The sequence below is a fragment of the Arachis stenosperma genome, chromosome 8, assembly GCF_014773155.1.
Source record: "Arachis stenosperma cultivar V10309 chromosome 8, arast.V10309.gnm1.PFL2, whole genome shotgun sequence".
Classification (NCBI taxonomy): domain Eukaryota; kingdom Viridiplantae; phylum Streptophyta; class Magnoliopsida; order Fabales; family Fabaceae; genus Arachis; species Arachis stenosperma.
This window is the reverse complement of record NC_080384.1, coordinates 3,992,312-4,064,400: the sequence shown is the minus strand read 5'-3', so window position 1 is coordinate 4,064,400 and position 72,089 is coordinate 3,992,312. Positions and strand designations below refer to the sequence as shown.

Genomic DNA, 72,089 nt, shown 5'->3' with positions numbered 1-72,089 from the left:
CCTGAACCATGTTCCTTCCAACCTTTATCAGGATTGGTTAGAACTTCCCATCCTCTGTTTCGAATTGCTCTTGGATCCCCGGATATCATCTTCTTTCAGATCAAATTAAACTTCGGGATCACTGACCTCAGACCCATTATCTTGTGATAAGGTCTTCATGTTCTTTGGTTAAGAACTTCTCTTGGTTCCAAAGATTCTTTGGATTATTCTCCTTCTTTCCTCTTAAATTGGTTTGTTTTCCTTTAGGAGCCATGATCTTGATGAATCTTGGCTTAGTGATCACGGAAAAGCACACCAAACTTAGAGGTTTGCTTGTCCTCAAGCAAAAGAAAGAAGAGAAGAGAGAGAGAGGAAGAGGAAATTCGAATGGTGTGGTGGAATGAGGGGGAACAACGTGTATTTATAAGGTGGGGAGGGAGATTTCGAAAGAAAAGAAAAATTGGAAAGGAGATTTGAGAAGATATGGAAAGAATTGAGAGAAAGGTGAGGTTTGAACAATATTTGGAATTGATTGAAATAGATTTGAAAAATGGTTTTGATTTTTGAAGATTTGAAGGTGAATGATGAATGGTTGAAGTGTGATTTTGTAGAAAAGTAGGTAAGAAAAGGAAAGTTTGAAAAGATTTGAGTTGAAAACGAAATTGTGGTCCCCCCACCTTTCTGGCGTTTAAACGCCCAGAATGGCACCCATTTGGCGTTTAACGCCCATTTGATGCCCCTTTTGGGCGTTTAACGCCCAGCCAGGTGCCCTGGCTGGCGTTAAACGCCAGAATTCCTTTGTCACTGGGCGTTTTCCAAAACGCCCAGGATGCTGCACACCTGGCGTTAAACGCCCAGAATGGTGCCCATTCTGGCGTTTAACGCCCAAAATGGCACCATTCCTGGCGTTAAACGCCCGAATGGTACCCATTCTGGCGTTTAACGCCCAAAATGCCCCTTACTGGCGTTTTTTGCCAGTAAGCTCATTTTCTCTGCTTTTTCAGCTGAATCCTTCTGTAACTCTGTGAATTCCTCTATTTTTGATATTTGCCTCTGTAAGAACAATTCATATAACCTCCTAATGACTGGGTTGCCTCCCAGCAAGCGCTTCTTTACTGTCTTTAGCTGGACCTTCACTGCGAATCACTCAAGTCTCAGTTTTGAGCATTCCTGCTCAAAATTGCCTTCAAGATAATGCTTGATTCTCTGTCCATTAACAATGAACTTTTTGTCAGAATCAATATCCTGAAGCTCAACATATCCATATGGTGAAAACTCCTGTAATCACATACGGACCCCTCCACCGGGATTTGAGTTTTCCTGGAAACAATTTGAGCCTAGAGTTGAAGAGCAGAACTTTTTGTCCTGGCTCAAAGACTCTGGTTGACAACTTCTTGTCATGCCATTTCTTTGCCTTTTCCTTATAAATTTTTGCGTTTTCAAAGGCATTGAGTCTGAACTCCTCTAGCTGATTTAGCTGGAGCAATCTCTTTTCACCAGCTAACTGTTCATCCATGTTTAGGAACCTGGTTACCCAATAGGCTTTATGTTCCAGTTCCACGGGTAGATGACAGGCCTTCCCATACACCAATTGGTATGGAGAGGTTCCTATAGGAGTCTTGAATGCTGTTCTGTATGCCCACAGAGCATCATCCAAGATCTTTGCCCAGTCCTTTCTCTGGGCTATCACAGTCTGTTCTAGGATTCTTTTTAGCTCTCTGTTAGAGACTTCAGCTTGCCCATTTGTCTGTGGATGATACGGAGTTGCCACTTTATGGCTGATTCCATATCTAACCATAGCAGAGTATAGCTGTTTATTGCAGAAATGAGTGCCCCCATCACTGATTAGTACTTGGGAACACCAAACCTGCTGAAGATGTGTTTTCTGGAGGAATTTCAGCACAGTTTTGGTATCATTAGTGGGTGTAGCAATTGCTTCTACCCACTTAGATACGTAGTCCACTGCCACCAGAATGTAAGTGTTTGAGTATGATGGTGGGAATGGACCCATGAAGTCAATTCCCCATACATCAAACAATTCTATCTCTAATATCCCTTGTGAGGCATGGCATTCCGTGAGGCAAGTTACCAGCTCTTGGCAATTGTCACAGTTTCGCACAAACTCTCGGGAATTCTTTATAGAGAGTAGGCCTGTAGAAGCCACATTGGAGGACTTTATTGGCTGTTCGCTCACTTCCAAAATGTCCTCCATACTGTGATCCATGGCAATGCCATAGGATCCTTTGTGCTTCTTCTCTGGGTACACATCTGCGGATTACTCCGTCTGCACATCTCTTAAAGAGATATGGTTCATCCCAGAGGTAGTACTTGGCATCTGAAATTAATTTCTTTCTTTGCACTTTGCTGTACTCTTGGGGTATGAACCTCACAGCTTTATAATTTGCAATATCTGCAAACCAAGGAGCTTCCTGAATGGCAAAGAGTTGCTCATTTGGGAAAGTCTCAGAGATCTCAGTAGAAGGGAGGGACGCCCCAGCTACTGGTTCTATCCGGGACAGATGATCAGCTACTTGGTTCTCTGTCCCTTTTCTTCTTATTTCTATATCAAACTCTTGCAGAAGCAACACCCATCTTATTAGCCTGGGTTTTGAATCCTACTTTGTGAGTAAGTATTTAAGAGCAGCATGGTCAGTGTACACAATCACTTTGGATCCTACTAGATAGATCTAAATTTGTCAATGGCATAGACCACTGCAAGTAGCTCTTTTTCTGTGGTTGTGTAATTCTTCTGTGCATCATTTAGAACACGGCTAGCATAATAAATGACATGCAGAAGTTTGTTATGCCTCTGTCCCAACACTGCACCAATGGCATGATCACTGGCATCACACATTAATTCAAATGGCAAGTCCAATCTGGTGCAGAGATGACTGGTGCTGTGACCAGCTTAGCTTTCAGGGTCTCAAATGCCTGCAGACACTGTGTGTCAAACCAAATGGTATGTCAGCAGCTAGCAGGTTACTTAAAGGTTTTGCAATTTTTGAAAAATCCTTTATAAACCTTCTGTAGAATCCTGCAGCCCCAGAAAGCTTTGATTGCCTTAACATGGCAGGTGGTGGTAATTTTTCAATTACCTCTACCTTTGCCTTATCCACCTCTATTCCCCTGCTTGAAATTTTGTGCCCAAGGACAATTCCTTCAGTCACCATAAAGTGACATTTCTCCCAGTTCAAAACCAGGTTAGTCTCTTGGCACCTTTTCAGGACAAGTGCTAGGTGATTAAGACAGGAGCTGAATAAGTCTCCATAAACTGAAAAGTCGTCCATGAAGACTTCCAGGAATTTCTCTACCATATCTGAGAAGATAGAGAGCATGCACCTCTGAAAGGTTGCAGGTGCATTGCACAGACCAAAAGGCATCCTCCTATAGGCAAACACGCCAGAAGGGCAAGTGAATGCTGTTTCTCTTGGTCCTGAGGATCTACTGCAATTTGGTTGTAGCCTGAATAGCCATCCAAAAAGCAGTAATAGTCATGCCCAGCTAGTCTTTCTAGCATTTGGTCTATGAATGGTAAAGGAAAATGATCCTTTCTGGTGGCTGTATTGAGCCTTCTGTAGTCAATACACATACGCCACCCTGTGACTGTCTTGTAGGAACCAGTTCATTTTTTCATTATGAACCTGTCATGCCTCCCTTTTTGGGGACAACTTGGACAGGGCTCACCCAGGGGCTATCAGAAATAGGATAAATAATCCCAGCCTCTAGTAATTAGTGACCTCTTTCTGTACCACTTCCTTCATGGCTGGATTTAGCCTCCTTTGTGGTTGGACCACTGGTTTGGCATTATCCTCCAACAGGATCTTGTGCATCTAGCTGGGCTAATGCCTTAAGATCACTTATGGACCACCCAAGAGCTGTCTTGTGTGTCCTTAGCACTTGAATCAGTGCTTCCTCTTCCTGTGGATTCAAGCAGAGCTTATAATCACTGGAAAAGTGTCACCCTCTCCCAGAAATGCATATTTCAGGGATGGTGGTAGTGGTTTAAGTTCAGGTTTGGGAGGTTTATCCTCCTCCTGAGGAATTTTCGAAAATTCCTTTGCTTCCTCTAGTTCTTCTTGATCAGGTTGAGCATCTTTGAAGATGTCCTCAGCTCTGATTCTAAGCTTTCAGCCATATTGATCTCTCTACCAGAGAATCAATAATGTCAGTGCCCATGCAGTCATTTGGTGTGTCTGGGTGTTGCATAGCTTTTACAGCATTTAACTTGAACTCATCTCATTGACTCTCAAGGTTACTTCCCCTCTTTGTACATCAATGAGAGTTCGTCCAGTTGCTAGGAAAGGTCTTCCTAGAATGAGAGTTGCACTTTTGTGCTCCTCCATTTCCAGCACCACAAAGTCAGTTGGAAAGGCAAATGGCCCAACCTTGACAATCATGTCCTCTATTATGCCTGATGGGTGTTTAATGGAGCCATCAGCAAGTTGGAGGCATATCCTGTTGGTTTGACTTCTCCAGCCAACCCAAGCTTCTGATAGTGGATGCAGGTATTAGATTGATGCTTGCTCCAAGATCACATAGGGCTGTCTTGGTGCAAGCGCCTCTAATGTGCATGGTATCATAAAGCTTCCAGGATCTTGAAGCTTTTCTGGTAAGCTTTTCAGAATGATGCACTGCATTCTTCAGTGAGAAACACTTTTTCAGTTTCTCTCCATCCTTCTTATGACTTAAGATCTCTTTCATGAACTTAGCATAAGAAGGTATTTGCTCAAGTGCCTCTGCAAACGGAATCTTTATTTCAAGAGTCCTTAGATAGTCTGCAAAGCGGGCAAATTGCTTATCCTGTTCCGCTTTGCGGAGTTTCTGAGGATAAGGCATCTTGGCTGATATTCTTCAACCTTAGATGCTGCAGGTTTATTCCTTACAGAAGGGTTGAAGAAACCTTGTTAGAGGGATTACTGTCAGCACTCTCAGGTGTCTGATCTTCCCTTGGCGTTTGAACGCCAGGAATGGGTGAAGTTTGGGCGTTAAACGCCAACTTCTCTCCCTTTTCTGGCGTTTGAACGCCAGAACTGGGCAAGGAATGGGCGTTTAACGCCAACTTTCCTTCCCTTTCTGGCGTTTGAACGCCAATAACATTCCTCTCTGGGTCTTACTGTCCTCAGAGGGATTTGAACAGTGGTTTGGTTATCCTCTGTCAATTGTTCCTTGTTGGCTTTCTGCTCTTTTGAACATAGGTATTCAGTGTTCCCACTCCTCAGTTGAACTGCTTGACATTCCTCTGTTATCTATTTAGATATTTGCTGTTTTGCTTGATTAACTGCAGTTCTATGTTCTTGTTAGCAACCTTAGTATCATGGAGCATTTCTTTAAATTCTGCTAACTGTTCTGTCATCAGGAGCAATTGTTGATTAAGCTCATTCATCTGTTCTTGAGGATTATGATCAGTGACTACTGTCATAACTCCTCTTTTTGAGAGAACTCATTGCTAGAGTACAAATATTGGTTTCTAGCAACAGTGTCTATAAGCTCTTGAGCTTCTTCAATTGTCTTCCTCATGTGTATAGATCCACCAGCTGGTGGTCTAAAGACATCTGAGCTTTTTCTGTAAGCCCATAGTAGAAGATGTCTAACTGTACCCACTCTGAAAACATTTCAGAGGGGGCATTTTCTTAGCATACCTCTATACCTCTCCCAGGCATTATAAAGGGATTCATTATCCTCTTGTTTAAAGCCTTGGATGTCCAGCCTAGCTGTGTCATCCTCTTTGGAGGGTAAAAATGATTCAGGAATTTATCTGATAACTGTTTCCATGTCTTTATGCTGCTGTAGGTTGGTTATTCAACCACCTTTTAGCTTGATCTTTTACAGCAAATGGAAACAGTAATAGTCTGTAGACATCCTGATCTACCTCTCTATCATGTACTGTGTCAGCAATTTGTAAGAATTGTGCCAGAAACTCAGTAGGCTCTTCCTGTGGAAGGCCGGAATACTGGCAATTTTGCTGCACTATGATAATGAGTTGAGGATTTAACTCAAAGCTGCTTGCTTTGATGGGAGGTGTACAGATGCTACTCCCATATGCAGCTGTAATGGGGTAGCATATGACCCAGAGTCCTTCTGGACTGCTCAATCCCACTTATGTCCATAATGGATAAAGGGAATTGATATGGATTGCAAATAGATAAATTTTATATTTTTTTGAGTTAAACGAAAATAATAAAATAAAACAAAAGAAAATTAAAATAAAAATTCGAAAATAAAAAAGAAAATAAGATCAAAGCAAATTGAGAACTGAATCAAATAGTTAATTAAAAAGATTTTGAAAATAGCAATGAGAAAGATGTGATTGAAAAAAAAATTTATGAAAAAGATTTGATTTTTGAAAAGAGGAAAGAGAAAAACACAAAAAGACACCAAACTTAAAATTTTTAGAAAATCAAACACTAATTTTCGAAAATTTTAGAGGAAAAACACAAAGAGGACACCAAACTTAGAATTTTTATGAATCAAAAAGGGACTAAGAACATGCAAAATCGAAAATTAAAAGAAAAACAAAGGCATGCAATTGACACCAAACTTAAAATATGAAACTAGACTCAACTAAAAGACTCTAAACCAATAAAAAAAAACAAAATGGTCCTAATCTAAGCAACAAGATAAGCCGTCAGTTGTCCAAACTCGAACAATCCCCGGCAACGGCGCCAAAAACTTGGTGCACGAAATTGCAATCACACTTTTGCAATCCCGCACAACTAACCAGCAAGTGCACTGGGTCGTCCAAGTAATACCTTGCGTGAGCAAGGGTCGATCCCACGGAGATTGTCGGCTTGAAGCAAGCTATGGTTATCTTGTAAATCTTAGTCAGGATATCAGAAATTATCAGGATTGATTGTAAAAAGCAAAAGAACATGAATTGGTTACTTGTTTTTCAGTAATGGAGAATAGGTTGAGGCTTTGGAGATGCTCCATCTTCTGAATCTCTGCTTTCCTACTGTCATCTTCATCAAACACGCAAGGCTCCTTCCATGGCAAGCTGTATGTAGGGTTTCACCGTTGTCAGTGGCTACCTCCCATCCTCTCAGTGAAAATGTTCCTATGCTCTGTCACAGCATATGGCTAATCAGCTGTCGGTTCTTGGTCAGGCCGGAATAGAATCCAGTGATTATTTTGCGTCTGTCACTAACGCCCCGCCTGCTAGGAGTTTGAAGCACGTCACAGTCATCCAATCATCGAATCCTACTCAGAATACCACAGACAAGGTTTAGACCTTCCGGATTCTCTTGAATGCCGCCATCAGTTCTAGCTTATACCACAAAGATTCCGATTAAAGAATCCAAGAGATATCTACTTAATCTAGGGTAGAACGGAGGTGGTTGTCAGGCACACGTTCATAGTTGAGAATATGATGAGTGTCACGGATCATCACATTCATCCGGGTTAAGAACAAGTGATATCTTAGAATGGAAGCAAGCATGATTGAATAAGAAACAGTAGTAATTGCATTAATCCATCAAGACACAGCAGAGCTCCTCACCCCCAACCATCGGGTTTAGAGACTCATGCCGTGGAAAGTATACAATGAAAATGTGTAAAGTGTCATGAGGTCCAGATACAATGTCAAAAGATCCTATTAATAGTAAACTAGTAACCTAAGGTTTACAGAAATGAGTAAATGACAGAAAAATCCACTTCCGGGCCCACTTGGTGTGTGCTTGGGCTGAGCAATGAAGCATTTTCATGTAGAGATCTTTTCTGGAGTTAAACGCCAGCTTTCATGCCAGTTTGGGCGTTTAACTCCAAGTTTTATGCCAGTTCCAGCGTTAAACGCTGGAATTTCTGAGGCTGAATTGCCACGCCGGTTTGGGCCATCAAATCTTGGGCAAAGTATGGACTATTATATATTGCTGGAAAGCCCAGGATGTCCACTTTCCAATGCCGTTGAGAGCGCGCCAATTGGGCTTCTATAGCTCCAGAAAATCCACTTCGAGTGCAGGGAGGTCAGAATCCAATAGCATCTGCAGTCCTTTTCAGTCTCTGAATCAGATTTTTGCTCAGGATCCTCAATTTCAGCTAGAAAATACCTGAAATCACAGAAAAACACACAAACTCATAGTAAAGTCCAGAAAAGTGAATTTTAACTAAAAACTAATAAAAATATACTAAGAACTTAACTAAAACTACTAAAAACATACTAAAAACAATGCCAAAAAGGGTACAAATTATCTGCTCATCACAATCACACTTTTGCAATCCCGCACAACTAACCAGCAAGTGCACTGGGTCGTCCAAGTAATACCTTGCGTGAGCAAGGGTCAATCCCACGGAGATTGTCGGCTTGAAGCAAGCTATGGTTATCTTGTAAATCTTAGTCAGGATATCAGAAATTATCAGTATTGATTGTAAAAAGCAAAAGAACATGAAATAAGTACTTGTTTTGCAGTAATGGAGAATAGGTTGAGGTTTTGGAGATGCTCCATCTTCTGAATCTCTGCTTTCCTACTGTCTTTCTTCATCAAACACGCAAGGCTCCTTCCATGGCAAGCTGTATGTAGGGTTTCACCGTTGTCAGTGGCTACCTCCCATCCTCTCAGTGAAAACGTTCCTATGCTCTGTCACAGCATGGCTAATCATCTGTCGGTTCTCGGTCAGGCCGGAATAGAATCCATTGATTCTTTTGCGTCTTTCACTAACGCCCCGCCTGCTAGGAGTTTGAAGCACGTCACAGTCATCCAATCATTGAATCCTACTCAGAATACCACAGACAAGGTTTAGACCTTCCGGATTCTCTTGAATGCCGCCATCAGTTCTAGCTTATACCACGAAGATTCCGATTAAAGAATCCAAGAGATATCTACTTAATCTAAGGTAGAACGGAGGTGGTTGTCAGGCACACGTTCGTAGTTGAGAATGATGATGAGTGTCACGGATCATCACATTCATCCGGGTTAAGAACAAGTGATATCTTAGAATGGAAGCAAGCATGATTGAATAAGAAACAGTAGTAATTGCATTAATCCATCAAGATACAGCAGAGCTCCTCACCCCCAACCATGGGGTTTAGAGACTCATACCATGGAAAGTACACAAAGAAACGTGTAAAGTGTCATGAGGTACAGATACAATGTCAAAAGATCCTATTAATAGTAAACTAGTATCCTAAGGTTTACAGAAATGAGTAAATGACAGAAAAATCCACTTTCGGGCCCACTTGGTGTGTGCTTGGGCTGAGCATTGAAGCTTTCATGTGTAGAGACCTTTTCTGGAGTTAAACGCCAGCTTTCATGCCAGTTTGGGCATTTAACTCCAAGTTTTATGCCAGTTCCAGCGTTAAACGCTGGAATTTCTGAGGCTGAATTGCCACGCCGGTTTGGGCCATCAAATCTTGGGCAAAGTATGGACTATTATACATTGCTGGAAAGCCCAGGATGTCTACTTTCCAATGCCGTTGAGAGCGCGCCAATTGGGCTTCTGTAGCTCCAGAAAATCCACTTCGAGTGCAGGGAGGTCAGAATCCAACAGCATCTGCAGTCCTTTTCAGTCTCTGAATCAGATTTTTGCTCAGGACCCTCAATTTCAGCCAGAAAATACCTGAAATCATAGAAAAACACACAAACTCATAGTAAAGTCCAGAAAAGTGAATTTTAACTAAAAACTAATAAAAATGTACTAAAAACTAACTAGATCATACTAAAAACATACTAAAAACAATGCCAAAAAGCGTACAAATTATCCGCTCATCACAACACCAAACTTAAATTGTTGCTTGTCCCCAAGCAACTGAAAATCAAAATAGAATAAAAAGAAGAGAATATACTATAGATTCCAAAATATCAAAAAAACATAGTTCCAATTAGATGAGCGGGACTAGTAGCTTTTTGCTTCCGAACAGTTTTGGCATCTCACTCTATCCTTTGAAGTTCAGAATGATTGGCATCTATAAGAACTCAGATTCAGATAGTGTTATTGATTCTCCTAGTTAAGTATAATGATTCTTGAACATAGCTAGTGTATGAGTCTTGGCTGTGGCCCAAAGCACTCTGTCTTCCAGTATTAACACCGGATACATACATGCCACAGACACATAATTAGGTGAACCTTTTTAGATTGTGACTCAGCTTTGCTAGAGTCCCCAATTAGAGGTGTCCAGAGTTCTTAAGCACACTCTTTTTGTCTTGGTTCACAACTTTATTTCTTTCTTTTTTTTTCGAAATTTTTTTTCACTGCTTTTTCTTGCTTCAAGAATCAAATTGATGATTTTTCAGATCCTCAATAACAGTTCTCTTTTTCCATCATTCTTTCAAGAGCCAACAATTTTAACATTCTTAAAACAACAAATTCAAAAGACATATGCACTGTTCAAGCATTCATTCAGAAAACAAAAAGTATTGTCACCACATCAAACTAATTCAACTAGTTTCAAGGATAAGTTTCGAAATCCTGTACTTCTTGTTCTTTTGTGATTAAAGCATTTTTCATTTAAGAGAGGTGATGGATTCATAGGACATTCATAGCTTTAAGGCATAAATTTTAAATTTTATTAATTATGAATTAAGAACAAGACTAAAAAATAGATATAAGATGAGACTAAATATAAGGTGGGGAGGAGAGATTTCGAAAAAAAGAAAAGTTTGAAAGGAGATTTGAAAAGATATGGAAAGAATTTGAGAGAAAGGTGAGTTTTTGAACAATATTTGGAATTGATTTGAAATAGATTTGAAGAATGGTTTTGATTTTTGAAGATTTGAAAGTGAATGATGAATGGTTGAAGTGTGATTTTGTAGAAAAGTATGGGTAAGAAAAGGAAAGTTTGAAAAAATTTGGTTTGAAAACAAAATTGTGGTCCCCCCACCTTTCTGGCGTTAAACGCCCAGAATGGCACCCATTTTGGCGTTTAACGCCCATTTGATGCCCCTTTTGGGCGTTTAACGCCTAGCCAGGTGCCCTGGCTGGCGTTAAACGCCAGAATTCCTTTATCACTGGGCGTTTTTCCAAAACGCCCAGGATGCTGCACACCTGGCGTTAAACTCCCAGAATGGTGCCCATTCTGGTGTTTAACGCCCAAAATGGCACCATTACTGGCGTTAAACGCCCAGAATGGTGCCCATTCTGGCGTTTAACGCCCAAAATGCCCCTTACTGGCATTTTTTCGCCAGTAAGCTCTTTTTCTCTGCTTTTTGAGCTGAATCCTTCTGTAACTCTGTGAATTCCTTCATTTTTGATACTTGCCTTTCTAAAAACAAATCATATAACCTCCTAATGACTGGGTTGCCTCCCAGCAAGCGCTTCTTTACTGTCTTTAGCTGGACCTTTACTGAGAATCACTCAAGTCTCAATTTTGAGCGTTCCTGCTCAAAATTGCTTTCAAGATAATGCTTGATTCTCTGTCCATTAACAATGAATTTTTTGTCAGAATCAATATCCTGAAGCTCAACATATCCATATGGTGACACTTCTGTAATCACATACGGACCCCTCTACCGGGATTTGAGTTTTCCTGGAAACAATTTGAGCCTAGAGTTGAAGAGCAGAACTTTTTGTCCTGGCTCAAAGACTCTGGTTGACAACTTCTTGTCATGCCATTTCTTTGCCTTTTCCTTATAAATTTTGCATTTTCAAAGGCATTGAGTCTGAACTCCTCTAGCTCATTTAGCTGGAGTAATCTTTTCACCAGCTAACTGTGCATCCATGTTTAGGAATCTGGTTGCCCAGTAGGCTTTATGTTCCAGTTCCACGGGCAAATGACAGGCCTTCCATACACAGTTGGTATGGAGAGGTTCCTATAGGGGTCTTGAATGCTGTTCTGTATGCCCACAGAGCATCATCCAAGCTCTTTGCCCAATCCTTTCTTCGGGCTATCACAGTCCGTTCTAGGATTTTTTAGCTCTCTGTTAGAGACTTCAGCTTGCCCATTTGTCTGTGGATGATACGGAGTTGCCACTTTATGGCTGATTCCATACCTAACCATAGCAGAGTATAGCTGTCTATTGCAGAAATGAGTGCCCCCATCACTGATTAGTACTCTGGGAACACCAAACCTGCTGAAGATGTGTTTCTGGAGGAATTTCAGCACGGTCTTGGTATCATTAGTGGGTGTAGCAATTGCTTCTACCCACTTAGATACGTAGTCCACTGCCACCAGAATGTAAGTGTTTGAGTATGATGGTGGGAATAGACCCATGAAGTCAATTCCCCATACATCAAACAATTCTATCTCTAATATCCCTTGTTGAGGCATGGCGTATCCGTGAGGCAAGTTACCAGCTCTTTGGCAACTGTCACAGTTACGCACAAACTCTCGGGAATCTTTATAGAGAGTAGGCCAGTAGAAGCCACATTGGAGGACTTTAGTGGCTGTTCGCTCACTTCCAAAATGCCCTCCATACTGTGATCCATGGCAGTGCCATAGGATCTTTTGTGCTTCTTCTCTGGGTACACATCTGCGGATTACTCCGTCTGCACATCTCTTAAAGAGATATGGTTCATCCCAGAGGTAGTACTTGGCATCTGAAATTAATTTCTTTCTTTGCACTTTGCTGTACTCATGGGGTATGAACCTCACAGCTTTATAATTTGCAATATCTGCAAACTAAGGAGCTTCCTGAATGGCAAAGAGTTGCTCATCTGGGAAAGTCTCAGAGATCTCAGTAGAAGGGAGGGACGTCCCAGCTACTGGTTCTATTCGGAACAGATGATCAGCTACTTGGTTCTCTGTCCCTTTTCTATCTCTTATTTCTATATCAAACTCTTGCAGAAGCAACACCCATCTGATAAGCCTGGGTTTTGAATACTGCTTTGTGAGTAAGTATTTAAGAGCAGCATGGTCAGTGTACACAACCACTTTGGATCCCACTAGATAGGATCTAAACTTGTCAATGGCATAGACCACTGCAAGTAATTCTTTTTCTGTGGTTGTGTAGTTCTTCTGTGCGTCATTTAGAACGCGGCTGGCATAATAAATGACGTGCAGAAGCTTGTTATGCCTTTGTCCCAACACTGCACCACTGGCATGGTCACTGGCATCACACATTAATTCAAATAGCAATGTTCAATCTGGTGCAGAAATGACTGGTGCTGTGACCAGCTTAGCTTTCAGGGTCTCAAATGCCTGCAGACACTGTGTGTCAAACACAAATGGTGTGTCAGCAGTTAGCAGGTTACTTAAAGGTTTTGCAATTTTTGAAAAATCCTTTATAAACCTTCTCTAGAATCCTGCATGCCCCAGAAAGCTTCTGATTGCCTTAACATTGGCAGGTGGTGGTAATTTTTCAATTACCTCTACCTTTGCCTTATCCACCTCTATTCCCTTGCTTAAAATTTTGTGCCCAAGGACAATTCCTTCAGTCACCATAAAGTGACATTTCTCCCAGTTTAAAACCAGGTTAGTCTCTTGGCACCTTTTCAGGACAAGTGCTAGGTGATTAAGACAGGAGCTGAATGAGTCTCCATATACTGAGAAGTCATCCATGAAGACTTCCAGAAATTTCTCTACCATATCTGAGAAGATAGAGAGCATGCACCTCTGAAAGGTTGCAGGTGCATTGCACAGACCAAAAGGCATCCTTCTGTAGGCAAACACGCCAGAAGGGCAAGTAAATGCTGTTTTCTCTTGGTCCTGAGGATCTACTGCAATTTGGTTGTAACCTGAATAGCCATCCAAAAAGCAGTAATAGTCATGCCCAGCTAGTCTTTCTAGCATTTGGTCTATGAATGGTAAAGGAAAATGATCCTTTCTGGTGGCTGTATTGAGCCTTCTGTAGTCAATACACATACGCCACCCTGTAACTGTTCTTGTAGAAACCAGTTCATTTTTTTCATTATGAACCACTGTCATGCCTCCCTTTTTGGGGACAACTTGGACAGGGCTCACCCAGGGGCTATCAGAAATAGGATAGATAATCCCAGCCTCTAGTAATTTAGTGACTTCTTTCTGCACCACCTCCTTCATGGCTGGATTTAGCCTCCTTTGTGGTTGGACCACTGGTTTGGCATTATCCTCCAACAGGATCTTGTGCATGCATCTAGCTGGGCTAATACCCTTAAGATCACTTATGGACCACCCAAGAGCTGTCTTGTGTGTTCTTAGCACTTGAATCAGTGCTTCCTCTTCCTGTGAATTTAAAGCAGAGCTTATAATCACTGGAAAAGTTTCACCCCCTCCCAGAAATGCATATTTCAGGGATGGTGGTAGTGGTTTGAGTTCAGGTTTGGGAGGTTTATCCTCCTCTTGAGGAATTTTCGAAAATTCCTTTGCTTCCTCTAGTTCTTCTTGATCAGGTTGAGCATCTTTGAAGATGTCCTCAAGCTCTGATTCTAGGCTTTCAGCCATATTGATCTCTTCTACCAGAGAGTCAATAATGTCAGCGCCCATGCAGTCATTTGGTGTGTCTGGATGCTGCATAGCTTTTACAGCATTTAATTTGAACTCATCCTCATTGACTCTCAAGGTTACTTCCCCTTTTTGTACATCAATGAGAGTTCGTCCAGTTGCTAGGAAAGGTCTTCCTAGAATGAGAGTTGCACTCTTGTGCTCCTCCATTTCCAGCACCACAAAGTCAGTTGGAAAGGCGAATGGCCCAACCTTGACAATCATATCCTCTATTATGCCTAATGGATGTTTAATGGAGCCATCAGCAAGTTGGAGGCATATCCTGGTTGGTTTGACTTCTCCAGTCAACCCAAGCTTTCTGATAGTGGATGCAGGTATTAGATTGATGCTTGCTCCAAGATCACATAGGGCTGTCTTGGTGCAAGCGCCTTCTAATGTGCATGGTATCAGAAAGCTTCCAGGATCTTGAAGCTTTTCTGGTAAGCTTTCAGAATGACTGCACTGCATTCTTCAGTGAGAAACACTTTTTCAGTTTCTCTCCAATCCTTCTTATGACTTAAGATTTCCTTCATGAACTTAGCATAAGAAGGTATTTGCTCAAGTGCCTCTGCAAACGGAATCTTTATTTCAAGAGTCCTTAGATAGTCTGCAAAGCGGGCAAATTGCTTATCCTGTTCTGCTTTGTGGAGTTTCTGAGGATAAGGCATCTTGGCTTGATATTCTTCAACCTTAGATGCTGCAGGTTTATTCCTTACAGAAGTGGTTGAAGAAGCCTTTTTAGAGGGATTACTGTCAGCACTCTCAGGTGTCTGATCTTTCCTTGGCGTTTGAACGCCAATAACATTTCTCTCTGGGCTCTTACTGTCCTCAGAGGGATTTTGAACAGTGGTTTGGTTATCCTCTGTCAATTGTTCCCTGTTTGGCTTTTTGCTCTTTTGAGTAGTGGTATTCAGTGTCTTCCCACTCCTCAGTTGAACTACTTGACACTCCTCTGTTATCTGTTTAGATATTTGCTGTTTTGCTTGATTCAATTGCAGTTCTATGTTCTTGTTAGCAACTTTAGTTTCATAGAGCATCTCTTTAAATTCTGCTAACTGTTCTGTCATCAGGAGCAATTGTTGATTAAGCTCAATCATCTGTTCTTGAGGATTAGGGTCAGTGACTACTGTCATGACTTCCTCATCTGGAGAGAACTCATTGCTAGAATACAAATATTGGTTTCTAGCAACAGTGTCTATAAGCTCTTGAGCTTCTTCAATTGTCTTCCTCATGTGTATAGATCCACCAGCTGAGTGGTCTAAAGACATCTGAGCTTTTTCTGTAAGCCCATAGTAGAAGATGTCTAACTGTACCCATTCTGAGAACATTTAAGAGGGGCATTTTCTTAGCATACCTCTATACCTCTCCCAGGCATTATAAAGGGATTCATTATCCTCTTGTTTAAAGCCTTGGATGTCCAGCCTTAGCTGTGTCATCCTCTTTGGAGGGTAAAAATGATTCAAGAATTTGTCTGATAACTGTTTCCATGTCTTTATGCTTGCTGTAGGTTGGTTATTCAACCACCTTTTAGCCTGATCTTTTACAGCAAATGGAAATAGTAATAGTCTGTAGACATCCTGATCCACCTCTTTATCATGTACTGTGTCAGCAATTTGTAAGAACTGTGCCAGAAACTCAGTAGGTTCTTCCTGTGGAAGACCGGAATACTGGCAATTTTGCTGCACTATGATAATGAGTTGAGGATTTAGCTCAAAGCTGCTTGCTTTGATGGGAGGTGTACAGATGCTACTCCCATATGCAGCTGTAATGGGGTTAGCATATGACCCCAGAGTCCTTTTGGACTGATCAATCCCACTTAGGTCCATAATGGACAAAAGGGAAATGATAATGATTGCAAACAGATAAATTTTGTTTTTTTTTTTGAGTTAAACGAAAAAAATAAAATAAAACAAAAGAAAATTAAAATAAAAATTCGAAAATCAAAAAGAAAATAAGATCAAAGCAAATTGAGAACTGAATCAATTAAGTAATTAAAAAGATTTTGAAAATAACAATTAAAAAGATATGATTGAAAAATTTTTATGAAAAAGATTTGATTTTTGAAAAGAGGAAAGAGAAAAACACAAAAAGACACCAAACTTAAAATTTTTAGAAAATCAAACACTAATTTTCGAAAATTTTAAGGGAAAAACACAAAGAGGACACCAAACTTAGAATTTTTACGGATCAAAAAGAGACTAAAGACATGCAATTTCGAAAAATTAAAAGGAAAATAAGATCATGCAATTGACACCAAACTTAAAATATGAAACTAGACTCAACTAAAAGACTCTAAACCAACAAAAATAAAACAGTCCTAATCTAAGCAACAAGATAAGCCGTCAGTTGTCCAAACTCGAACAATCCCCGGCAACGGCGCCAAAAACTTGGTGCACGAAATTGCAATCACACTTTTGCAATCCCGCACAACTAACCAGCAAGTGCACTGGGTCGTCCAAGTAATACCTTGCGTGAGCAAGGGTCGATCCCACGGAGATTGTCGGCTTGAAGCAAGCTATGGTTATCTTGTAAATCTTAGTCAGGATATCAGAAATTATCAGTATTGATTGTAAAAAGCAAAAGAACATGAAATAAGTACTTGTTTTGCAGTAATGGAGAATAGGTTGAGGTTTTGGAGATGCTCCATCTTCTGAATCTCTGCTTTCCTACTGTCTTTCTTCATCAAACACGCAAGGCTCCTTCCATGGCAAGCTGTATGTAGGGTTTCACCGTTGTCAGTGGCTACCTCCCATCCTCTCAGTGAAAACGTTCCTATGCTCTGTCACAGCATGGCTAATCATCTGTCGGTTCTCGGTCAGGCCGGAATAGAATCCATTGATTCTTTTGCGTCTGTCACTAACGCCCCGCCTGCTAGGAGTTTGAAGTACGTCACAGTCATCCAATCATTGAATCCTACTCAGAATACCACAGACAAGGTTTAGACCTTCCGGATTCTCTTGAATGCCGCCATCAGTTCTAGCTTATACCACGAAGATTCCGATTAAAGAATCCAAGAGATATCTACTTAATCTAAGGTAGAACGGAGGTGGTTGTCAGGCACACGTTCATAGTTGAGAATGATGATGAGTGTCACGGATCATCACATTCATCCGGGTTAAGAACAAGTGATATCTTAGAATGGAAGCAAGCATGATTGAATAAGAAACAGTAGTAATTGCATTAATCCATCAAGATACAGCAGAGCTCCTCACCCCCAACCATGGGGTTTAGAGACTCATACCGTGGAAAGTACACAAAGAAACGTGTAAAGTGTCATGAGGTACAGATACAATGTCAAAAGATCCTATTAATAGTAAACTAGTATCCTAAGGTTTACAGAAATGAGTAAATGACAGAAAAATCCACTTCCGGGCCCACTTGGTGTGTGCTTGGGCTGAGCATTGAAGCTTTCATGTGTAGAGACCTTTTCTGGAGTTAAACGCCAGCTTTCATGCCAGTTTGGGCGTTTAACTCCAAGTTTTATGCCAGTTCCAGCGTTAAACGCTGGAATTTCTGAGGCTGAATTGCCACGCCGGTTTGGGCCATCAAATCTTAAGCAAAGTATGGACTATTATACATTGCTGGAAAGCCCAGGATGTCTACTTTCCAATGCCGTTGAGAGCGCGCCAATTGGGCTTCTGTAGCTCCAGAAAATCCACTTCGAGTGCAGGGAGGTCAGAATCCAACAGCATCTGCAGTCCTTTTCAGTCTCTGAATCAGATTTTTGCTCAAGACCCTCAATTTCAGCCAAAAAATACCTGAAATCACAGAAAAACACACAAACTCATAGTAAAGTCCAGAAAAGTGAATTTTAACTAAAAACTAATAAAAATGTACTAAAAACTAACTAGATCATACTAAAAACATACTAAAAACAATGCCAAAAAGCGTATAAATTATCCGCTCATCAAATTCTAAAGAAGGCAATTTCTATTAGTTGTCTCATTTGTAATGACCATTAATAAGTTACAAAGACAAACTCTCAGCACAGTTGGGTTGTATTTACCCAAGCTGGTTTTTACACACGGACAATTACATGTTACTTTATCAAAGGTTAAATTTAAAAATAGATTTTAAGAGTGTTGATTCAAAATAACACAAGTATATCTGCTTCAACATCAATCAGGCACGGACCTAGGCTTAGCAATGGGGTCACTTGGCCCTCACTCTCATTTTATTTTTTTAAACAAAAAAATATACATATATAATATGTCTCCATTTTAAATTTTAAATGACCCCATTATAAATAAATTAAACCCAATTATTAAAAGTCCTAAACTCATTTTATCTTTCTATTATTTTGACTATTAGTTAACCTAATCAAATTTAGTCTTTTTTCATTCTCAAATTCCAGCTATCAGTCTATCACTCATTTATTCTCTTAAACTCTTTAGTTTCATATTTTTAACATTTTTTCCTATTCTTTGTCTAGTGGTCATCTTCTCTTCATCAAAAGGTAAATTTTCAATTCTTTATTTTGTTTTATCTAACTCTCTATGACTCTATCTATCTTTCAATTGTAAATTTTAATTCAAACAATTATAGTTTAGGTATTAATCTATTTTTCTATTCTCTTCATGAATTTAAATATTTTATTTTATTCTCAATTTAGTGATCCTTATTATTTATTTATTTATCTTTCGTTCTATTCTATTATATGTAATTATGTTGCATATAAATTTCTAAAATGAATTGATCAATTTACTAATTTAGAATAAATATTTTTTATTTTTAGAAATAGTAATGAAAAAATATTTCAAAAGAAAACTATAAATATCATAAAGAGTCAACTTCATAATCGAAAGAGAGACCTTTAATCAAGTTGATAATGAAACAATTATTCAACATTTTCAAAATATAAAAACAAGAAGAGAAGCACCTTTAAGATTTAAAGAGAAGAAAGTTAGCAACTAATATAATTTTTGAATTTTTTTTTGTATTCAAATAATTAATATGCACTTTTATTGATATTAATTAATTATATTAAAAAATTAAGATTATGATGGATTATTATTATTTTATTAATTTTTATTTTTGATATTAATTCATATATTTAGTTTCTTTTTATTATTATTTTTTAATCTCTTATTCTAGGTGTTTATTTTTATAAATCTTGCTAAATTAAACAAAGTACTGTATATTTTCTTTTTATTTCTCTTTTATATACACATACAATTTATTATATTATTTCTCTTTCATCTAATACTTTTTTTCTCTTCTATTTATATTTCTTTCCTTCAATATTTTGTTAGTTCTTATTTTTCTAAATTTTACTTTAAGTTATGTATTTGTTCTTATTATACCTAACGTTTTTTATTTATGTGTAATATACATTCTTATATATTTTATAGAAATATGATTTGATTTGATTAACTTGCCAAAATTTTTTGAAAAATCTAAAGCTAAAGCATAAAAATATATTTATAGATATTTTGTTTTTTTAACTAAAAAATGTAATATTTTTTGCCATATTTGTTGAAATCGTAAGTTAAATATGAATATTAATTTTTGAAATAGAATAAACATATTTTAAATTTTTTGCATTTAAAAATAATATTCTATTAGTGCTAGAATTATTTAGATGGATAAGTAATAGTGAATATAGAATTATTTAGGATGAATAGAATTAAGTACATCTTTTTATTAAAAATATAAATTTAAAAATATTATTTTCAATTCACAATAGTCAAGCTCTAATTGAACGATTGTATGTTCAAAAAAATTTTAAATAAATAAAATAATTTTAGATATATAATTTTTTAAAATTTAATTAATTCAAGATATTTATTATTGTCGATTAAAAAAGTAAAATGAAATAATAATTTAATATTTCTATACTCTTAAAATATTATTTATTTATTTTTCTAGCATTTTTTATCATCCGGTGATCACATTATATAATTTAATTCAATAAAATTATTTATCATCATTTGATTGAATAAAAATTTTATTTTATCTGAAAATTTTAGAATTTCTCAACCTCAAGATCATCCATGTTAAATCATTAAGAAATATAACTGAAAATGTGGAAGTGTTCCTTCATTTAAGAGCATGATTGAGATCAGAGAGTTTTGCTCTTGTAATTCTTTGATCTTTGTCAATCAAAACCTTCTGTATCCCGAATAGAACTGAATCACAACTCAACTGTGGGAAAAGGGCTACGAATGCGGATTTGATGTGTTGGAGACCAAAATTTTGAAGTTATTATTTATATTTGAGTGTGACACTCATTAAACCCTAAAACCCAAATAAAATAGTATTTTTGGTTTTAATCTCATTTTTCCAAATCAAAAGTAATAATGACTTATTTAATTCAACATTTATGACAATAAATAAGATCACCGTTATATAAGTCATTTAATATAAAATTACTTAATTTACAATTATAATTAATATATCTATTATCCATAAATATATTAAGAAATAATAATTTCCTAACAATCTTTCACTTAGGCTATACACATATATTTTGATTATTTTTTTGAGATAATCACATCTTATAAATTTTATGCGCACATCTAAATGTTATTTTCCTGATTACTTTAATAATCTGGTCTGTCTCATATATTAGTTATAAAATTACCGCAATTTTTATCACATTAGTGTCGCAACGAAACCACGATGATCGCCATACTAAAATACTCAACCCCATAGATTAAATTTGGATGAGAAAATTCAGAATTTACATGCAAAATGATCTCATGCGTGCCTATTTTCAACTGGTCTAACTTGAATAAAAATTTTATTTATTCGGTGACAGACTCATATGAAACTGCAACGACAACGCCCGGGCTCATAGCGACGGCGACCAAGTGATGAGTCTGTGGAAGAAGAAGAGAAGAACTTAACGAACTCAAAATGAGAGAGAAAGATAGAGGGGGAAATTTATCTAAAAAACAGGGACTCGACAGAAAAAATGTGACAATAGGCTCAACAACGATGGTAACGGGATAAGCAGCGACGGGACATGAGCTGTGAAGGGGTAGGCGGCGATGGGCTCAAGAACGACGATGACGAGAGCCATGAGTTTTTTGTGAAGAAACCACGAAGAAGAAGACTCTGGGTGAGGATGACTGGGTTTCTCTAGCATGACTATAGAGTATGGATTGAAGCTGTGAATCACTGAATATGTGATGTGAGGCAAATCCTATTTCCTAAAAAGTGTTTATATGTATATATCTAGGACAGGTACACCCTAAACCCGATCCCGAGCAAAATCTACCCTGACTTGGGTCAAGTTATTACCCTCTCCAACTAGGTATGGACGGGTTGGGTGCTCCTGTATTCAGGTATTCCTGCCTAGTCTAACCACGTATTGATGCTCTGTTTATTAAGGATTTACTGCTAGCCAATAAATTGCTACGCACACAAAGCAAGATTCTACTCTTAATAGTTGTTTAAGCGGACGAGTGAGATAACTACTCAACAAATTTAAATTGATTAAGACAAATACTAATTATTTTTAATATTAAAAATTTTAAGAATTTAATTTTAATTATAACTTTATAAAATATTTATAATAATAATTATTATATATATTTATTTTATTTTTTTAATAAAATTTTTATATAATTTTATGTATTATCCTATAATTAATTTACGGGAGCATATACTAGTATGTTAGTAAAATCCATGCAGATCTAAGGCCACCAGAAATTGCCACGTATACAGAAAAACTGGAACGTCGAACCAATAACTTGGTGCCACGTTTCACAAGAGGCAGTGGCATTGCCAATCGAATTGATCGTAGACTTGGAATTACAAGTCGTTCCGTAGGGTCGTCCACAACATTGACGTTCTCCACGTCAAGGGATACAGAATAAGCCAATAAAACCAAGCCACGTTTCGAGACCACATCTTCAACCGTCAGATCATCCACGGTGGCAAAATGGAGCGAGTCAGAGCCCCGGTTCTGAAGTCCTCGTAACGATCACGGTAGAAATGCAAAACCCAAGTATATAACGAACCAGAGATGAGTGACTGCACTGGTAGAAGTGTGCAAAGCCGAAGAAGGTACTAGAAACAAAGCTAGCTACTACGATGAGGAAGTGGACGCTCCCTTCCGCTCTTCTTCTCCTTTCTCTCCTCCTTCTATTTGCAGATCAAGGTGAGCCATCTTCATTTATTACACTTCTTCATCTTCTTTTCTGCTTTCTGTTGTTGCTAACCGTTCCGTACCAGGTAGCTAGCTCTTCTACTTCTTAGCATTTCTAAATTTGAATCTGATTTACGATGTTTGGATAGGTCGCAAGCTTCAGGCAAATGCCGAAGCTGATTCTGACGAGCTTGTAGATCCACCTAAGGTTGAGGACAAGATCGGTGCCGTTCCTAACGGTCTTTCCACAGATTCAGATGTCGCCAAGAGGTGCTTCATATTAGATTTTTGTTTTCTTCAATTCTGTTAATATTATTTTTGCTTTTGTTTTTGGTTAACCCATTATTTGGTGATTGAAAATGTGTGTTTGTGTGATTCTTAGGGAGGCGGAGTCGATCTCGAAGAGATCTCTTCGCAACAACGCGCAGAAGTTTGAGTTCCAGGCCGAAGTTTCTCGGCTTATGGATATTCTCATCAACTCTCTCTACAGCAACAAGGATATTTTCCTCAGGGAGTTGATCTCTAATGCTTCTGACGTAAGCACATTTCCTCTTATGCAATGCGTTTCGATAATCTTAGACTTCAATTTTCTGTTGATGATGAAAGCTCCCCGTCGTATTATTTTAGGCGCTGGACAAGATTAGGTTTCTCTCTCTCACCGATAAGGAGATTCTGGGGGAAGGTGATACTGCCAAGCTCGAAATCCAGGTTAGCACTACAAATGTTTGACATTATGTCTAAGTAATGAATATATTAGCACAAGTGTTGTTTACGTGGTTTATTTATATGTTTGTTACTAAGACATTTTACTGCTTGTGGTGAAATGACAGATTAAGTTGGACAAGGAGAAGAAAATCCTTTCCATCCGAGACAGGGGTATTGGTATGACAAAGGAGGATTTAATAAAGAATTTGGGGACCATAGCAAAATCTGGAACCTCAGGTATATATGATATAGCTTACGGCTTATGGCCTTAACTGACAGAATTCCCATTTCTAAGGAGCAAATGCATTAACTGAAAACTAACCATACATGCAGCGTTTCTTGAGAAAATGCAATCAAGTGGTGATCTCAATCTTATTGGGCAGTTTGGAGTTGGTTTCTACTCGGTGTACCTTGTGGCTGACTATGTTGAAGTAATTAGCAAACATAATGACGATAAACAGTATGTCTAATTTTCACACCTGATATGGCTTTTTTATTGAGTTTGTTAGACTGTTGTCCATGGAATCTTGACCTTCCTTTTTCTTCTTAAAAATCCCAGGCATGTGTGGGAATCTAAAGCTGATGGAGCATTTGCGATTTCTGAAGATACATGGAATGAACCACTGGGACGTGGTACTGAGATTAGGCTACACCTCAGAGATGAAGCTGGGGAGTACTTGGAAGAGCATAAGCTTAAGGTATGAACCTAACTTTTAGTATTGTTTTGTAGAGTTTAATTTTGATATCCTGACATTTATCTAATTAGATTCATGCATTTAGATTATTTTTTAAGTAGCAGATTTGGAAATTAGTTATTTTTTGCTAACATGACAATACACTGTTAGTTGTTTGTGTAAAATTCTTTTACACAGACCAAGCATGAAAAAATTAAATTCTTGTTTTATAATAGAATTAACAACATGAAACTATACTGATTAGTTTACTTGCACATAGGACTACACCATGGGCTTTTGTTGTATTAATCTAAATTGCAAGTGTGTACTGTGCACTTACAACAGGCATATACTGCGTATTTTCTTTGCTAAGGATTATAGATGTGTATAGAGGTGTATTCTCAGGGCAGTTTTTGTTTCATGGTTATAAGTACTGTACCTTTTTTATTCAGAGCTGTTGCCAAACTTTTAAGTGGGCGCCTCGTTATTTTCCTACTAAGTGTTTCATGTTTATCTTGTATTAACATATATACAATTTTTTGGTTGTTTTTTGTTTCTTCATTTTGTGTTGCTTGGAATTCAATTATAGTGCATTGTGGAATCTAATTCACTACCTATTGATTGACACAGGAATTGGTAAAAAAATACTCTGAATTTATTAACTTTCCTATTTATCTCTGGGCAAGCAAAGAGGTTGATGTGGAGGTCCCTGCTGATGAAGATGATGAATCATGTATGTGTTTACCATTTGTAACATTGCAAGATACTGATTTTTTTTTTATCCTTAACTTTTCTCCATTCTATAATACTATCACAAATTTTGCTATCTCTCATACCTTAGTTTACTCTTTGATCAGCTGAAAGCAGCTCTGAGGAAGAAAGTAAAGATGATGATGCTGAGAAAAGTGAAGATGAGGAAGAGAAGCCCAAGACAAAGACAGTGAAGGAAACGACTTATGAATGGGAACTTCTAAATGATGTGAAAGCTATATGGCTGCGAAATCCAAAGGAGGTTTCAGAAGAAGAGTACACCAAATTCTACCATACTCTTGCCAAGGTAATGTTTCCATCTTAGTTATTCACTGGACATTGTGAGGGCATTAACTTGTTAATGTTCATAGTTGTGGGTTTAACTGTTCATATTTCCTGCAGGATTTCGGTGATGAGAAACCTTTAGCATGGAGTCACTTCAATGCTGAAGGCGATGTTGAGTTCAAGGCAGTGCTTTTTGTGCCACCTAAAGCCCCTCATGATTTATATGAGAGTTATTACAACTCTAACAAATCCAATCTGAAGTTGTATGTTAGACGAGTCTTTATTTCAGATGAATTTGATGAACTGTTGCCTAAATACCTCAGCTTCTTGAAGGTAACCAAGTTGTGCTGTTATTGCAATTTAGTTTGTTTTAACGCGATCAGAATATTTTTTTCTGAGATGTCCTTTTGACATTGAGAACAGGGCCTTGTTGATTCTGACACGTTGCCACTTAATGTCTCCCGTGAAATGCTGCAACAACACAGTAGCCTGAGGACAATCAAGAAGAAACTTATCAGGAAAGCCCTTGATATGATCCGTAGGATTGCTGATGAGGATCCAGATGAGTCCACTGACAAAGATAAGAAAGGTAGGTTATACTAAATATATTGGTTTTGTGTGCTTGGAGTGCCAATACTTAGTTGGTCTCCATGGGTTTCATGCAATGGGGGTTCAGATCCTCCATGCTTTCAGCATGTTGCATCATGCATAAATTTTGTCTTTCATATATTATGTTTTCCATTGTATTTCTAAGCGGTATACTTGAACCCATAAACCCTTAAATTTGACTCTGCTTCCTCCAACTTTATGCAGAAGAGGTATCATCTGACAATGATGAGAAAAGAGGTCAATATGCTAAGTTCTGGAATGAGTTTGGAAAGTCCATCAAACTTGGCATCATTGAAGATGCTACTAACAGAAACCGTCTGGCAAAACTGCTGAGAGTTGAGACGTATGTTACTTGATTCCTTGCATTTCTTTATTTATTTGCTGCAGTATTATTTCCCTCCTTTCATTAGTTGACAAAATATTGTATACTTGATTACTTACAGCTCCAAGTCTGAAGGTAAATTGACGTCTCTTGATCAGTACATCTCCAGAATGAAATCTGGACAAAAGGATATCTTCTACATAACTGGAACTAACAAAGAACAACTGGAAAAATCTCCTTTCCTTGAGCGGCTTAGGAAGAAAAATTACGAGGTATGATTTTCTCGCTGAATATACTTGTTTTCTGTTTCTTACTCTCCATAAATTTTCTCCAGTGGGAGCTAAGATGTATCTTCTAAATGTTTGTATTTTAAACTGGTGCAGGTTATTTACTTCACTGATCCAGTTGATGAATACTTGATGCAATATCTTATGGATTATGAAGATAAAAAATTCCAAAATGTGTCCAAGGAAGGTCTGAAAATTGGAAAGGACGCCAAAGCCAAGGAACTAAAGGAATCCTTCAAGGATCTCACAAAGTGGTGGAAAAGTGCACTTTCCAGTGAAAATGTTGATGATGTGAAGATATCTAACCGTTTGGATAACACTCCTTGTGTGGTGGTGACTTCGAAATTTGGTTGGAGTGCTAACATGGAGAGAATAATGCAGGCACAAACTTTATCAGATGCTAGCAAGCAAGCATACATGCGTGGCAAGAGGGTTCTTGAAATCAATCCTAGGCACCCTATTATCAAGGAGCTCAGGGAGCGTGTAGTAAAGAACCCTGAGGTACATTCTTGACTTGAATACTTTCTATTAGCTTTTGCCTTTAATTTGTTGTGCTAATAAAAATTGAGGTGATAATAATATCATTAAAACAGGCCTTCTTTTCTTTTCCTTTTTCCAAATTTGTTTTTTTGCATGCTAGAATTAAGTCCCTTCCATTGATTGATTTGATTCTTATGAATGCTCTCGAAGTGATACCGATCTCTGCATACCTTATCTGAATCATTGTAACCTGAGCAGACTGAATTAAGGTTTATTTTGAGTTTTTGACCCAATTTGGTTTGTTCTTCAGGATGAGAGTGTGAAGCAAACAGCACAGCTGATGTATCAAACTGCTCTCTTTGAAAGTGGTTTCTTGCTAAACGACCCCAAGGATTTTGCATCTCGCATTTATGACTCAGTGAAGTCCAGCTTGGATATTAGTCCTGAAGCAACTGTGGAAGAGGAGGAAGAAGCTGAAGAAGTTGAGGCCGAGAGTGAGGCCAAGGACGGTGCATCTCCTGATGCTGATGCTGATGCGAAGGACGAGTTGTAGATTTTGAGGCAGACATTTCCGTACTGACTTCAGTTCCCCTTTTCTTTGTTACTTGGTCTTTAGCAATTTGAGAAGCCCCTTTCAGAATGATTTTTGCTTCCATAAGAAAGTCTAATAGAGAGAAACATTAGTCGTAAGTTACTGTAGTCACTTTATCCCATGGAATTTCGCTTAGCATTTTAGTACACGGATGAAGAAAATTACGCTGTATTTTTATGTGGAAAACTGCATCATGTCTTATTTACAGTGACTAGCAAACATCCGTTATCCCTTTTTTATTTATTCCATGGTGTCCGATGGCATCACGTTGGGGCAATAGATCTACTGACACCCCGTTGTGGATATTTATCCATCCTTATATTGGAACAAAGTCTCTCAAAGATATAGCAAAGAAAGGTAGAATAATGTCGCTCATTAAAACCCGTGATGCTTAGGTCTTTTGCGGAATATTTTTTTCTCCCCTTGATCGCGGTAAAGTACTAAATATTTTATTTGTTGATACATTAAAATTAAGTTCAATGTTTAATTATTTATGTTTAGCAGATCAGGCATGTCATTTATAACTAATATCTAATCAAGTTAAATCAAAACGTTATGCAAAAGTCAGGATGGCCGAGTGGTCTAAGGCGCCAGACTCAAGTTCTGGTCCTCGTGTGAGGGCGTGGGTTCAAATCCCACTTCTGACAAAATTTATGTTTATATAACTAATAAGCCTTTTTTTGTAAATTGTCGAGATAGTGGTAGCATAAGTACGCGACCAGGACCAGGACCACCACCCATAAGTATGACGAAATTAAAGCTGCCGTTGGAGAAAGACATATAGTTTATGCTAGTAGGATTTAATAGTTTACACTTCACACTACACAAACACTATCTGATCTAGACAACCCAAAAAAAAAAAAACACTATCTGATCTGATCTGAAACGCATAATGAAGGGATCAAATATTAATTATGCTTCCTAGCTAGCTAGCATAGCATAGCGTCTATTTCAGTTGCCCCCTAAAATAATGATATCATCCACAAATAACGTCAATTTCAATATTTAACATTTTGACTTTAATACTTAGTGATGAGGTGTACCCACCTGTGATAGGGTAAGTGCCACTCAACCATAGGACGCGCATGGTAGTGAGTAGATTGGATATATGATATGTAAACTTCAACCACTCCTAAATAAAATTAAGTCATCATTGGCATGGCTAAAGTCAAATTTTCCCTTCTAACACACACCCTTTAATTTTATTTGATCCTTTGGAGTCGATTTTAACTAATAATTAGATCAGGATATGCAAAAGAAAAAGTCTAGGGAAATAACTAGGTGTAGTCAATTTAAAGATAATTAGTTAAAAAATAGTTTTTATTTTTAATTTTGAAATTCAAAAAATTAGAATAGTGGAAGATTTTTTTTTTGTGATGGACTTATTTTTTAACTAGTTGGTTCTGAATGAGCTATTCTAGTTGGTTTTCTAGTGAGATTGGATCAAAAATATAAATTAATATCATATAAAATTAAATTTTGAGGGGAAAAAGGAATAAAGGTACATATTTGATTGAAATTAGAATGGGGGATAAGATATTAAGATAGGGGAAGATCCAGCAGATCAGTAGTGGAGGAGAGATAGCTGGTAACAAACGATTGGTTGGTGAGGAATGGAGGGTTACACCCACTTTTAGCTTACTGCCAAACCATCATAAAAAACTCCGGTGCTCCATCACATTCACACCACTTATATATATTTATGGATCGGATGCTAATTAATTTCAATTATAGCGGTCCCAGGACCAACAACAGATATTAGATAGATGCATCGAAACAAAAAGCTCCTTACCTTAAATACGCCCCAACAGTAAATTTAATGAACACTATACTCAAATAAAGACTGATATACTCTGCTTTAGGTAGCTAGTAGGAGTTCATTTAGCAGTTTTTGATCATGAAACATGGTCTAACATTCCCGAACCAATAAATGAATCTCATCATCGCCCACAAACAAAGAATTCTATAGTATATGCCTACGTATCCCTCTTCTTTTTGCGAGAGCTTTCTGCTTTCTGCTTTCTGCTTTCCCTTCAGATGACTCACATGCTTGTCGCCATGTTCATGTCCACGGGCCCTACTGAACTCACGTCACGTGACCCATACAGGCCGGATGAACTAAAAATGAATGTTTCTAATGAGTAGGGCCCTACCATACAAAATTAAAAAAAGAAGACATGGCTCACATGGGCCTGGCTCCGTGAAAGATGCCCAAGGAATTAACATCAATAAGATGGGGGGTAAAAGTGTAAAACTAAAAGAGCAGTTGCCACAAGCGCCAAATTGCCATAATGACGATGAAGGCTGCAGTGGATTGGGATTCCCTAGCACGAGTGCACGCTGACCATGGTATTTCACTTTGGTCTAGTGCACCTACGTACACCATTCCTCCCTTGCTCACCTGTGGTGATGTTGGAGTAGAGGACGAAGATGGAGATGATGACGAAGAAGATTCGTTACTATCTGAGTTCGAGTTTTGTCCCTCCCACGATTTCTTACTACTGCAAAATCACATTCATCAAAATAAGGATAATTAAACACTATTCAAACAAGTAGACTAATGGTGAGTAAAATTGAGAGCTTACCCTTAAAATGTGTGTAAGTGTAAAGTATTATTTTGGTTGTTCTAATTTGGTGTTTTAATGTTTCAGATGTCTTATTTTAATTTCAAAAATTTTTAAGGGTATTCAATGTTATTATACAATTAAATTTGACATAAATAATAAAAGTCAACAGTTGATATTAGTATATAATTAAAATACATTCACCAATGTAAAACATTTTCTTTTAATTATAGAGCATTAATGATTGATAAATAAGATTTGGATTTTTTTTTATGAGAAGATCTACAAGAAAAAATGTCATAAAAAATTTTGGTTATGTTTTTTTTTTATAAGAAGTTACAAAAAAGTTTTAGTTATGTTTTTTTTTTTAACATAGAATAAGATATGAATTAATAATAACATTTTTAACATTTATGTCCGTCATTCTCATAATTATTTGTATCAAAATTAACAATGAAAAATATCAAATTCATTTGAAATAAAAATAAAACATTTGAAATGAATTAAAATTTAGTTTAAACGTTGATAACCAAAATAATATTTTAGCGGAGGTTTAAAAGTTCATTTGAATATTAGTATTACTATACGGTGCTAAAATCTAACTTACATGATATGGAGATTCGATACTAGAAACACTACTTATTTTATTCAAGAGACGGTTCCCTATTTCTGAGACCACATGCTGAATTTAAAACTAACGAAGCTAACAAGGATTGAAATTTGGAGATGCATGTTTCACGGGCACACATACAGCTCTATTATCATGTACCCACCATACTATTGTGCAACAATCCATACCATGAGAAAATTAGATATAGCAATAAAGTGCGAGAAGAAAAAGGTTTTTGTTTTTGGTCGACAGTAATTATGAAGTCTATAAAAGTAAGAGCATAACCACTGCTGATACTATACTAAATTACCAATCACCGAATATGATGTAATTGTTTGTTGTTTAATAATTACAAGTTCTATTATTATTGTTGCAACTTGGATACTAACTACTACTTTATGTCCATTCTTTATAATATTGTTCACAAATCACAGTCAAAACAAATAGTGTGTGGGACAGAAAAAATGCCCACAAGCCTAAATGCCACCAACGTTCATATTCATAGAAGGACGAAAATACCCTTTTAACCGTTAGCGTGAAAAATAAAAAATGAGGGGCAATGTAATGATATATTGAAATCTAACCTGGGGTTAGTATCAGGGGAAGGACAAAACGTAATGGTGTAATCGGCAGATGCGCACGTAAATGTGCTCGTCTTGTCGTCATACGCGTAGCTATACGCGCGTGGGCACACGCTCTTGAACACCTTCGAGTAAGACGAAGGCTTGCAAGTGTCCGGTGAGCGGTACGCGCCGTCGCAGCAATACTGCGGCAACCGGAACGCATCGCACGCGCTCTTACACGCCACGCCACGTTTCCCATCCTCGCTCATAACCCTCAGCTCCGATGGACAATCGCCATTGAGGTCTCCCAGGCACCCCGTGACGGTGCAGTTTTCGCCGGAGCCACCCTGCGGAACCACCGTGATCGGGAGGTTGTAACCGTCGACCAAGCTGACGTCAAAGAAATCTAGTCCTCCGGCGCCATGGAGGGTGAACTCTGCCAGGGTTGCCGGCGGCGTGGCACCGCTGCCAGCACATTCTAGTTTGCCGGAGCCGCAATCGCCAGTGCCGCATGAGAATTTTCCGGCGGAGTCTTGGGCGCAGAGTGTCCTGCCCCAGAAACGGCCACCCCAGGTGGTTGGTGCCGTGATGGTTTTGGACTCGCCGGTTCGGAGGGCGAAGCCGGTGACCGGAAGAGGGTCGACACCAGCGTTAGTGAGAATTCCCGGCCACACAGTGTAGTCACATTTGTTGAGTAGTGTGAAGGTAGTTGCTTTCCCCTCTGCAAATTTGTGTTCACACCCACACACATTAACATAAAATGGAAAACAATTTCATTATAATTTGGTAATAACATGATTTATGAAGTGATTTACTTACCTGATAATACACACAGTGTTATTAGTACTGAGATTGGATTTATTAATGTGAGCTTATTATGCTCCATGTGGAAGTTCAATTAGTTAGTGTTTGTGAACCTAGGAAGACGGTGAAGAAACGGTGGAAATGGAATCTGCTGTGAGAATAATTATTATTTATAGGCAGAAATTAATAATAAAGCTGGCGGGTAGACAGGGAGGGAAGTAACGTTCTGCTTCAACTCACCATTTATAAGGATTTTATGTTTTCGTAACGCTATATTATTTTGTTATTAAATGAAGGGATAATTATTTCATTATAAAATAGTATTCGAAAGGTTTGTATTGTTAAAGAAAAAATAACGTGATTAAAAAATAAAAGATATTATTCTTTTTAGAAAGGTTAGACAACTTTTATATCTACATGTAATTTAAATTTTTATAAAAATATTTAAATAATTATTTAAGATATGAATGAAAAAATAAAATTCTATCACTAGATTTCTTTTTCATCTTTTTTTTTTTTAATTTCAGTCATTCATTAAAAAAATACAAAAAATATCTAACATAAAATCATCAAATTTTAAATATAAAAATATTTCATTAATATCTGATTAATTATAAATTTTTTTAGAATTTGCTTTAATATTCATACATTCAAAGTTATTTTTATCATTAATAATATAAATTTGAGAGTATCATTTTGGTGATTTATTTTGCTGACATAAAAGATCTACTATACCTAGCTAGATAGAAGTTGAGGGGGTCTCAATAATTTTCATGGGTGCAGTCGTGCAGACAAAGACAGGCATTTGGTAGTGGAAATTCTGATAGGTGTATGCTATGTTGTCTATATACACTTGCCTAATTTATTAAAAAGAGATAAAAATTAATATTTAAATTAAAAAATATAAAAATAAATAATTTTTTAATATTTAAAACTTACTAAAAAACAACTTCTACAATTTCGACACCAAAGTTAAAAGCATGAGAAAATTGGCCATTCTGATATGTGTTAGACACTCGAATTTGCTGCATGATTTTTATTTCAAGGCGATGGCTCAATTTGTTGCGTGTGGCAAAGCTCTGCCACATTTTTCTTTGGCATTTTGTTAGCGTTCATATATATTATCTTTTCGGCAAAATGCTATCATTTCTTTATGTTTTCATTTTTTCCCTTTCTCTTAGTTGGTCAAACTCAATAAGTACTATAGTTAGATGAAAGTAGGCATTTTATGTGTACGTAGTACCTAATCTGGCTTGATATTATCTTATTCATCTTATTTTGTTCAGTAAAATCTTCTCGATAAAAATAGCAGAAAACAAAAGAAACAGGATGGAGCTCCATTGTGTATTGTTCTGTTTACATATATTTTTCCTGCTTATGTATAAAACATTTTGGATAAATTATGCAATTTGTCTTGAAAACTACTTGATCTCTAATATAAAATTCTAATAGGGTCATAACTAGCTAGCAGATTAATCCGTCTTTTAATTACCAAATAAAATCGTTTAAGCCGTCTTTTCGTCTTATACAATTGGTCAGAGTCTTTTCGCCAAGGACGAAAATTCCCCTACCTATGTTCATAATATATTAAATGTTTTAAAATAACTTAATTTATCAAATTTATATATATACACACTTTACCCAAAACTACCTCACTAATTACTTATATCAAGTAGAAGAAGAAGAGACACACTAGTATTTTGTAACTTTATTTCTTGGAGAATATTTTAACATAATCCCAGTCAATATAAATTAGCAAAATATAATATCAAGATTAACAAATAGGCAAATCATGCGCAACAAGCTTTCGTCAGAGATTCGGATATAGCAGCATACTAATTAAGTCTTTGTTTTAGTGCATAATCATGGAAATCCAAATAAAATGGCCACTATGTTCTCGTGTAATTTTGTATTCAAGGATTGATCAATGAGGTATTAGGTATTCAAGTGATAGTAATGTTTGAGCAACCACCCAATTAATCATCTCGCACGCTTCCAATATTTTTTAAGATAACACCAAAGATGACGCAAAAAAGCAATGAATCCATTCTAAAGACGGTATTTTATTATGTTAGTACCAATTTGCATTTCAAGCTTTTTTTAGTTTCCTATCATGACAAATACCATCGCTGTGTAGGTAGCAACGCTTATGCAATGAATATGGCTGATTTTTGCTTGGCGAAATAAAGTGTATGGGTATTAGCTATGAAATGGAAAGTACAATAATCATGAATCATGACATATTGATATTAAACAGTAGGATATGTTGCATAACTTGTGAATTATATAGAGAAGACAGCTGGTTGTAATTCAAATTTTCATGAGGGATTTCACTTAAGGTGCTTGAGGTGACTCAAAGAAGCCTAATTCTTATTATCCGTTGGTCCAAGTGGCTAAGCTCAAATAGGGAGAAGCTTTGTTCTGCCTCTGGAATCTTGACATTTAACTTAGAGAGCTATGGAAGTGCGGAGTAGAAGGCCAAAGGAAGTCGTGAGAGTGCAAGTAACCAGAAAAATGAAGTGTTAGAGTAATAAGGAAATTGTTTATAGGATTTTAGGATGCAAAATGCAAGGGAATAGGCAGGGCTTGGAGGAGAAAATGCTGGTTTATGAAGCAGAATAAAAGAAGAGGGGGGTGCGTCCCACATCGTTTGAAAGTGTTATGGAGAAGAAAGTGGGGTGTTATAAGATGACAAGAGCAAGAAATTAGAAAGCATGATCCTTCAGGCAGTAAAGGGGATATGAGGAGTGGATGGATCTCGCCATTAAGAATGCGAGTTGGGTGTCCTTCCCAAGCCTGGTTACGACAACTTGGGCACTCCCCCTTTTTCCAATCTGATCCCTGTCTTGAAGGACAACAAATTCTAATTTAGTCTTAAATTTTTTAAAATTAAAATTTTTGCTAGCATGGTTTAAACTCTTAATATTTCTGTTTGAAGGTAGGGTGGTGTATTTTTTACTAAATGCAAAAATTTTTTAGTCATTATTAAGTGGATATTGAATTAAGGATTTCAAATCAAATACAATAAGTGGACGTTGAATTACCAAAAAATTCTTGGTTACTAAGGAGAAGATTATTAATGTTTTTAACATAAAAATTTGTTTTAATTTAAATTATAATTAAGTTATATAATAATATTATATTTTTTTTAATTTGTGTGGGTTATTAATAATTTGCGTGGTTGGATAGAATTAGGATTGGGATACTTTTAGAGTGTGATTCAAATTATACTCTACTTTTGTCACTTCTAGATAGATGATAAGAAAGAAAGAGGAAAAAACATAGAAGAGGTTCGATTTGCACAAAGAAAAAATTATGTTAATATCTTTATTTGTATTATTATATGTGAAATAATAATTTTTTAATAAAAAATAAAATATAAATATTTTTATTTATTGTATTTTATAAATATTATAATTTTATATATTTAATTTAAATTATTTATCTAATACATATAATATTTAAATGTAAATTTTTATTATACTAATTTATTAAAACTATTAAAACTAAATTCGTATTGATAATTATTGATAACTATAACCAAGTAGTATTGGAAACATAAAAAAAAAAATATTTTTCCTTCTCTTATTCTTTTACTTGTGATGAAAAGAAAATTTTTTGTGGGAGAATATTTTTGGCAAGACCCACAATTTTATTTTTCTTTTTATATTTTTTAATATCCAAACAAAAGAAAAATACTTTTTTCCATTCATTCTTTTTTACCTTTTTTCTATCCTCTCATTTTTATAGCAAACCAAACAATTAATTAATAGAGAACTTTGAAATGCTTTTCTTCAATAACTAAAATGTCTCTGCACTGTATAGTATCCTTTATAGAAGTTTCAGTCATAAATGACCTTTATAGAAAATTCAGTCATAAATGCATTTTACTCATTCTCATATGCTGCTATAAATTGTAGGACGATACATTCACCCACCAAAGAATTGTCGAACAATCTAGTTATACTTCTATTTTGCTGTACAAAACAAATTTGAGAACTAATAAGATCTGGGGTTAGTTACTTATAAAGATATATACATATAAATTAAGGATGAAGAAATGAATAATGAATACTATATAGCAAGAAAGAAACTGGACTAGCAACGCCAGCAAGAGGAAGAGAAGAAATGAATTCAGAATGAAAGGTCTCAGTATCCTAATCCATCCATGATATCCAAAACGTTGTAGTTTTGTTGCTCTGAGCCGAGTCTCGTACCCATACCCGTACCCAAGAACTCCTTGACAGGCGAACTGCTAGCGCTTTTGGCCATGTACCGATCTCTTCTTGATTCTCTTTTCTTTGGAGCATCAAAATCCATGCTTTTGCTGATTCCAGGACGGCTCCTCCTTGTAATCACCTCCTCTAACAACCTCCTATCCTCTTCAGAGACTTCACGTCCCAGCGTCTTGTCACCGCTGCCGTCTGGGGAAAGGAACTCAAGCATCTTGGGCTGGAATCTCCCTTTTGGAGGAGATCGCATAGGCATTTGCTTCAGGGTATTCTGTCTGGATCTTACAAAGCTTATCAGATGGTGAAGCCATGCCAACAATTCAACGATGTAGTTATCGATTTTATGCTTATCAGCATAATAGAGTGTCTGGATGCGCATCAGCTTACTACTTTCAGCGGGTGTACTCTCACCAAAGTCGTTACCACTGCAAATCAGAACAAGAATTATCATCAATTCATGAAACTCAAGCTGTTATTAGTTCACACAGCACATGTAAACACAATCATAATCCCACAGATATACAACTTTATATATAGCTAACCTTGTGTTTGCCCATTCACCGATCCATCCAAAACCTTGATGTGCTCTGTCCAAAGTAAAATATGTTACATAAAGCAATTGCATAGACTTCTAATGCAATTTTATATATGAAAATAGGGCCAGCATGGGAAACCAAAAGAGTTGAAAGCATATCTTACTTGATAGTATTTGTGGCAAATGGAAGAAGGCATTGAAGAGTCTTATCCATTTCGGCTTTAATCTGAGTGATCGGCAGCTACAAAAAATTGTTATTTTATTTAGGATAATGCACAACGATGTAAAATTCAATCTTCATGAGCAGAAGTGACCAACTCGGAGAAAGTGACACCATAAAAAATGACTGGTAGGAAATGAATATATCTGCAACTTGAAGGGCATACCTCTTTTGTGACATCAATGGATTGCAACCGAGAGGGAAGAGAACTCTTGATATTATTAGGCAAACCATGATATAACGTGTCCCTTGTATTTGGGGGAAGGGCTGTTGGGCGAGAGGCCTGATAGAGAGAATTTTTTATTTAAAGAAAAACTGAGGTGATGTCACTACAAATTTAATTAGCAAGATAAAAACTTACAATCATATTTATCTGATTGATGATATTAGCATAGTGCAGTGCAAGACCAGCTTCGCCCAGTCTTTGAGAACCTTTACTATAGTTATCGGCAGCAGCAGTACCTACCATGAATTCACAATTTCATTAATATTACAATCAATCATCATACCACCCTTACAACCTACCAATAAGATTGACATGATAGATAGAAAACACAAGATTTTCACATGTCTTGATAAATGACTAATATAAAATCGAGGATTTAGGGATTCTTTTTGTAGTTTTAAGAGTTTTCCCAAATGCTCTAAGACAGTATGCTAATCCAAGCAGAAAAATCATGTACAAGAAAAACAGCTGTAAAATTACAATAAATAATCCCTCTCATTCATGTGATTCAAGCTAGAAAGATAAAACTGAGCAACTAAGTGGAAATTTGAGCCAAGAAATTTTAAAGAAAACTTGGGAAGCACCTATTTTCAGAGTTTCCATCCTTAGTAAATGTATTATGTGTAAATAATATGCTATAAATATCTTTCATTTCAAGTAAGTTTAAATTCTAAACAAACACGTGTTCAGACTTCCCAACAAACATGTCATACAGACAGAATGCAAATAATTTTCTTTGAAGCATGGCAGAGGGTCGTGATAAATTGATTAAATTTAGACTTCAAAACCTAAGGTCGGAAAATCTGATGAATTCTTAATAAATAAGGACAAGTAGATGCCCTCTATGCTAGCAGCAACATATGGTTTTTATCTCAGAAAAGACACGTGTCATACCGTTGTTTCCGAGGAACTCATGAATAGTTTGATGCATATAGGTAACGATATCAACAAGCTTTTCAACTATCTGCAATAAAGCAAATCACATAGAATAAGTACATTGCTTTAAATAGACGTAGACATAGAACATTTACTTCTAGTCAACTAAATAAGGTTTCGTTCCAACAAAGGAACCGAAAAATACAATTAGGTCCAACATTAGGAATTATCCCTTCATTCATACCTCTTCCATGTTTCTGGACCAAAGAGACTTCTTTTTCAAGCTCCTCACAATCTTTCTTTGATGCTTTAGCTCACTTTGAAAAAATGTGATACCCTCACCTGAAATTACAAGGTATATAGAGCTGTCAATCATTAATTAATTTCTGCATACTTCGCTTTGCATGTGTCTTGCATATACTATGTACATCCGATTGAAGATCAAAATTGATTATCATTGGAAAAACAAATATCATTAGACATTCTAGGGAAAAGCATATAATAAATTTTCTAACCTTTTAAAGGCAGATTTAAGGACTCCATTTCCTTAATCTTTTGCTGATAATCTTGTTCAAAACGGTCATAAGCATTTAATTCATGGTACAATTCCTACATACAAAAGGATAAAAACAGTAATTCAAAGATGGACTACACAAAAATCTGGAATGGTACCCTTATTTTAACAAGTAAAGAACTCAAAAGAATACCAGAAGTATAAAATAAAAATTATATGAACAACATATAGATACAAGCATAATAACTCAAAAGTCAAAACTATGTAAAGATCAAAGATCTATTAATCAAAATCATTCAGCAAACACGGAATAACCAGAATGACTTGTGCATCCATCAGTTTGTTGAGGCATGCAAAGATTAAAAAAATTGACAATGGGCTTACAGAAGTCTGCTGAGCTAGACTGGTAATCTCCTGCATTGTCTTTTCTGCCTCTTCCTTGGATTGCATATCACCCAAGGCATGGTCCAAGTCTAATCTGAAATTTTTGTTCAAAATCCGAATGAGAAATGTTTTTAAATTGTAATACTCTAAGAATTCAATCATGGAAATTAGTATAAATGTGTAATCGTGTGATAGCACCTTGAGAAATATCGATCTAGATTGTGCCACTGCGGATCTTTACACATATTTCCAAATCTTGCTACTTCCCGTGAGAAACCACAAAGTTCATCCCTATAAATTGCCCCAAAACAAGAGATAAATAAAATAAAAAGAACTTCAAAACTCTGAAAGACAACACTGATCCTTGAATGCACTAAACCTTTTGTCAGCCGCAGCAAGATTAATTAACTCAGTCATATCAGTTGAAACTAATTGTTGAACTCCTTTTGATTGTAGAATCTCCTTTTTAAGGAACTGAATGTTCTCTTCAGAAAGTGATTGAAACAGAATTGACCCTTTGGTTATTGTATTAGCTACTTCAAAAGCCAATATAGATATTCTTTTGCCTCTAGAAGTCATTCCAGAGGCAAACCCGCTATTGGTGTTTAACTTTGGCATGCCACTCCCAAGTGAGTCTAGAACATCAACCGCCTTCTCACTAGCTCTTCCCAGAAAAGAGCCCCTGTGGATGAACTGCCAAAAGGAAATATACACAAAGATAGTAACTCCACAATTAGAATTAACAACATACTGTATTTGAGGGAAAATCACTAAATCAAATAATGAAGTCAAATCTATGAACTACAACAGAAACAACACATGTGAATCCACTTCCAAGTCAAAATTTTGTAATTTCTCTAAATCCATGGAAAACTAACTGCATCCCATTAAGACATAGAAAGATCAGTACAGATTGGAAAAATACCTGTTTTGCCCCTTTTGGAGCGGGACTGGAGGATTTGAGTTCGCCGGAAAAATCAGCGACCTGCTTCTTTTGCTTTTTACCACGACTATTACTCCTTGAATCTGAAAAAGTTTCTGACTTTTTGTTGATAAAGCTATCTTCCTTCTTAAGCTTCCCAGAAAACCCCAAAGTATTCTTCCCTCGCAGCTCAGCATTGCCCTCAGCCATGCCAGCTGAACAAACCGCTCCCATTTTTTCTTCAAATAGCAAACCCAATGCTTCCGCTAATTCAGCTTTTACTTCAAAATCCGCAGCTTCAAGAAGAAAAAGAAAGAGACTTTGTTAGGTGAGAGGTGGAAAGTGGAAAAAAAACAAAACGCCATCTAGGAGACCATGGCGGTTGAGTAATGGTAATATTAGTACCTAATTAGAACTACCTATAGAGAGTAATGGTTAGGGAGATGGAGAAGAGTGGAATTAAAAAGGAGGAGAATGTGAATTGGGAATGGAGATGGAGATGGAGATGGAGAACGAGATAGGGAAAGAAAGAAAGAAAAGTCGCTGAGAATTTACGACTCTGGAGGGTTTGACTATGATGAATTGAAAGATAGAGAGATACATGGCATGACGTGTTTGTGCTGTGTTGTGTTTTGTAGCGTCGACGACGATATTCGTAACGTTGAATATTTTGAAACCCAAATAAATGAAAATGAATAAACTAAGGTGCTTATTGGTAAAAGTAAACCCTTTATTTAATTAAATAAATGAACTAAAATTAAAAAGAGAAAGAGAAACGCGCAAATGGAATGTAAGGATTGGAAATTTCATGGGATCGAGTATTTGACTCGGAATGAAGGGAGACGTGGCATGCTATGAGACGAGATCATTGAATATCTATCCATGGGCTCGTGGACATTAAACAAAAAAAAAAAAAAAAAAGAAAGCGTTAAAACCCAGGCGGTGGTAGTATTAGTACAACGCAACTAGCTTGCCACCTTATTCCCCCTCACGATTTTTTCTCTCTGCCTTCACTTTCTACGTAAAACTAATTACAACTAAAACTCTGCATTTAGGATATAATAGTTCGTAGTGAGTAAATAATAATTCTGCAATATAATAATCATATATCTGCATCTTAACTCATAAGTTTAACAACCATTTGACGTGATAAAACGAGCTAATATTATCATATACATTTGAAGGCTACGTGTAACCTAAATCAACACATGGTCAAATGTATGTTTCACAGTTTTTCTTATTCAAAGACTTTGAGTAGTCATATAAAATTACTGCATAAAAATAGCATAGGTAAGGTTGTGTTTCAAACGTTAATTTTTTTAATTAGTTTTAAATAGATTTAGGAGCATAATACAAAGCTCACGTGAAATATACTCCAATATATTGTCATAAAAAAAAACACAAATTATTTTGTATATGTAAAAGTTATTGGTGTTTTTTTTAGAATATTAATGTTTATGCTGTTTAACAGTATTGTGAATATTTAAAGTTATTCTGACATAACACAGGTGACGTGTTGGAAACATGGCATCTTTTTACGCAACACGTAAGAAGGGTGTTATTGTGTTAGAATAATTTTTTTTAGATATTGTTTGCTACCATTTTAAAGTAGTTTGACTGCTTTTTCAACATGTAGGGAACGTGTTGTCAGCCTACTTGCATGTATGCAGAAGACAATGCATATTTTGAAAACTGTTACACAATAGGTAAATATTCCTGTATTACTCTTTGTTGGTTCCGAGAGACAGAGGAGGCTAAATTAGTCGAAAGATGATTATCAGTTTAAGGACGTAAGGTGTCTCTAGTGTGCTAGTTATAATGTTAGGTTGCTAAGTGCAGAGCAGATAATTGTTGAAAGCATCTAAGTAGTAAAAAAAGGTCGAAAATTATCGAATTTATTGGCGGAAATAATCTAATGGTATAAATGTCACCAGTAATAGTTTACCATCGGACTTTGTCTCTTTAACGCTAATAATCGTTGAAAAAATTTAACGGTAAATATTACTTAATGACTAATTTTTGGGTGGCATTGTCATAGAAAAAATCTAACGGTAACATTAGCGCCGATAATTGAGTTTTGCGCCATGATTACTATCGGAATTTTTTGTTAGTAATTCTGACCGTAATATTTTTTTAAGAATTTAAAGTTAAAAAATAAAATAAACAGCGTCAAATTTTATTAGACACAAAATCTGATAATAATATTTTTTTGAATTACAAAATAATTTTTTAAAATATTTTTTATAATAATTATAACTTATTTAGAATTAAATAAAAATTAATAAAAGGCTGTCCCCTAAAACCTGTGCCTGCCAAGTAAAAGATGCAATGAATATAGAGAGCGACTGAGTAATTGTCGAATATGAGTCATCCATTTTTTACCCCAATCACGTAAGAGTGATTTTCGATGCTATTTTTATTATTAGTTATATCTACTTGAAATAAATAAATATATATAGTGACAAATAATTCACAAAAGAAAGAGTGTATATTATAAATGCAAGTAGCCATGAAGATGACAAATACAGATAATAATGGATGATATATATATATATATATATATATATATGATTTTAATGATATGTTTGTGAGAGTTATAAGGATCTTACTAAATTGAATTATAAATTTTTTAGAAATTTCGATAGAATTTTGTCTATTATTAGTAACCTCTACTAAATGTAATTTTTAACTTTTATAAACTAAAGCATGTTTTTAAATAATTTTAATGAAAATTCAGCAAAATTTCTGTTTAATTCAGAGACCTCCATTAAATAAATTTTTCAGGTTTCATATGAATACAATTGCAACCATATATTAAAAGTTTAATTACTTTGCAAGTTTTTATAATTTCATCGAATTTTCAATTAGGTTTTTATACTTTTTTTCTTTTTCATTAAATCTCTATACCATATAATTTTTTTTAATTTAGTCCCTATTAACATTAAACGTTTACAAATCGTTAATGAATTATGAATCTACTTATATACCTTTATTTTTCACTTATAATTAAGTTCATATGAACTAATATTTCTCCCTTTGTTTTTTCTCTTCTACTTTTTATAAGACACATAATATGCTTCTACAATTGCTTAGCCAATTCAACCATCTCTTTATATTCTTTAGATTTTGGTAAAACACCTCTATCTATTTCTAACACATGATTAAAGTTAAAACTTATTATTTCTTTTTAGCATGCAAGTTGAAAAATTAAAACATCCAATAAAATGGAAAAAACTATAACAATTTATAAAAAAATTTTACTGCTGAAATAGAACAGCAACATTCACAACTCATAAATCATAAATTTAGTACATGAAATTTATTATATTGTAGTTCATATTATGCTCTTCTTTGGATAAACTTAGAGCTTTTTATTTAAATAAAATAAAGAGGGATTGATATTATCAGATTTTTCTAAACCAAATTTTAAAATGTGAATCCTCTAAACTTATTAATATATAAATTGTCATAGGGCTGTATGTATTAGATAATATATTAAACAACATACCCTAAGACAATTTATGCATAGAACTCCTTTAAAAAATGTACATAAACCGTTTCAGGACACTGAGCTTTCCAAGTTGAATGTAACTCGTCACAGGGTAGGATGGATTACATGTTAATCGTGCTACTAGGGTATTGTGAGTTACCTTTTTGCACGTAAATCGTGCTATCCCCTAGTGGTTCAGGTAAAAAATATGTAATTCACTCTATCCTAGGACGAGTTATATTCAATTTAGAAAGCTTAGTGTCCTGGAACGATTTATTGCATTTCTTGAAGGAGTTCTATACATAAATCGTCCTAGAGTGTGGTGTTTAATATATTATCAAATACACACAGACCTGGAACGATTTATATATTAATAGATTTAGAAAATTCACGTTTTGAAATTTGGTTTTAAAAAATATGATAATATTAATGTTTCTTTATTTTTATTTATTATTTTATCTTTCTCTTCTAGAAACAAAATTTGTTATGCTTATGTTTTTCTAAGTTAGTCATGCTTATTTTTCTCTAATAGAATCATTTAGAGATTCTGGTTGCTTTAGCCTATTTTAGTAAATTAGTATAAATAGGTACCATTGTTCTCTCATATACAACAACATACAATAAAAATTCTTCGTATTTTCTTTTCTTACTCTTTCACAGTTTTATTATGGTATCAGAGTCATGGTATCCTCCTTGAGGAAGATACATAAGCTATCATCTTCCTGGTGAGAAATCACCATGCTTCTTTATTACAACTAAAAATAATTTCATTCTCGCTACTAATTTGATACTTTCTCACTTCACCAAATAATCTATCCTTTTCGTCTTATCCTTCCAATTCTAATGGACCCAAATTATCGTGCTATATGTGCCCCCTCCCCTCTTTTTTATTGCGTTCTACGTGTCCTCTCTCGTCTGTGCCTCATTTTCGCAGTTACGTCTGCACTTCCTTTCCGCAGTTCCGTCTGCGCCTTCTTCCCACAGTTTCTTCTGCATTCTGTTTTAGTAATTTTATCTGCACTTTTACCACGCTCTATGCGCCCTCTGAAGATCAATCTTATCGCGCTCTACAGCATCTCCTTCCTTTCTTATCACGCCCCTCTCGCTTATCGTGCTATACGCATCCTCTCTCTTATCGCGCTCTACGTGTCATTTGAAGATCAATCTTCTGGTGCTCTACACGCTCTCTGAAGACCGCTACTTGCTCTTTCTCTCTCAAGCACAATATCTTCTTCTATGTTTCTGCATCACCGTGCCGTACGACCTCTCTTATCGCGCTCTATGCACTTTCTGAAGATCACTCTTATCGCGCTCTTTGAATATCGCTGCTTGCTCTTTCTCTCTCAAGCACAATATTTCCTTCTATATTTCTGCATCATCGTGTCGCACGTGTCTTTCTCAACCTTTTCATCGGAACTTATCCAAGTTGTGGATTATTGACATCTTTCATACACTAACTTGTGGGAGCATATTAAATTTTTATTTTATTTTTTTATTATTTTATCTTTCTCTTCTAGAAATAAAATTTGTTATACTTATCTTTTTTTTAAGTTAGTTATGCTTTTTTCTCTAACAGAATCATCTAAAAATTCTGGTTGCTGTAGTTTATTTTAAAATTCAAAATCAGTTTAATAATTAATATAAATAAGTATCATTATTCTCTCATATACAACAACAACATACAATAAAAATTCTTCATATTTTTTTTACTCTTTCACAGTTTTATTAATTTTATTTAAATAAAAAAGCTTAAAATTAATGTCTTCAAATCATCTGTTGCTAGTATTTGATGCCTTAATAATAAGTAAGCTCATTATCAATTTCCAATTGGAATAGAAGAAACTAAAGATCCAGAGAGGTTAGCAATATTATCCAATTTACAACGTATATAATCATTTACAATTTTTGAAATTTGAAAATCAAAATTATTAATCCCATTTATCTTTCCAATTTTAATATTAAAAAAATGGTCTATGCATAAAAGAGGCTGATTTTTTTTTCATATGACAATGATTATGATATAATGCAATAAAATGGACGCGTATCAAGTATTTACACTGTTATGAATGTCAGTCAAAATGCAATTTACGTTTTGCCTTTTTCATGTTTTTCTATTTTTTTTTGTTTATGAAACTACCTAAAACACAACTTACATTTTATGACATGCAGCATTTTGAATTTTTTTTTTTGTTTTTGACATAAGCCCAAAACGCAAGTTGTGTTTATGAAATGGGCAATTTTTTTGAAACACTAAAACGTAGGTTGCATTTTAATGGGTTAGAAAATTTTTTCGAAAGCTGCAAAACGCAACTTACGTTTTGTATGGAAAAGAATATTTTAATAGAGAGTTTTGCCTATAAATACGAAATGCAATTCATTCTAACTTGTACATTACTTCTATTCTCATTCCTCTTTCTTTCATATATTTCATACTTGTGAGTTTTTTTGGTAATTAGTTGTGTCAAAAAAGTTAGGTTAGGTGAAGTTGAGGTTATGGAAGGTATTGCAAATTTGCGAGTGTATTATAACGGTGAGATTATACCAAATACACACGAAGGAGTGACTTTTGTTTGTGAATGTCCCTTTTTATTTGCTATTCCATGTACCATGAGTTTTGTAGAGTTGCAAAATCATCTTTGTGAGAACATACAAAGTCACATTTCGAAAAAGATGAGCAACATTTTATACAGAAATCCTGTACAAGTATTTAGTAGGCTGATACAGCTTTAAATAATGTCCATCTCTGACGACGTATGTATGCAACAAATGTTTTATATTTATCAACAAATCCAATTTCACGTGCCGATGATAAAACTGTACATTGAATTTGAACAGCATACGGGGATGGATGCGGTTGGCAAGGAGGTCAATATTGATAAGCTCGGGGATATAGATTGGGAAGAAGATAACAACAACATTGAAGAGGAGTTTGAAGCCAACTATGAAGTCGATGATGAAAATGATGACGGAGACCTGGCAGGCAATCTGGCGGTACAAAATGAAGTGCATGCGATTGTAAGTCAGAACCCCTTTGGTGTTTCGTCTTTTGTGTGGACTCTGGATCTCGAAGCTGTGCATACCCCAGAATTTCCTAAGTATGTGAACATGGGTATGTTACGTTATGGTTATTAATTAAAGTTACCACCACAATTTATTTTACTTGCCTTGTCCGACTAATGGTGGCTCGCATATCATAGATGAAGGCAATGTTGCGGCGGAAGATGGTGAGTTTAGTGCCAGAATGGAATTTAGTTCTAGAGAGTCGGTGATATCTGTAATCAAAAGTTACACTATCTCTAGAGGGGTTGATTACACTGTGTATGAGTCTGAGCTGCAGAAATTCTATGCAAAATACAAGGGTTATGGTGCAGGGTGCAATTGACTTATTCGAGTTAGCTTGATTCGAAAGAAAGGTTGTTGGAAGATCAGGAGATACAATAGCAAACACACGTGCACCATGGGGATGATTTTACAAGATCATTCCAAGTTGGACTCAGACACAATTACAGATGCTATTAGGTCGTTGGTTGAAGCGGACCTGTCGATAAAGGTGAAGTCTATTATTGTAGAAGTTCAATCCAGGTTCAACTACACTGTAAGTTACCGCAAGGCTTGGTTGGCAAAGAAGAAATCTGTCGCAAAAGTTTTTGGTGATTGGGAAGTTTCTTACCAGACTTTGGCAGTATGGTTGAACGCAATGACTACGAAGATGCCAATGTCTTGTATTCAAATAAAAACGCTCCCTGTTTACCATGAGAGTGAGGAGGTTCAAGGTGTAAGAGTTCTTCATCACATTTTTCGGAGCTTCGATCCGTGTATTGTAGCATTTAGACATGCAATCCATTGGTGCAGGTTGATTGCACACACCTATACGGAAAATATAAAGGTACACTTTTAGTTGTAGTTGCACAAGATGGGAACCAAAACATTGTGCCTATAGTATTTGCGATAGTCGAGGGTGAGACAGCAGACGCGTGGGACTTTTTCCTAACCAATTTGCGGAGATATGTTGTTACCATTGATGGTGTGGGCATTATTTCTGACCACTATAACTCTATCAATGCAGCAATAGCTCTCAGTAACGGTGCATGGTCACCATCAAGAGTGTAACACATGTTCTGCAACAGGCACATCGGGTCTAACTTCTTAAGGAGGATCAAGGCTCCATATTTGCATAACTTCGTGGTTAACACAGGTACTTGAATTTGCTATTATGGTCCTATTCATAATAATTTTGTGGCATTTGCTTATAATTACATGGTTTGTTCTACAGGATATTCTAAAACGGAACAGGAGTACAACAAAAACTACCAAAGACTTAAAAAACGAAGAGAGAAATATACTCAATGGTGCGATGAGATCGGTGTTCAGAGATGGGTGTTAGCATTCGACGAGGGTCATCGTTGGTGACATATGACGACAAACTTGGTAGAGTGCATAAATTCTGTCCTAAAGGGTGCACGCAACCTTCCTATGACTGCCATTGTTTGGTCTATTTTCTATAAGCTAAACAAATTGTTTACTTGGAAGAGCATCGAGGCTCAAGAGCATGTCCACAATGGATTCATGTATTCAGAATTTGCCACTAAAAGAGTTGAAGAAAGTTTTTGACGTGGAAGAAACATTGTCGTCAATCGATTCGACAGGCGCAATGAGATGTTTGAAGTTCGCGAAATACAAGATAGTTCCATTTACACTATTAACCTTATGCAACGACACTGCAATTGTGGCCATTTCTATGTTGAGTGACTCCCATGTCACCACGTTCTTGCATGTTTGTGCTAACTAGCGTCTTGATTGGCAAGTGTATGTGAATGATGCGAGATATTTTGTCAGTATAGAATTTATCAATAAAATCTCGTCGTGAGTATAGTCTAAACCAACAAGCAACCACGTACAAAATTTAGAAAACGTGTCACCACAATTTAAATCAATAACCGGGAGTAGAATCCCAGGTCGTTCTCCCTAGGAGTTGCCTTAAGATACACATCATTGGTTAGGAGTTCTCTTGGTATTTTGGTGTTGAATGCAAGAAAAGTAAATGAGCATGAATTGAGACAATGAGCAATTAACAATTAGAATAAGAAAACCAATAAATCAAACTACTAAAGGTGAATGACAATCAATCAATGTAAAAGTCTTGGCTAGGGATGAGAATTGGAAGTCCTATCATTATAGTCTCCATCGATTGTGATGAGAATTGGTTATTGCTCTACTTAGTCAACCTCTAACTATGAAGAAAAGTCAAGTGGAGATAATCAATTTAAGTCCACAAGTCCTACTCAAATCCTAAGGAATGACTAGATTTAGTGGCATGTAAATCAACTAGCAATTTCCAATTATGAGTCAACAAAAGACATTGATAATTCAAGTGTCTCCAATTACCCAACTCCCAAGCCAAGAGTGAAAAATCTACTTGGTGCGCGAAATTGTGATCACTACACAACTTTGCACAACTAACCAGCAAGTGCACTGGGTCGTCCAAGTAATACCTTACGTGAGTAAGGGTCGATCCCACGGAGATTGTTGGTATGAAGCAAGCTATGGTCACCTTGTAAATCTCAGTAAGGCAGACTCAAATGGGTATAGTGGTATACGAATAAAGCATAAAGATAAAGATAGAGGTACTTATGTAATTCATTGGTAGGAACTTCAGATAAGCGTATGAAGATGCCTTCCCTTCCGTCTCTCTGCTTTTCTACTGTCTTCATCCAATCCTTCTTACTCCTTTCCATGGCAAGCTTATGTAGGGTTTCACCGTTGTCAGTGGCTACCTCCCATCCTCTCAGTGAAAATGTTCCTATGCTCTGTCACAGCATATGGCTAATCAGCTGTCGGTTCTCGGTCAGGCCGGAATAGAATCCAGTGATTCTTTTGCATCTGTCACTAACGCCCCGCCTGCTAGGAGTTTGAAGCACGTCACAGTCATTCAATCATTAAATCCTACTCAGAATACCACAGACAAGGTTAGACCTTCCGGATTCTCTTGAATGCCGCCATCAGTTCTCGCCTATACCACGAAGACTCTGATCTCACGGAATGGCTGGCTCGTTTGTCAGGCGAGCACTCGGTTGTCAGGCGATCAACCATGCATCGTGTATCAGGAATCCAAGAGATATTCACTAGAGCCTTGATTACTTGTAGAACAAAAGTGGTTGTCAGTCACCTTGTTCATAAGTGAGAATGATGATGAGTGTCACGGATCATCACATTCATCAAGTTGAAGAACAAGTGATATCTTGGACAAAGAACAAGCGGAATTGAATAGAAGAACAATAGTAATTGCATTAATACTCGAGGTACAGCAGAGCTCCACACCTTAATCTATGGTGTGTAGAAACTCCACCGTTGAAAATACATAAGAACAAGGTCTAGGCATGGCCGAATGGCTAGCCTCCCAAAGTGAGTTCAATCATAAAAACATGATCAAAAGCTCTCTCTGAAAATACAATAGCAAAAGGTCCTACTTATAGAAAACTAGTAGCCTAAGGTGTACAGAGATAAGTAAATGACATAAAAATCTACTTTCGGGCCCACTTGGTGTGTGCTTGGGCTGAGCAATGAAGCAATTTCGTGTAGAGACTCTTCTTGGAGTTAAACGCCAGCTTTTATGCCAGTTTGGGCGTTTAACTCCCATTTAGGTGCCAGTTCCGGCGTTTAACGCTGGAATTTCTGAGGGTGACTTTGAACGCCGGTTTGGGCCATCAAATCTTGGGCAAAGTATGGACTATCATATATTGCTGGAAAGCCCAGGATGTCTACTTTCCAATGCCGTTGAGAGCGCGCCAATTGGGCTTCTGTAGCTCCAGAAAATCCACTTCGAGTGCAGGGAGGTCAGAATCCAACAGCATCTGCAGTCCTTTTTAGTCTCTGAATCAGATTTTTGCTCAGGTCCCTCAATTTCAGCCAGAAAATACCTGAAATCACAGAAAAACACACAAACTCATAGTAAAGTCCAGAAAAGTGAATTTTAACTAAAAACTAATAAAAATATACTAAGAACTCAACTAAAACTACTAAAAACATACTAAAAACAATGCCAAAAAGGGTACAAATTATCCGCTTATCACAACACCAAACTTAAATTGTTGCTTGTCCTCAAGCAACTGAAGATCAAATAAGATAAAAAGAAGAGAATATGCAATGAACTCCAAAAACATCTATGAAGATCAGTATTAATTAGATGAGCGGGGCTTTTAGCTTTTTGCCTCTGAACAGTTTTGGCATCTCACTCTATCCTTTGAAATTTAGAATGATTGGCTTCTTTAGGAACTCAGAATCCAGATAGTGTTATTGATTCTCCTAGTTAAGTATGATGATTCTTGAACACAGCTACTTATTGAGTCTTGGCCGTGGCCCAAAGCACTCTGTCTTCCAGTATTACCACCGGATACATACATGCCACAGACACATAATTGGGTGAACCTTTTCAGATTGTGACTCAGCTTTGCTAGAGTCCCCAATTAGAGGTGTCCAGGGTTCTTAAGCACACTCTTTTTGCCTTGGATCACAACTTTATTCTTTCTTTTTCTTTCTTTTTCTCTTTCTCTCTTTTTCGTTTTTTTTTTTCGCCTCCTTTTTTTTTGTATTCACTGCTTTTTCTTGCTTCAAGAATCATTTTTATGATTTTTCAGATCCTCAGTAACATGTCTCCTTTTTCATCATTCTTTCAAGAGCCAACATTCATGAACCACAAATTCAAAAGACATATGCACTGTTCAAGCATACATTCAGAAGACAAAAATATTGCCACCACATCAAAAATAATTAAACTGTTATAAAATTCAAAATTCATGCAATTCTTTTTCTTTTTCAATTAAGAACATTTTTATTTAAGAAAGGTGATGGATTCATAAGACATTCATAACTTTAAGGCATAGACACTAAGACACTAATGATCACAAGACACAAACATGGACAAACATAAGCATTAATATTCGAAAAACAGAAAATAAAGAACAAGGAGATTAAAGAACGGGTCCACCTTAGTGATGGCGGCTCTTTCTTCCTCTTGAAGATCCTATGGAGTGCTTGAGTTCCTCAATGTCTCTTCCTTGTCTTTGTTGCTCCTCTCTCATGATCCTTTGGTCTTCTCTAATTTCATGGAGGATGATGGAGTGTTCTTGATGCTCCACCCTTAGTTGTCCCATGTTGGAACTCAATTCTCCTAGGGAGGTGTTCAGTTGCTCCCAATAGTTTTGTGGAGGAAAGTGCATCCCTTGAGGCATCTCAGGGATCTCATGATGAGTGGGGTCTCTTGTGTGCTCCATCCTTTTCTTGGTGATGAGCTTATCCTCATCAATGGGGATATCTCCCTCTATGTCAACTCCAACTGAATAACAGAGGTGACAAATGAGATGAGGAAAGGCTAACCTTGCTAAGGTAGAGGACTTGTCCGCCACCTTATAGAGTTCTTGGGCTATAACCTCGTGAACTTCCACTTCTTCTCCAATCATAATGCTATGAATCATGATGGCCTGGTCTAGAGTAACTTCGGACCGGTTGCTAGTGGGAATGATTGAGCGTTGGATAAACTCCAACCATCCTCTAGCCACGGGTTTGAGGTTATGCCTTCTTAATTGAACCGGCTTCCCTCTTGAATCTCTCTTCCATTGGGCGCCCTCTTCACATATGGCTGTGAGGACTTGGTCCAACCTTTGATCAAAGTTGACCCTTCTAGTGTAAGGGTGTTCATCTCCTTGCATCATGGGCAAATTGAATGCCAACCTTACACTTTCCGGACTAAAATCCAAGTATTTCCCCCGAACCATAGTAAGATAATTCTTTGGATCCGGGTTCACACTTTGATCATGGTTCTTGGTGATCCATGCATTGGCATAGAACTCTTGAACCATTAAGATTCCGACTTGTTGAATGGGGTTGGTAAGAACTTCCCAACCTCTTCTTTGGATCTCATGTCGGATCTCTGGATATTCACCTTTTTTGAGTGAAAAAGGGACCTCGGGGATCACCTTCTTCAAGGCCACAACTTCATAGAAGTGGTCTTGATGCACCCTTGAGATGAATCTTTCCATGTCCCATGGCTCGGAGGTAGAAGCTTTTGCCTTCCCTTTCCTCTTTCTAGAGGTTTCTCCGGCCTTGGATGCCATAAATGGTTATGAAAAAACGAAAAAGCAACGCTTTTACCACACCAAACTTAAAAGGTTTGCTCATCCTCGAGCAAAAGAAGAAAGAAGAGAGTAGAAGAAGAAGAAATGAGGAAGAAGGAAATGGCTTTTGTGTTCGGCCAAAGAGGGGGAGAAGTGGTGTTTAGGTTGTGTGAAAATGAAGGGGTGAAGAAGGTTATATATAGGAGAGGGGGTGGGTAAGGTTCGGTCAAGTGAGGGTGGGTTTGGGTGGGAAAGTGGTTTGAATTTGAATGGTGAGGTAGGTGGGGTTTATGAGGAAGAGGTATTGAGGTGATTGGTGAATGGGTGAAGAAGAGAGAGAGTGGTGGGGTTAGTGGGGATCCTGTGGGGTCCACAGATCCTGTGGTGTCAAGGAAAAGTCATCCCTGCACCAAATGGCATTCAAAATCACGTTTTGAGCCATTTCTGGCGTTAAACACCGGGCTGGTGCCCATTCCTGGCGTTTAACGCCAGGTTCTTGCCCTTTTCTGGCGTTTAACGCCAGTCTGGTGCCCCTTTCTGGCGTTAAACGCCCAGAATGGTGCCAGACTGGGCGTTAAACGCCCAACTGCTAGCCTCACTGGCGTTTAAACGCCAGTGGGTTCTTCCTCCAGGGTGTGCTATTTTTCTTCCTGTTTTTCATTCTGTTTTTGCTTTTTCAATTGATTTTGTGTCTTCTTATGATCATCAACCTACAAAAAACATAAAATAACAAAAGAAAATAGTCAAAATATAACATTGGGTTGCCTCCCAACAAGCGCTTCTTTAATGTCAGTAGCTTGACAGAGGGCTCTCATGGAGCCTCACATTTTCTCAGAGCAATGTTGGAACCTCCCAACACCAAACTTAGAGTTTGAATGTGGGGGTTCAACACCAAACTTAGAGTTTGGTTGTGGCCTCCCAACACCAAACTTAGAGTTTGACTGTGGGGGCTCTGTTTGACTCTGATTTGAGAGAAGCTCTTCATGCTTCCTCTCCATGGTGACAGAGGGATATCCTTGAGCCTTAAACACAAAGGATTCTTCATTCACTTGAATGATCAGTTCGCCTCTATCAACATCAATCACAGCCTTTGCTGTGGCTAGGAAGGGTCTGCCAAGGATGATGGTTTCATCCATGCACTTCCCAGTCTCTAGGACTATGAAATCAGCAGGGATGTAATGGTCTTCAATCTTCACCAAAACATCCTCTACAAGTCCATGAGCTTGTTTTCTTGAGTTGTCTGCCATCTCTAATGAGATTCTTGCAGCTTGCACCTCAAAGATCCCTAGCTTCTCCATTACAGAGAGAGGCATGAGGTTTACACTTGACCCTAAGTCACACAGAGCCTTCTTGAAGGTCATGGTGCCTATGGTACAAGGTATTGAAAACTTCCCAGGATCTTGTCTCTTTTGAGGTAATTTCTGCCTAGACAAGTCATCCAGTTCTTTGGTGAGCAAAGGAGGTTCATTCTCCCAAGTCTCATTTCCAAATAACTTGTCATTTAGCTTCATGATTGCTCCAAGGTATTTAGCAACTTGCTCTTCAGTGACATACTCATCCTCTTCAGAGGAAGAATACTCATCAGAGCTCATGAAAGGCAGAAGTAAGTCCAATGGAATCTCTATGGTCTCATTTTGAGCTTCGGATTCCCATGGTTCCTCATTGGGGAACTCAATGGAGGTCAGTGCACGCCCATTGAGGTCTTCCTCAGTGGCATTCACTTCCTCTCCTTCCTCTCCAAATTCGGCCATGTTGATGGCCTTGCACTCTCCTTTTGGATTTTCTTCTGTATTACTTGGGAGAGTACTAGGAGGGAGTTCAGTAACTTTCTTGCTCAGCTGTCCCACTTGTGCCTCCAAATTCCTAATGGAGGACCTTGTTTCAGTCATGAAACTTTGAGTGGTTTTGATTAGATCAGAGACCATAGTTGCTAAGTCAGAGGGGTTCTGCTTAGAATTCTCTGTCTGTTGCTGAGAAGATGATGGAAAAGGCTTGCTATTGCTAAACCTATTTCTTCCACCATTATTGTTGTTAAAACCTTGTTGAGGTCTTTCTTGATTCTTCCATGAGAAATTTGGGTGATTTCTCCATGAAGAATTATAGGTGTTTCCATAGGATTCTCCTAGGTAATTCACCTCTTCCATTGAAGGGTTCTCAGGATCATAGGCTTCTTCTTCAGATGAAGCATCCTTAGTACTGCTTGGTGCATTTTGCATTCCAGACAGACTTTGAGAAATCAAATTGACTTGTTGAGTCAATATCTTGTTCTGAGCCAGAATGGCATTCAGAGCATCAATCTCAAGAACTCCTTTCTTCTGATTAGTCCCATTGTTCACAGGATTCCTTTCAGAAGTGTACATGAATTGGTTATTTGCAACCATTTCAATTAGCTCTTGAGCTTCTGTAGGCGTCTTCTTCAAATGAAGAGATCCTCCAGCAGAGCTATCCAAAGACATCTTGGATAGTTCAGAGAGACCATCATAGAAAATACCTATGATGCTCCATTCAGAAAGCATGTCAGATGGACATTTTCTGATCAATTGTTTGTATCTTTCCCAAGCTTCATAGAGGGATTCTCCATCCTTTTGTCTGAAGGTTTGGACTTCCACTCTAAGCTTACTCAATTTTTGAGGTGGAAAGAACTTTGCCAAGAAGGCATTGACTAGCTTTTCCCATGAGTCCAGGCTTTCTTTAGGTTGTGAGTCCAACCATGTCCTAGCTCTGTCTCTTACAGCAAAAGGGAATAGCATAAGTCTGTAGACCTCAGGGTCTACCCCATTAGTCTTGACAGTGTCACAGATTTGCAAGAATTCAGCTAAAAACTGATGAGGATCTTCCAATGGAAGTCCATGAAACTTGCAGTTCTGTTGCATTAGAGAAACTAATTGAGGCTTAAGCTCAAAGTTGTTTGCTCCAATGGCAGGGATAGAGATGCTTCTCCCATAGAAGTCGGGAGTAGGTGCAGTAAAGTCACCCAGCACCTTCCTTGCATTATTGGCATTGTTGTTGTTTTCGGCTGCCATGGCTTCTTCTTCTTTGAAGATTTCTGTTAGGTCCTCTATAGAGAATTGTGCCTTAGCTTCTCTTAGCTTTCGCTTCAAGGTCCTTTCAGGTTCAGGGTCAGCTTCAACAAGAATGCCTTTGTCTCTGCTCCTGCTCATATGAAAGAGAAGAGAACAAGAAAATGTGGAATCCTCTATGTCACAGTATAGAGATTCCTTGAGGTGTCAGAAGAATAGAAAAATAGAAGAAAGAGGTGGAAGAATTCGAACTTAATCAGATAGAGTTCGAATTGTGCATTGAGAAGGAGTGGTACTCCATAAATAAAAGGATGTGGGAAGAGGGGAAGAGAATTTTCGAAAATTAATTAAAAAGTTTTTAAAATCATTTTGAAAAATTGATTGATAATTTTCGAAAACTCAAAGTGGAAAAGAATTCAAGTGATTTTTGAAAAAGATTTTGAAATTAGAAGTCAAAAAAGATTTGATTGAAAACTATTTTGAAAAAGATGAGGTTAAGAAGATATGATTGGTTTAAAAAAATGTGATTGAAAAGATATGATTTGAAAACAATTTTAAAAAGATTTGATTTTAAAAATTAATAACTTGGCTATCAAGAAAAGATATGATTCAAACATTAAACCTTTCTCAACAGAAAAGGCAACATACTTGAAATGTTCAATCAAATCATTAATTGATAGCAAGTATCTTTGAAAAAGGAAAGAAATTGATTTTGAAAACATTTGATTGAAAAGATATGATTTGAAAAAGATTTGATTTTGAAAAACTTTGAAAACTTGAAAAAAAATTGATTTGAAAACAAAATCCTCCCCCTTGTGCCATCCTGGCGTTAAACGCCCAGAATGGTATCCATTCTGGCGTTTAACGCCCAAAATGCTACCTTTTTGGGTGTTAAACGCCCAACCAGGTACCCTGGCTGGCGTTTAAACGCTAGTCTGTCCTTCTTCACTGGGCGTTTTGAACGCCCAGCTTTTTCTGTGTAATTCCTCTGCTGCATGTTCTGAACCTTCAGTTCCCTGTACTATTGACTTGAAAATAGAACCAAGATCAAATAAACAATACATGCAAGACACCAAACTTAAAATTAGACACTAGACTTAAACAAGAAACATAAAATCTTTTTGGTTTTTATGATTTTGAAATTTTTTTTGTGTTTTTTTTCGAAAATTATATGTAAATAGAAAATAAAAGTTTCAGAATTCTTAATTTGAATTCCAGGAATCATTGCAATGCTAGTCTAAGACTCCGGTCCAGGAATTAGACATGGCTTCACAGCCAGCCAAGCTTTCAAAGAAAGCTTCGGTCCAAAACACTAGACATGGCCAATGGCCAGCCAAGCCTTAGCAGATCATTGCTCCAATAGCAAAATTGATAGAAATCAACAAGCTCTTGTGATGATTAGTTGAAGCCTCGGTCCAATAAGATTAGACATGGCTTCTCAGCCAGCCAGACTTCAACAGATCATCATGAAACACTAGAGTTCATTCTTAAGAACTCTTGAAGAAAAATACCTAATCTAAGCAACAAGATGAACCGTCAGTTGTCCATACACAAAACAATCCCCGGCAACGGCGCCAAAAACTTGGTGCGCGAAATTGTGATCACTACACAACTTTGCACAACTAACCAGCAAGTGCACTGGGTCGTCCAAGTAATACCTTACGTGAGTAAGGGTCGATCCCACGGAGATTGTTGGTATGAAGCAAGCTATGGTCACCTTGTAAATCTCAGTCAGGCAGACTCAAATGGGTATAGTGGTATACGAATAAAGCATAAAGATAAAGATAGAGGTACTTATGTAATTCATTGGTAGGAACTTCAGATAAGCGTATGAAGATGCCTTCCCTTCCGTCTCTCTGCTTTCCTACTGTCTTCATCCAATCCTTCTTACTCCTTTCCATGGCAAGCTTATGTAGGGTTTCACCGTTGTCAGTGGCTACCTCCCATCCTCTCAGTGAAAATGTTCCTATGCTCTGTCACAGCATATGGCTAATCAGCTGTCGGTTCTCGGTCAGGCCGGAATAGAATCCAGTGATTCTTTTGCATCTGTCACTAACGCCCCGCCTGCTAGGAGTTTGAAGCACGTCACAGTCATTCAATCATTAAATCCTACTCAGAATACCACAGACAAGGTTAGACCTTCCGGATTCTCTTGAATGCCGCCATCAGTTCTCGCCTATACCACGAAGACTCTGATCTCACGGAATGGCTGGCTCGTTTGTCAGGCGAGCACTCGGTTGTCAGGCGATCAACCATGCATCGTGTATCAGGAATCCAAGAGATATTCACTAGAGCCTTGATTGCTTGTAGAACAAAAGTGGTTGTCAGTCACCTTGTTCATAAGTGAGAATGATGATGAGTGTCACGGATCATCACATTCATCAAGTTGAAGAACAAGTGATATCTTGGACAAAGAACAAGCGGAATTGAATAGAAGAACAATAGTAATTGCATTAATACTCGAGGTACAGCAGAGCTCCACACCTTAATCTATGGTGTGTAGAAACTCCACCGCTGAAAATACATAAGAACAAGGTCTAGGCATGGCCGAATGGCCAGCCTCCCAAAGTGAGTTCAATCATAAAAACATGATCAAAAGCTCTCTCTGAAAATACAATAGCAAAAGGTCCTACTTATAGAAAACTAGTAGCCTAAGGTGTACAGAGATGAGTAAATGACATAAAAATCCACTTTCGGGCCCACTTGGTGTGTGCTTGGGCTGAGCAATGAAGCAATTTCGTGTAGAGACTCTTCTTGGAGTTAAACGCCAGCTTTTATGCCAGTTTGGGCGTTTAACTCCCATTTAGGTGCCAGTTCCGGCGTTTAACGCTGGAATTTCTGAGGGTGACATTGAACGCCGGTTTGGGCCATCAAATCTTGGGCAAAGTATGGACTATCATATATTGCTGGAAAGCCCAGGATGTCTACTTTCCAATGCCGTTGAGAGCGCGCCAATTGGGCTTCTGTAGCTCCAGAAAATCCACTTCGAGTGCAGGGAGGTCAGAATCCAACAGCATCTGCAGTCCTTTTCAGTCTCTGAATCAGATTTTTGCTCAGGTCCCTCAATTTCAGCCAGAAAATACCTGAAATCACAGAAAAACACACAAACTCATAGTAAAGTCCAGAAAAGTGAATTTTAACTAAAAACTAATAAAAATATACTAAGAACTCAACTAAAACTACTAAAAACATACTAAAAACAATGCCAAAAAGGGTACAAATTATCCGCTCATCACTACTCCATAACTATAGTTGACATTTTCTCAAATACTTGGCGAACAAGAATGGAAGACATTATGAAATTGAGTAGAAAATTCAAATCAAAGTTATCTATCACAAACAATTAACAACAATCAAACAATTAATCAACAATGAACATGAAATTCCTTAATGCATTAATAGAAATCAATGTAACAAGATCCAAATCCAAGATCTACAATATTAAAGTAACAAGAACACTAAAATGAGAGTAGAAGAATGAGATCTACAAATTAGAACAATGTAAAATTGAATTAAATTCAGATCTAACCAAAAGATCCAAGAGAAATTCAAATTGAGAAAGCCAAAACCTAAAGAGGAGCAAGAGTTTCTCTCTCTAGAAACATAAACTCGAAAACTAGCTAATAATCTCTAATATGTGAATCCCCCTATTCCCTTGGTCCTCTTAGGTCTTTTGCATGCAGAATTCCTTCAGATTGGGCCCAAAAGCTCCTCAAAAATCGCCAGGCACGATTTCATTAATGAAGTCACGTGCTGCACGTCACGCATACGCGTGGGTCACGCATATGCGTCGATGAGCTTTTCAAGGCACGTGTACGCATCGATAGGATTTTTGCTCATCCATACGAATGTGCCAACATTTTGTGCCAACTTCATCATCATGCCTCCATGCGTTCGCGTCGATGCCTAATCTGCAAAGCTCCATTTTTCATGCTCCTTCTACTTGTGCATGCTTTCTTCCTCTCTTCTAGTCCATTCCTGCCCTATAAACTCTGAAATCACTCAACAAACACATCACGACATCGAATGGTAGTAGAAGAGGATTAAAATATCACATATTTATGGTCAAAGAGGCATGTCTTCAACCGTGAAGCAAAATTAGGAAGGAGACACAAAATTATGCATTTTATATGAATAAGTGTGAGAGAATATTGATAAAAACCCCCCAAATTTTACACAAGATAAACCTTTAAAATGGGATTTATCAATCTCCCCACACTTAAATCAAGCATGTCCTCATGCTAAAGAAATCAAAAGACCAAAGGATCATAAGAGAATGGGGTCTTATGAGATGCAATCTACCTACGTGAATACAACTAATGTGGATGCTACTATCTACTTGGTAAAGGGTAAATCAATCTTCCAAGAACATATATGAGCACATAGGGCAAAATTATAAATCATTAGATGAACTCTACAAGTTCAAACATCAAATTGGAGTATACATAACTTGCATGAAGAAAGCTCAAGAAAGCCGGGAACAAGGAATTGAGCCTCAAACCCCTCACCGGAAGTGTTTACACTCTAGTCGCTCAGTGTGTAGGGTTGACCGCTCAATTCTCCCCTAATCATGCTTTCTAAGATTTTTTCCTCTAACAATGAACAATTATTCTATGCATGCATACATGTATCATGAGGTCTTTTCTTAGGTTGTAATGGGATTAGGGTAAATGTATAGATGCATATGGTCGAATGAGCTTGAAATTTGAATCTTTGACTAACCTAAGCTCTCACCTAACCTATGACAATCTATTCAAATCTAATATAATGTCTAGCTACCCATGATTCCTACTTTTTCACATACTCATGCATTTCTCCTTTCAATCCACATCCCATATGCATTGATATTATTGAACTTTACCTTGGGGCATTTTGTCCCCTTTTTATTGCATTTTTTTCTTCTTTTCTTTTCTATATATATTTTTTTCTTTTTCTATTTTTTTATTTTTCTTTTGATATGTATTTTTTATTTTGTATTTTTTTCTTTTTGCAATAAAGTATATACAAGAATATCAATGCATATGGTTTAAACATAATTAATACATGAGTACATACCTAATTCCCAATATCTTCAATGAATATACAAAACACACTCTTACCTCAACCAATGTCCCAAGCTTCTCCACATTTGAATGACACACACTCACTAGCATAAGCTAATCAAAGATTCAAATAAAGGACATTTATGATTTTCCACTTAAAGGCTTGTAATGTGCAAAAATTAAGAACAAAAGCGGTTAAAATAAGCTCAAAGTTGGCTACAAAGATTGATGTAGGGTGAGGCTATTTGGGCAAGTGGCTAAATGAAATGATGGCCTCAATCACACACATACATTCATACACACAATAATGGACATATAGAGTCAAACAAATCAAGGATTGCATTCATAGAAGGAGAACAATGCACACAAGAATGGAAATAAGTGGTTATAAGATGTAACAATGCAATTGGGCTCAAGACTTACATGCTTGTATTCTTAGCTCAAAAACCATGTTCCAAAATAAATTCTTTCAAGCAAGATTAACACAAAAAATTTTTCAAATTAGTAGGGTGCCTTAAAAATACAGTTTCTTGGAAAGGAAGTCATCACCCTAACCAAGTAGTCCTAAAATAAACAACTATCATGCAAAAAGTGTTCAAAAGCAAAAACTAACCATGCAATTTATCCTAATTAACAAAGGAAAATCAAAGTTTAGGGTGTTGAAAAGGGAGAGATTATTACCTATGGAGATCAATTGAACGGCCTCCCCACACTTAAAAACTAGCACGGTCCTCCGTGCTGTTGGTAAGGCGCAAGGGGCGATCGGGTTTGGAACTTCCATTATCCCTTTCACGAGTGCCATCTTCACTTAAGCTCGAAGTGGATGTGGAGATCTCCGGTTCCTCCATAGGTGGGGTCACAGTACTCAAGAGCTTCTTCACATAAGCAAATCGGCGTTGGTTCCGCCGTTCATATCAGTCCATCTTCTTATGGAGAGCTACAAGCAGTTGGTTGGACAATTTTTGTGGTGCTGATGAAGTGGTAGGGATGTCAGAAGGATGAGCCAAGTCAAGGCTTGTGGTGTTCACAGGAGGCTTAAGATATTTTCTGCTTGGGACGATGTCGTCCTTTACCGAAATCATTGCTTTCATGTCCTTAGCCTGTTGGGGGACACCAACAGTAGCAATCAAATCTGTCACCAAGGTGGGAGATGGGAGGTTACCCTTAGCGTGGACACGACCTATGGCTTGTTGAATGAGGAGAGTGATATTAACCGGCCGCTTAGTAAGTATGCACCAAACAAGTAGAACGAGGTCTGCAGTGATCGATGACTCGTGAGTGCTTGAAAGCACGTAATGAGATAAGATCTGGGCCCATACTTGAGCCTCTACAGTGAGATGACGTGCATCAATGCTCTTAGGTCGAAATCTGAGGCTCCCTCGAGTCCAAGATGACTCTGGTCCGGCAATTACCTGGTTGATAGCATCCAAATCAAAATCAAAATCAAAGTCATCACGCTGACGTAGGACCTCTTGGTAACCATCTACCTCATCTGCCACTGGCAAGAGTTGAAGTATCCCTTGAATAGCTTCTTCCAAAACCAGGACTTGCTTCCGGCGCACAAAAATAGTCTAAAGAGAAGGGGAGGGGTAATTGGAGTAGAACTCCACCACCCAGAAAAGATTGGCTTCTTGTGGTCTCCGCATTAGAAATTCCCATTGTCGCCGCTCAGTGCGGGGTAAGATACACTGAACAAGATGCTCCGGAGGAATGAGGAGGTGTTCAGGATGATAGCTTCTCTCAACAATAGCAGGGAGCATGAGCTCACGATAGCGGTTGGGAAACCTTGTGGAGTCCCTTGCCGGATTGCCCTTCTCTTGCTCATCAATATTAAAGATGCTTTTTGTCCTCTTGGGGAGAGGCTTGACCTTTGGTGCAGGAAGCGACTTAGCGGTTGTCCTTCGAGGTGCCCTCTTGGTGGGTGGCTTTTTTGGGAATTTTTCCTTGTCCTTTTTGATGACCATCCTGAAAAGAGAAGGAAAAGAGAAAACATTAAACCTGAAAAAGCAACATAGACATAATAACATGCTAGTGAGAAGTAATGCCATAGAAGAGTAAAGCGTCTTGAAGACATGACAACTACAACATGTGAGCAAGACAACAATGCAAATTTGGGCAAGTCACTAGCATGAGATGCATGAGTGAGAAAGACATGCAAGTAAGGCATGAGAAGAATAAGCTCAAGCATCAGTGACAACACAAAATATCATATGCAAGAGATCTAATAAGCACAAGAAAACCAATCACTTAATCAAACTCAAGACAATAAAGCATGCAAAAGGAACTAAAGTGGAGTTAGAGAAGGTGAAAACATAATTCTTGCAATATGACATAAGAAAGCAAGTCATGGGTATGAGCATATGAATGGTAAAGATGAAGTACAATAAGCTCAACGCATAATAAGAAATCAAGTGTAGTGAGAGAGAAGCACAAAATTGAAAGCATAGTGTCAAAATGAACAAAAAATGTCATAGGTGCTTTTCAACAAATACTTGGTGTGCAACATTCAAACAATAAGCAAATGGAGGAAATTTAGCAATGTAGCACCCCTAAAATGCAATACCAATCATCAAACAATACCACATATCACAAAGAAGTCAAAACATATCAAAATAGCCCATCAATGCAAGAGATGAGTCCAACTTCAACATCCATGGAAAATAGAGAAAAAAATAAAGCAAACAAGTAAACAAGAATGCATTAATCAAAATGTAACTAAGAAGAAATGGTGAAGAGAGCAAAGAAATGCAACTAATGAGAGAAAAATTTAAACAAAGAAGAAAAAAGAAAGAGGAGTAGAAAACCTTGAGTAGAGGAGGAAGGTAAGTTGGAGTGTAATTGGAAATAGGAGAAGAGAGATGGAAGAAAGAGAGGAGAGAGAAAGTGGGACCACCGGAGGTGGTGGTCGCCGGTGGATGATGCCACCAGTGGTAGTGGGCCGAGATAAGGTGGTAGGAGGGGGAAAGAAGAAAGGAAAATGGAATAGAAGAAGAAGATTGAAGAAAGAAATGAAAACAGAGCGCACTGGTGTTAGCTGCGTCGTGGACGCGACGCATGTGCACTATGCACGCGTACGCGTGGATGAGAGAATGGGAGAGGACGCGTACGCGTCAGTGGACGTGCACATGTGGATGTGATTGTGCGATGCACACAAGGGTAGCATGAATCTCGCACAACTCTCAGATTCATGTACCAAGAGTTGGCTGCAGGCGATCAACGCGTACGCATCACATGTGCGCACGCGTGGATGGGCAGGCTGAAAAGTGACGCGTAAGCGTTGCCCACGCTTACGCATGGGTGGGAGTTATGCTCCCAGCACAGTTTTCGCACAATGTTCACAAAACTCTTGGATTTTTAGTACCAAGAGCTGCAAATGCGCAATCAACGCGTATGCGTCGCCCATCCTTACGCGTGGGTTGCGCGGACAAAAACAGGGACGCACACGCGTCATCTACGCTTACGCGTGGATGCGCGAAACAGCAAAGGATGCGTACGCGTCAAGCGCGCGCACGCATGACAGGGGTCATGCGTGGGGCATAGTATTGGCACAAATCTCGCACAACTCTCGGGTTTGTGAACCAAGAGCTCGAGAAATGCAAGGGACACGTATGCGTCCTCCATGCTTGCGCGTGGATAGCCCCTTGTTTTTTTTTTTAAACACAAAGAAATGCATTTTCAACACAATCTTGGTAGGTATTCAAGCTAAAATGGTCAAAAACACTCAAAAATCCATGCAATACTCAAAATGAAGTGTTTTCTTCAACATTAAGAATCCAACCTAACCAAGATCAATGACAACCTTCATGAATATCTCAAGCAAGTAAAGCAAAACCAAGCCTATCTATGCAAACTCTAAAACTAAGCAATCACCAAATCAAGCAAATAGTCTAAGAACTACATGCAATAGATACAAAAAAGAAAGATTTTACCATGGTGGGTGTCTCCTACCTAACACTTTTTTTAACATCCTTAAGTTGGACGGTCATTAGCTCGTATCTCTTTGCCTTCAGGTGTTCTTCTTGGAAATATTTCCAAACCTAAGGCATTGTGAGCAAGAATTACAAAAGAGAGATGCATCTTTGAAAAGTGTAGGCCACCAAAATCCACAGTCTAAGACCTTTTTGCAGTTCTCTGAGGTCCAAAAAGGCCACCTCCCTCAGAAGAGTGGCAAGCCTCCAAGATATACTAGAATTCGGCTTGTGGGATGCACCTCCTAATTACTTGGTCCGCACCACATCTCCACAAGTATAGGTCATCCCATATATAATATTTGGATTCGCTTTTAAGCTTATCCCTTTGATGTTTAGAAAAATTAGGAGGAAAGGTGCGAGCAACCAAGTAATTGGCAATAGGTGCATACCAAGGGATCACTTCGGATATTGCTAGCAAGCCCTCAAGGGGAAATGTATCGTTAATAGAAGTGGGATCACCCTTTGTATGCTCAAGGCGACTTAAGTGGTCCGTCACTAGATTTTGCGAACCACTCCTATCTTTGATTTCTAGATCAAATTCTTGTGATAACAACACCCATCTTATCAACCTTAGTTTAGACTCTTTCTTGGCCAACAAATATTTCAATGCCGCATGATCTGAATATACTACCACCTTTGAGCCAAGTAAATAAGCCCGGAATGTATCCAAGATAAAGACAATAACTAATAACTCCTTCTCAGTGGTAGTATAATTGGATTGGGCTCCATCCAAAGTTTTAAAGGCATAGGTAATGACGTAAGGATTTTTACCTTCACGCTGAGTTAGCGCCGCTCGCACCGTATAGTTGGATGCATCACACATAATCTCGAATGGCCTACTCCAGTCCGGCCCTCTTACAATGGGAGCTTGGGTCAAGGCAATTTTGAGCTTGTCAAATACCTCAATGCACTCTTTACTTAGATCAAATTCAACATCCTTTTGCAACAACCGAGAGAGAGGTAGTGCTACGTTACTAAAGTCCTTAATAAATCGCCGGTACAAACTTGCATGACCAAGGAATGCACGGACTTCCCTCACAGAAGAGGGGTAAGGCAAACTAGAAATAATATTGACATTTGCTAGATCCATAGAAATACCATTGTTACAGACAATGTATCCTAAAATAATACCTTGTCTAACTATAAAATGACATTTCTCAAAATTAAGAACAAGGTTTTATTTAGTACATCGCTCTAACACTTTTGAAAGGTTGTCCAAACAAAGGTCAAAGGAGTCCCCATACACACTAAAATCATCCATGAACACCTCCATACAATGCTGAAGAAGATCCACAAATATACTCATCATACACCTTTGGAACGTAGCCGGTGCGTTGCACAAGCCAAAAGGCATTCTCTTATAGGCATAAGTCCCAAATGGGCATGTGAAGGTAGTTTTTTTCCTGATCTTCCGGAGTAATGTGGATTTGAAAATACCCAGGATAGCCATCTAAGAAACAGTAATGAGATTTACCAGACAATCGATCAAGCATTTGATCGATGAACGGCAATGGAAAGTGATCCTTCCTAGTGGCCATGTTCAAACGCCGGTAGTCAATACACACCCTCCATGAGTTTTGCACCCTTGTAGCTACGAGCTCCCCACTCTCATTCTTGATTGTAGTAACACCGGACTTCTTTGGAATGACTTGTATGGGGCTTATCCACTCACTATCCGAAATTGGATAGATGATGTCAACTTCTAATAACCGGGTCACTTCCTTCTTTACGACCTCTAGAATAGTGGGGTTCAAACGCCTTTGGGATTGCCAAATAGGTTTAGCGTCTTCTTCTAGGAAGATTCGGTGTTCACACACTTGAGGGCTTATGCCCACTAGGTCCACCAAACTCCACCCTATAGCCTTTTTATTTCTCCTCAAGATATAAAGCAACTTCTTCTCTTGTTGGGAGGTGAGCTCCCTTGCAACAATTACCGAAAGCTTGTGATTTTCATCAAGATAGGCATACTTGAGATGGGGTGGAAGTGGTTTCAACTCTACACTTTGTTCATGATTCGGTGCTTGATCATCTGGTAAGACCGGAGGTGGGTAGGTGTTCTCTTCACATTCGTGGGGCTCCCCACACTTGGATCTTGGATCATACTCTTCTCATCAAGATTAGCATTGTGTACTTCGGCCACAACATTGTCAATCAAGTCACACAGAAAAATTGAATGATCCTCCGACGGGTTTCTCATGGCTTCATCAAGACTAAAGCTCACAACTCTTCCGTCAATCTCAAAAGAATAAGTACCCAAAAAAGCATCCAATTTGAACCGAGAGGTCATCAAGAATGGCCTCCCAAGCAAGATAGACGATGTTCTTTCGGATTCACTAGGCGGCATCTCAAGAATATGGAAGTCAATTGGGAAGATCAACCTTTTTATCTCCACTAACACATCCTCCGCAATACCAACCACATATATTATGCTCTGCCAATACAAACCGAGCCGCTGACTGTTGATGAGCGGATAATTTATACGCTTTTTGGCATAGTTTTTATATAGTTTTTAGTAAGTTTAAGCTACTTTTAGGGATGTTTTCATTAGTTTTTATGTTAAATTCACATTTCTGGACTTTACTATGAGTTTGTGTGTTTTTCTGTGATTTCAGGTAAATTCTGACTGAAATTGAGGGATTTGAGCAAAACTCTGAAAAAGGCTGACAAAAGGACTGCTGATGCTGTTGGATTCTGACCTCCCTGCACTCGAAATGGATTTTCTGGAGCTACAGAACTCCAAATGGCGCGCTCTCAACGGCGTTGGAAAGTAGACATCCAGGGCTTTCCAGCAATATATAATAGTCCATGCTTTATTCGAAGAATGACGACGTAACTTGGCGTTAAACGCCAAGTACATGCTGCTGTCTGGAGTTAAACGCCAGAAAAACGTCATGATCCGGAGTTAAACGCCCAAAACACGTCATAACCTGAAGTTTGACGCCAAGAAATTCCTCTACACGTGGATTGATCAAGCTCAGCCCAAACACACACCAAGTGGGCCCCGGAAGTGGATTTATGCATCAATTACTTACTCATGTAAACCCTAGTAGCTAGTCTAGTATATATAGGACCTTTTACTATTGTATTAGACATCCTGGATTGTATTTTCTATCCTGTGATCACGTTTAGGGGGCTGGCCATTCGGCCATGCCTGGACCTCTTGCTTATGTATTTTCAACGGTGGAGTTTCTGCACACCATAGATTGAGGGTGTGGAGCTCTGCTGTACCTCAAAGATTAATGAAGTTCTATTTTCTTTTATTCAATTCCTCTTTCATTCTTATTCCAAGATATTCATTCGTACCCAAGAACATGATGAATGTGATGAGTTAATAACCCTCATTAACGTTCTCACTCATGAACGCGCGTGATTGACAACCACTTACGTTCTACATGCAACACAAGCTTGAATGTGTATCTCTTAGATTCCCCAACAGAATCTTCGTGGTATAAGCTAGATAGATGGCGGCATTTATCTGGATCCAGAAAGTCCAACCTTGTCTGTGGTGTTCCGAGTAGGATCCTGGGAATCCGGAAAGTCTCACCTTGTCTGTGGTATTCCGAGTAGGATTCCGTTCATGAATGACTGTGACGTGCTTCAAACTTTAACCTGCTGGGCGTTAGTGACAAACGCAAAAGAGGGATTCTATTCCAGTAGGAGCGGGAACCAACCGGTGATTGGCCGCACTGTGACAGAGTGCGTGCATTAGCTTTCACTGCGAGGATGGGATGTAGCTATCAACCATGGGTGATGCCTCCAGACTGGTTAGCTGTGCGAGTGACAGCCGCACAGGTTATTTCCCCGAGAGGAATGAAAGTAGCCACAGCTGATAGTGAACCCCTATACAAAGCTTGCCATGGAAAGGAGTAAGAAGGATTGGGTAGAAGGAATAGGAGAGCAGGCGTCCGAGAGCTCTACAGTATCTCCATTCCACTTATCTGAAATTCCTACCAATGAATCTACATAAGTATTTCTATCCCTTTTATTATTCCTTTTTATTTAATGATAATCACAATTACTCTTTAATCCGCCTAACTGAGATTTGCAAGGTGACCATAGCTTGCTTCATACCAACAATCTCTGTGGATTCGACACTTACTCACGTAAGGTTATTACTTGGACGACCCAGTACACTTGCTGGTTAGTTGAACGGAGTTGTGAAGAAAATAAACAGTGCCAATTTCTAAAATCCAATTACAATGAATCAGATCTAAGAATAAGAATCACAATTTCGTCCACCAACTGTTTCAATGGTGGGAGCTTCATTATATGATAAACAGATAGAGGCATAATACTAACACAGGCACCAAGGTCACACATGCAATCTACGAATTGGATACCATCTATGGTGCAAGTGACTAAGCAAGGACCCGGAAGAGTGTTGGTTCCTAAGTCAATGGAAGAGTTATTAGTAGTATCAATGGAAGAGTAGATAGTGCCTTCTTCAAATGACGATTCGGAATCAACCTCGGATATGGTTGGTGAATTGGTAAAAACCCTTTCACCACCTCCGAAGGCTAACTGTCTCCTAGCTTACCTAATGTGAGGTAAAGTTCTTTCAATCTCAGGGTCAAATGTAGCTAAGCTCGGATCCGGTAATGAACGCATCATTCAATGAAGGAGATATAAAGCTCATGACAACAAAATGCACTAAACAAACAAAAATTCTAACTAATAATTGAACTAGTAAACCAACAAAAGGGAATGCAAATACTCACATATCAACATATTTACACTAACCAATAACATGGCACACATATGCAACTCCCCAACAACGGCGCCAAAATTTGATGCGAGATATTTTGTCGGTATAGAATTTATCAATAAAATCCTGTCGTGAGTATAATCTAAACCAACAAGCAACCCCGTACCAAATTTAGAAAATGTATCACCATAATTCAAATCAATAACCGACAGTAGAATCCTAGGTCGTTCTCCCTAGGAGTTGCCCTAAGATGCACATCATTGGTTAGGAGTTCTCTTAGTATTTTGAAGGTGAATGCAAGAAAAGTAAATGAGCATAAATTGAGACAATGAGTAATTAACAATTAGAATAAGAGACCAAGAAATCAAACTACTAAAGGTGAATGACAATCAATCAATGTAAAAGTCTTGGCTAGAGGTGAGAATTGGAAGTCCTATCATTATAGTCTCCATCAATTGTGATGAGAATTGGTTATTGCTCCACTTAGTCAACCTCTAACTATGAAGGAAAGTCAGGTGGAGATAATCAATTTGAGTCCACAAGTCCTAGTCAAATCCTAAGGAATGACTAGCTTTAGTGGCATGCAAATCAACTAGCAATTTCCAATTATGAATCAACAAAAGACATTAACAATTCAAGTGTCTCCAATTACCCAACCCCTAAGCCAAGAGTGAAAAATCTACTCCATAACTATAGTTGACATTTTCTCAAATACTTGGTGAACAAGAATGGAAGACATTATGAAATTGAGTAGAAAATTCAAATCAAAGTTATCTATCACAAACAATTAACAACAATCAAACAATTAATCAACAATGAACATGAAATTTCTCAATGCATTAATAGAAATCAATGTGACAAGATCCAAATCCAAGATCTACAATATTAAAGTAACAAGAACACTAAAATAAGAGTAGAAGAATGAGATCTACAAATTAGAACAATGTAAAATTGAATTAAAATCAGATCTAACCAAAGGATCCAAGAGAAATTCAAATTGAGAAAGCCAAAACCTAGAGAGGAGCAAGAGTTTCTCTCTTTAGAAACATAAACTCCAAAACTAGCTAATAATCTCTAATGTGTGAATCCCTTCTATTCCCTTGGTCCTCTTGGGTCTTTTGCATGCAGAATTCCTTTAGATTGGGCCCAGGAGCTCCTCAGAAATCGCCAGGCATGATTTCATTAATGAAGTCACGCGCAGTGCGTCACGCGTACGCGTCGATGAGCTTTTCAAGCCACGGGTACGCATAAGGCACGCGTGCGCATCAATAGGATTTTCGCTCATCCACGTGAATGCGCGAATGTTTTGCACCAACTTCATCATCACGCATCCACGCGTGCGGGCTGGCCATGTGTGCGCGTCGATGCCAAATCTCCAAAGCTCCATTCTTCATGCTCCTTTCACTTGTGCATGCTTCCTTCCTCTCTTCTAGTCCGTTCCTGCCCTATAAATTTTGAAATCACTCAACAAACACATCACGGCATCGAATGGTAGTAGAAGAGGATTAAAATATAGCATATTTAAGGGCAAAGAGGCATGTTTTCAACCGTGAAGCAAAATTAGGAAGGAGACACAAAATCATGCATTTTATATGAATAAGTGTGAGAGAATATTGATAAAACCCCCCAAATTCTATACAAGATAAACCCTCAAAATGGGGTTTATCAATGCATGACGTGTACAAGATGTCTAAAATTTGCAAGGTATATAGAGGCGAGTTTGTTCAGATGGGTGACCCATCTACGTGGTCTAGATATGAAGGAGCGAAGGTGATTGCCAATTAGACATTGAGGCGCATGACAAAAGGAAGACCGAAGTCAACCCGCTACTTGAATGAAATGGATTCACGTGATATGTGTGGTCCTCGCTGATATACTATATATAGACGGGAGTGACATAGCCATAGTCGATATCCTCAGTGCGCAAGTCCAAGCTCTACCGAAGGTCAATAGTGGTTTTTTTTACCTGTTTATGCATTTTAAACTAGCCAGTAACTTTTTATGTAATTTCGTGACCTATGTAACTTTTTACATAATATTTTGTGTAACTTCGTGACCGTTGTAACTTTTTATGTATCTTCATTATCTATTTTAAACTAGTGTGTAAGCTTTTTATGTATTTGCGCAGTTTATTTATGTATACGTTAAACACAGAATAATAAATAACAAGTTACCTAAAAAAGTGCAGCAGGCTAAACTCAAACAGAAAAATACGAGAACAAAGCTAAATATACAATAATAAATGCGAGAACAAATAGAAACATCTAAATATACAATACGAGATACGACACTAAATATGAGATATAATATTGAATACAAAGCTAAACTCAAACAGTTAAGATAAACTGCAACATGCTACTTTCTCGGCGCCTTCTTCGAATACTGAGATGGGGTGTATTTATCCGGGGGCGCAGTGTATGTCTGTAAATTATATGGATGACCTTGAGACAAACTGGCATCCAGACCACCGCCAACGTCAGAAGCATTGATATTTGGCATGCTAATACCGCCAGTGTCGTACAAACCGGATCCACTCATGCCTGGAGCACTCGCTTCACCATAATCATACTTGTGCTGAAGGTCATGTACCACAAATCCCTTTTCCTGCTACGGGTATTCATTCAAATTGAACAACTCGGTATGTAGTGGTGTTGAAGGACAAGGAGGAAGACCCAGCGATCGATCCATTGAGAAATCACTAGCATGACCTGATGTGGCGCGATGACCAAGAAACTACTCAGAAGCAGTAGGCCCTTGCTGCTTTGGAGGAAATAAATAATCTATGTTTCTCAAGATCGGAGACAAGCTGATGTCATCGATTCCAACCAACGAACTGAACTGACCATCGGCTGGAATTACCATCTGTGGTATGCCAGCCACTGCTATTGTTGATCATATACCAGAAACTGTTGATGTTGGTCGTAGGCCGGTGCCTGAAACTGCTGGGTATATGCCGGCTTCTGAAATTGCTACTCATATGCCAACACCTGATACTAGTGATTGTAACGACCTGATTTTTGGCAGGTCCGGATTACTGTTAGTCGTCGGGTGTTACTTTCCAGTAGCTCTATAATACTCTAGACTCGGTAATACTTACTACATATGAGCCTTCGTACTAACAGAATCGCGTATGTTAACTTATTTTTATCATATGTTTTTCCTAACAAACCCATTAGTAATAAGCAATAACATCATCA

At 37.7% G+C, this 72,089-nt stretch overlaps 3 protein-coding genes and 3 non-coding genes across 8 annotated transcripts; 4 read left to right on the top strand and 2 right to left on the bottom strand.

The window, feature by feature from the left end:
• Positions 1-22,241: 22,241 nt before the first annotated feature.
• LOC130944189 (endoplasmin homolog) lies at positions 22,242-27,347 on the top strand. Its single transcript, XM_057872378.1, has 15 exons — positions 22,242-22,412; positions 22,550-22,670; positions 22,783-22,936; positions 23,028-23,108; positions 23,231-23,342; positions 23,439-23,565; positions 23,665-23,803; positions 24,410-24,512; positions 24,637-24,836; positions 24,932-25,147; positions 25,238-25,403; positions 25,628-25,766; positions 25,867-26,017; positions 26,129-26,533; positions 26,823-27,347. Exons 1-15 carry the CDS (start codon positions 22,346-22,348, stop codon positions 27,063-27,065), a joined length of 2,424 nt encoding a protein of 807 aa, XP_057728361.1. The 5' UTR covers positions 22,242-22,345; the 3' UTR covers positions 27,066-27,347.
• A 320-nt stretch (positions 27,348-27,667) lies between these two features.
• On the top strand, positions 27,668-27,751 carry TRNAL-CAA (transfer RNA leucine (anticodon CAA)). Its single transcript has one exon. It is a non-coding gene; the product is annotated as a tRNA-Leu (tRNA).
• Positions 27,752-28,573: 822 nt separating this feature from the next.
• Positions 28,574-31,614, bottom strand: LOC130945260 (pathogenesis-related thaumatin-like protein 3.5; the record flags this gene model as incomplete). Its single annotated transcript, XM_057873992.1, has 2 exons — positions 28,574-29,605; positions 30,863-31,614. Coding segments are annotated over 2 exons (999 nt in total), but the record flags the coding sequence as incomplete, so codon positions are not given.
• A 2,766-nt stretch (positions 31,615-34,380) lies between these two features.
• LOC130947147 (small nucleolar RNA Z279/snoR105/snoR108) lies at positions 34,381-34,487 on the top strand. The gene has a single exon (XR_009072556.1). It is a non-coding gene; the product is annotated as a small nucleolar RNA Z279/snoR105/snoR108 (small nucleolar RNA).
• A 1,027-nt stretch (positions 34,488-35,514) lies between these two features.
• On the bottom strand, positions 35,515-40,168 carry LOC130945186 (protein PSK SIMULATOR 2). Of its 3 annotated transcripts, none has more exons than XM_057873893.1 (13): positions 39,960-40,168; positions 39,558-39,850; positions 39,012-39,325; positions 38,831-38,923; positions 38,633-38,726; positions 38,250-38,343; positions 37,979-38,076; positions 37,753-37,822; positions 36,994-37,094; positions 36,799-36,915; positions 36,577-36,653; positions 36,420-36,464; positions 35,515-36,302 (listed from the first exon to the last, which is right to left on the bottom strand). In XM_057873893.1, the coding sequence occupies exons 2-13, from the start codon at positions 39,786-39,788 to the stop codon at positions 35,795-35,797; spliced, it is 1,842 nt and encodes a 613-aa protein (XP_057729876.1). In that variant the 5' UTR covers positions 39,789-39,850; positions 39,960-40,168; the 3' UTR covers positions 35,515-35,794. The 3 variants fall into 3 exon arrangements, with proteins under 3 accessions (XP_057729876.1, XP_057729879.1, XP_057729878.1); XM_057873896.1 differs by having other exon boundaries at positions 39,974-40,168; XM_057873895.1 differs by having other exon boundaries at positions 39,558-40,129.
• Positions 40,169-54,668: 14,500 nt separating this feature from the next.
• On the top strand, positions 54,669-54,772 carry LOC130947066 (small nucleolar RNA R71). Its single transcript, XR_009072478.1, has one exon. It is a non-coding gene; the product is annotated as a small nucleolar RNA R71 (small nucleolar RNA).
• Positions 54,773-72,089: the final 17,317 nt, after the last annotated feature.

Coding starts and splice junctions, on each gene's coding strand:
- LOC130944189 (XM_057872378.1), top strand. CDS start 22,346: ATGAGGAAGTGGACGCTCCCTTCCGCTCTTCTTCTCCTTTCTCTCCTC. Junction 24,513..24,636: donor TGATGAAGATGATGAATCAT/GTATGTGTTTAC, acceptor CTCTTTGATCAG/CTGAAAGCAGCTCTGAGGAA. Junction 26,018..26,128: donor TTAGGAAGAAAAATTACGAG/GTATGATTTTCT, acceptor AAACTGGTGCAG/GTTATTTACTTCACTGATCC.
- LOC130945186 (XM_057873893.1), bottom strand. CDS start 39,788: ATGGGAGCGGTTTGTTCAGCTGGCATGGCTGAGGGCAATGCTGAGCTG. Junction 38,344..38,632: donor GTCTAGCTCAGCAGACTTCT/GTAAGCCCATTG, acceptor TTTTGTATGTAG/GAATTGTACCATGAATTAAA. Junction 37,823..37,978: donor GGTCCAGAAACATGGAAGAG/GTATGAATGAAG, acceptor GCTTTATTGCAG/ATAGTTGAAAAGCTTGTTGA.